At 38.4% G+C, this 72089-nt stretch overlaps 4 protein-coding genes across 10 annotated transcripts; 2 read left to right on the plus strand and 2 right to left on the minus strand.

The window, feature by feature from the left end:
* Positions 1-27940: 27940 nt before the first annotated feature.
* LOC122045836 (ribulose bisphosphate carboxylase small subunit, chloroplastic-like) lies at positions 27941-28839 on the minus strand. Its single transcript, XM_042606208.1, has 3 exons — positions 28621-28839; positions 28416-28547; positions 27941-28342 (listed from the first exon to the last, which is right to left on the minus strand). The coding sequence occupies exons 1-3, from the start codon at positions 28789-28791 to the stop codon at positions 28103-28105; spliced, it is 543 nt and encodes a 180-aa protein (XP_042462142.1). The 5' UTR covers positions 28792-28839; the 3' UTR covers positions 27941-28102.
* Positions 28840-47813: 18974 nt separating this feature from the next.
* LOC122045837 (ABC transporter G family member 7-like) lies at positions 47814-54532 on the plus strand. Its single transcript, XM_042606209.1, has 11 exons — positions 47814-48125; positions 48465-48655; positions 48734-48884; positions 49322-49454; positions 49966-50167; positions 50948-51224; positions 51524-51655; positions 52929-53149; positions 53414-53626; positions 53688-53772; positions 54018-54532. The coding sequence occupies exons 1-11, from the start codon at positions 47886-47888 to the stop codon at positions 54189-54191; spliced, it is 2019 nt and encodes a 672-aa protein (XP_042462143.1). The 5' UTR covers positions 47814-47885; the 3' UTR covers positions 54192-54532.
* Positions 54533-57827: 3295 nt separating this feature from the next.
* LOC122045839 (fruit protein pKIWI502-like) lies at positions 57828-61123 on the minus strand. Its single transcript, XM_042606210.1, has 5 exons — positions 60479-61123; positions 59423-59522; positions 59239-59334; positions 59082-59162; positions 57828-58160 (listed from the first exon to the last, which is right to left on the minus strand). Exons 1-5 carry the CDS (start codon positions 61024-61026, stop codon positions 58098-58100), a joined length of 888 nt encoding a protein of 295 aa, XP_042462144.1. The 5' UTR covers positions 61027-61123; the 3' UTR covers positions 57828-58097.
* A 1759-nt stretch (positions 61124-62882) lies between these two features.
* LOC122045840 (rRNA-processing protein UTP23 homolog) lies at positions 62883-66443 on the plus strand. 7 transcript variants are annotated; one of them, XM_042606212.1, is made up of 7 exons: positions 62890-63072; positions 63229-63463; positions 63560-63640; positions 63728-63848; positions 64622-64897; positions 65847-65984; positions 66311-66443. In XM_042606212.1, the coding sequence occupies exons 2-6, from the start codon at positions 63273-63275 to the stop codon at positions 65967-65969; spliced, it is 792 nt and encodes a 263-aa protein (XP_042462146.1). In that variant the 5' UTR covers positions 62890-63072; positions 63229-63272; the 3' UTR covers positions 65970-65984; positions 66311-66443. The 7 variants fall into 7 exon arrangements, with proteins under 7 accessions (XP_042462152.1, XP_042462146.1, XP_042462148.1 ...); XM_042606214.1 differs by having other exon boundaries at positions 66321-66443; XM_042606211.1 differs by having other exon boundaries at positions 65847-66443.
* Positions 66444-72089: the final 5646 nt, after the last annotated feature.

Raw genomic sequence — 72089 nt, forward strand, 5'->3', positions numbered from 1 at the left:
AATAATAGTCAAAGGGACACCATGTAATCTGATGATCTCCCCGCAATATAGATCTGTCAACCGATCCAGGAAATCAGTCTTCCGAATCGCTAAGAAGTGCTCGGATTTGGTTAATAGATCAACGATTACCCAAATCGCGTCATGGTCTCGTCGTGTCCTCTGCAAAACTACCACAAAGTCCATAATAATGTGTTCTCACTTCCACTCAGGAATAGGAATCCGCTGAAGTAATCCTGCAGGTCTCTAGTGCTCAGCCTTCACCTGCTGACAAACAAGACATCTAGCTACAAAATTCGCGATGTCTTCCTTCATGTCGTTCCACCAAAAGGAATGCCTCAAATCTTGGTACATACGGGTACCGCCTGGGTGGACAGCAAATCTATGAGCGATGAGCCTCCGGAAGTAACTCCTATAAGACCGGATGAGACTGAAGTACGCACAATCTGCCTCGGAAGTGTATAACACCCTCCTCGTCTCGTGTGAACTCGGTCTGCTGCCGGAAGCTATCTGGCTGCAATTAAACTGCAAATACTGATCAGTAGCCTAGGGCTCTCGGATCCTCGTCCTGATCGACGACTGAGCAACCATGGTAACCAGAGTACCCTGCTCTATCTGTCCTTACCCCTCAAGGCCCAAATCGGAGAAACCTTAAATCAAGTTTGTGACCACAACTCGGTGGCAAGCTAAAGTTCCTCCGGACTTTCTGCTAAGCGCATCGGCAACCACATTAGCTCTCCCCGGGTGATAGCTAATGGTACAATAAAAAATCCTTCAGGAACTCCATCCATCTCCTCTGTCGGAGATTAAGTTCCTTCCAAGTAAACAGATATTTGAGACTCTTAGGGTCAGTGAGAATCTCAAATGTAACGCCATATAAATAATGTCGCCAAATCTTCATGACAAAAAATAATGGCGACTTGCTCCAGATCATGTACAGGGTAGTTCTTCTCATGCTCCTTCAACCGACGAGAAGCATAGGAGACTACCATATCGTGCTGCATCAGAACAGCGCTCAAACCCTGAATAGATGCGTCAGTGTAGAGGACATATTCGTCCTCTCTAGAAGGTAAAAAAAAACAAAATCGGAGCCGACACTAGTCTCCGCTTCAGCTCCTAGAAGCTGATCTCATAATCCTCAGTCCAAGTGAACTTCACGCCTTTCCTGGTCAGGCGTGTAAGTAGCATAGCAATCCGTGAGAAACCCTCAACGTATCTCCGGAAATATCGAGCCAAACAAAGGAAATTGCGAGCCTCTTCTATAGACTCCGTCTACTCCCAACGGTAACAACCTCAATCTCCTGTGGAACCACGGTATACTCCTACTCATGACCGTGTGTCTCAAACATCTCACAGAAGACAACCAAAATACGCACTACTGATCTTCACATCTAGTTGTTTCCATCGAAGCATCTCTAAAACTATGCAAAGATGAAGTGCGTAACTCATCGTGGATCCGAAATAGATCACAACACCATCAACAAAGACAATGGAAACCGATCCAAACATCCTGGGAATACCAAAATCATTGAGTCCATGATAACATCTAAGGCTCCGCAAGCCTTACTGGTAAAACCAAAACACATAATGTCCGTATCACAACATTCCTAACCATAAGATTCTCGACAATAAACAGATCTGATCACTAACGATATAAATCACCAAACCTGTAAATATCATACATGACACTCACTATGTCACTATCAACAACAACCCAAATAATAGATCATCAAAATAGTTATCCACTAATAGATCATCAAACAACCACATAACATTTACTCTCATAGATCATTAGAAATCAACACATCACAATATCTATTCTCTCAATATTCCTCAACCTCAAATCATTCTCAACAATGATCAAACATGATAACTCTCCAATGACCAATTTTCATCGTATCGGATACCCTAATATCCAAAAGATACGAGTATAAAAACTCTACTGGCTAAGTCCACAGGAATATATAGGTATCATCCATTACCCAGCTAACAATAGCAGAGGCTGATATGTGCCTCCATCTCCTAATAGTAGTAACAGAAGCTAAAACTACTGATGGTATGATATGAAAAATCACCAGAGACTATAATCCTTGATCTCTATTAGGGTCGACCAAGATCAGTAGCTAACCCATCACATGTAATATGGCTACAACAACCAGACAGGTAATAAAGATAAAGTGCTAATAGATGTCCTAACCATCATAAAATAAACATCATACCTATTTGTCGTCTGGAGATGTTCCATCGCTGTCCAGTCCCCAACTTCTGACTTCAAAATTCCGAACGAGAAAATCGCCGGAAATCCTTATAATCCGAAACGGAAGTCCGAAACATAACCATAACGAAAATCCGTACAAACCGAAATAGACATCCAAAAATCCAAAACACCAAAAGCAGGTATCCATAACCTGCTCTGATACCAATAAATTGGTATCAGATAAATCTCGAAAATCTAAAACACGGAAATCCAACAAGCGTCGCCGAACTCTGGCGCTCTGATACCAAGTAAATAAATTGGTATCAGGTTATCCCAAACATCAAAAATACGAAAACAAAAGATCGTATACCTGTGCTCTGATATCACTAAATTGTCACGCCCCAGATGGGTCCCTGTCCGAAGAAATTTCGGCAGCATCTCCCACGTACGACGGACAATCTGAAACTTCTACATAACACATATACCTCAGCCACAGGCGGTTGAAATAATAACAATAAGTAAAAGCAAACACCACGCAGTATTTATAATTTATTCAGCCTCTGGCTGTCACAACCACGCAGTTAAAATAATACTCTGACTCGAAATCCACCGTACTCCACTACACTCGTAAAGCTCAAATCCGACGAACTCACCTCTTCTGTCGTCCAGGCAGGCATGTAGTAGAATAAAATCCAAATCATACCAAAAATCCATCAACATCTCAAAATCCATACAAAGTCCAAGTATCCAAACAAACCAAGTCTATAACATAGTCAAAAGGAAACAAACAAAACCAGTAGATCCGTAAGTCTTCGGGTCTTCAGGGGACCAGCAACTAGAACTCTCTCCTGACAGCATCATCCTGAAATATAACAACAATGGAGGCGGGGTGAGTCCAACACTCAGCAGGTACAATTGATATGCAAAGTAAAGAAATAACACCTAGCACTAATCATGCGTACAGTCTCCTGATAAAAATAAAGATAAATGCAAACCGAAGTAGACATGAGAGAATCTGTACTAACCAGGACCCGGTATAAGGACAAACTGTCCGAAAGGTATAGAAGACCTGTATGCATGTCAAACATAGGTATCCAAACAATATGCAGCATATAAATACAGCAAACACAATCACAAACAATAAATGCATCATGCATATGATGCCAATGTCATGGTCACCCCTGACGCCAGTCAGCCAACTCACAATAAAAGTGGAACCGAGTGGGTAGAGCTGTGACATCCGTGCACTCTGCATCACTACCCCTGATGAGTGACCGAGTGGACGGGATGTAGTCACACGTACTCTACCCCAAATCATAAATGGGGCGCGCAATGCTCTCATCTCCCGCTATGACGGGGAGGAATCTCTAACGTGCTACACGCTGCGTCACACTACCCATGAGCGGATCAACGGAGCACCGGAAGAGTCAAACTGACGTGCTACCACGCTGTGTCACGCTACCCATGAGCGTCACAACGGAGCACCGAACAGTGATGAAAACTGGCAAAGTGCTCGACAATAATGGAGCAATCTCTCACACAGCATGCAATCATGCGAATGGTGCATGTCACTAAGCATGGTAATATGCTAAATCAATCTCTGGACATATGATAATGTGCACCAAAGTAAATAAATCATATCAAGTTATACTGATCACATAAGGTATCAAACCTAGGTCCTGACATGGTAAAACATGGTTATATCACTACCCATGAGCATGTGAAATCAGATAGGTATCAACCCGCAATGCAAACAAACAATCAATCAAACAGGTAACATGTATCGGGCAGTGATTAACCGAAACAAATAAGAAAACACAATTAATGCAAATTGTTAATTTCATTACTAAGCATATCAAAGACAATAAGTCAAAAGTACCCGCCTCCGACAAAAGAAAGGTCCAATTCCGACTCCGAGATACTCGTCTCGCGTCAATATCCTATGTCACCAATATACGTACATTTATTTAGCTAGAACTCAACGAATAGCTAAATAAAATCTCAACGACCAATAGGATAAGATCCTAATCAACCTATACATGATCAACAGCATAAATCCAATCTCTTATGATCTACAACTAAGCAAATGCTTAAATCCATAGACCACATCATCTCAATACGTATCTGAATTCCTAATCACATTAAGAAATTCCAAATTATTACACCTTACCTCAAAATCACAGTCGTGATCACTGATCCAATGCCAAGATATAGTTGCTGCTGGATCAAGATTTGTGGTCGAGATTGTAGAACTGTTGTCTTCCAAATCAAACGCCACAATCAATGGTTGCTGACCAAGAAACCAACAAGTTCTAGTGTTACTACTTGGATCTGTAATCCAAACGCAGATCAAAAGAATACTACTAATAAGAAGAAATAGCAAGGGTACGTTGCTCACCTCACTTACCTGTGAGCGGGGAAAGAAGAATGACCGAACGGCAGTGGAAGCTAAGCCGCGGGAGGGAGGACCTCTGGTCCCAAGAGCCGATCACCACAAATCAGTGAGGAAGAGCCAAGACTCGGAACTAGGGCAGAGATCAAACTCGGCAGGCAAGGTGGCGTTGGCACTGGGGTTCGGCACAGAGGAAGGAAGGAAAAATCGGGAAACAGTGGAGGGAAAACCAGCACTGCTCGTTGTCGGCTCTGTGAGTGGCGGCCGGCGACGGATCTAGGGCACGGCTGGCACAAGCGTCGGGTGAGGTGGAGGCTGGAAGAAGGGAGGAGATGGCAACCCTTCCGGGCAACGACGGTGCGGTGCAGAGATGCGGCAGAGAGAAAGAAGAGCACAGATGAATAAGCGATGCTGCTCCGTGCGTCGCCAGCGATAGTGGCGTCGGGTCAGAGTGGCGGCGACGCGGCTAGGGATCGGCTCCGACGCTCGAAAGAGGAAGATGATAAGTCTCGGTGGCTGGCGGTTAAGGCACAGGGAAAGGGGTCGGCGTCGGCAGAGGAGAAGAAGAAGAATCCTTGTCGAGGGGTTTTTGTCGCGTGGGAGGGGAAGAAAGGAACCACCGAGGCAGTTAGGGCAAGAAGAGTAGGCGCGTGTGGGTTCGGCGAAGAAGAGGAACGGAGGAAAAGAGAAATAAAGAAAAGAAATAAAAGAAAAATAAAGGAAAAAGTAAACTTTTCCTCACTTAAATGGGTAGCCTAAACAGGCTTTCCCGGAACCCAAATCTTATCCCCGTTAACTCGTCCATACGAGCTCCGAAAAATTCCCGAAAAATTTCTAAAAATTCCGAAAAATTTCCTTATTCATATTCGCCTATTTCCGATATTTTACACTTCCTCCTTCTCTATCGTGCATCTCCTGCTCGGCGGAGTGCCCATGGTAGCATTTGGGTACTACTCAGCTCGCCGTAACCACCAGTGCTTGGTCAGATTCACGGTCGACCGTTGTATCCTGGGAAACAGACGACCCTTGTAAGCCTCGAAGCACAACCGGAGGTGGGAGAATCTATTTCAAGGAAATTGCGACTCGCAAGCCTCGATCAGCTCGCCCGATCGGTCTCTTTGTCAGACCGACAGAGTTCTCTACCCGCTCGGGATCTTCGTCCGGCCTGTCAGCTCCCCGGTCGGCTAGTCTCTTTGACAGCTCGACCTGTTTGTTTCACTCGGCCTGTCTGCTCGACCCGATCGACCTCTCTGACATCCCGACCTATCTGCTTCGATCGGCTTGTGTGCCGACCGGTTTGTCTGCTCGACCCGGCTAACCTCTCTGACAGCCCGACCTGTCTGCCGCCCGGTTTGTCTGCTTGACCTGACCGACCTCTCTTGGTCGGCCAGTTTCTTTGATAGCTCGACCTGTCTGCTTCACTCGGTCTGTCTGCTCGACCCGGTTGACCTCTCTGACAGCCCAACCTATATGTTTCGAATGGCCTGTCTGCCGACCGGTCTGTCTGCTCGACCCGGTCGACCTCTCTGATAGCCCGACCTGTCTACTGCCCGGTCTATCTGATCGACCCGACCGACCTCTTTTGCTCGGCCTGTCTGCCTCATCCGGCCAACCTCTCCTGTTAGGCATGTCTACCTCGTCCGACCGGCCTCTTTGCTCGGATGCATTGCTCACTCAGTCACTTTGAGGTTGACACTTGGATAACAACCAGCCCCTGCTGGTAGCCTAAGATCATCTGCTCAGGTCAGCTTAACTGTAAGTTGAATTTAAATTTTGTGTAATTTTTAAATTTAACTAAGTCCCCTAAAATCTCCGGCAATAGATTGTTTCTATTCCAACAATCTTGAAACAGACTCGCTTCTGTTGAGATGGCCACGGAACAAAATGTTGAGGTGCAACAGACTTAACACGTGCAGGCCCCCTCCGCCACGATTGGAACTATGCCAATCAGTCATGGGGAAAAGCCAGAGAAGTGCAGTGGACTGAACTTCAAGAGGTGGCAGCAGAATATACTCTTCTACCTGACCACGCTCAATCTGGTTCGGTTCTTAACCGAGGACCCTCCCAAGCATGCTGAGGATGCTGATGCGTAAACCATTGGTACAGTAGAGGCATGGACTCATTCTGAGTTTCTTTGCCGAAACTACATCCTCAATTGCCTTGCTGACTCGCTGTACACTGTGTATAGCATGAAGAGAACGACTAAGGAGCTGTGGGAGTCCCTGGACAAGAAATACAAGACGGAGGATAAAGGGGCAAAGAAGTTCATCGTGGGCCGATTCCTGGACTACAAGATGGTTGACTCTAAGACGGTGATCAGCCAAGTCCAGGAGCTTCAAGTGATCTTACACGAGATCCACTCAGAAGAGATGGTTCTGAGTGAAACCTTCCAGGTGGCTGCTATCATTGAAAAGCTGCCTTCTGGCTGGAAGGACTTCAAGAACTACTTGAAGTACAAGCGGAAGGAGATGAATGTGGAAGAACTCATTGTTTGACTTCGCATCAAAGAAGACAACAAGAGTTCGGAGAGAAAGCTGTTCTCTCAGGCTACTGTGAAAGCCAATGTCGTCGAGCATGGTCAAATCTCGAAACGGAAGAACCCCACATCTTCCAAGATGAGACCTAGAGGAGGCATCAGCAAGAAGAAGTTCTCTGGGAAGTGCTTTAACTGTGACAAAGTGGGTCACAAATCTTCAGAGTGCAGAAGCCGAAGAAGAAGCAAGAGGCCAACCTGAACGAGGGACCAGAATTGGATGACCTCTGCGCTATGGTCTCTGAGTTGAACTTGATCGGTTCAAACCCACGATAATGGTGGATCGATACTGGAGCCACCAAACATGTCTACAGCAACAAGGAGTTGCTCCACAACTTTGAAGAAGTCACTGAGACAAGTTGTTCATGGGGAACTCAGCAACCTCAGACATCACGGGCCAAGGAAAGATGGTGCTGAAGATGACCTCGGGCAAGGACCTTAATCTGAACAATGTACTGTATGTTCCGGAGATTTGGAAGAATCTAATGTCCGGATCACTGCTAAGCAAGCATGACTTTCACATTATTTTTGAGTCAGACAGAGTTGTATTGTCCAAGAATGGAGTGTTTGTAGGAAGGGGCTATGTATCTGATGGGATGTTTAAGCTCAATGTAATGATGATTAGACCTAAGATAAATAAAACTGAAAGCTCTTCCACTTATATGCTTGAGTCTTCGTATTTATGGCATGGTAGACTAGGACATGTTAACTACGATATGTTGCGTATATTAATAAACATGCAAAGCATACCTGCATTCCACCTTAACCCAAAACACAAGTGTGAGATTTGTGTTGAAGTGAAAATGACAAGGTCATCCTTTCAACATATTGAAAGAAGTAACGAACCACTTGACCTAATCCACATTGATGTATGCAACCTAAAATGTACGCCAACACGTGGTGGTAATAAATACTTCATTACTTTTGTTGACGATAACACAAAATATTGTTATGTGTATCTTCTTAAAAGTAAGGATGAAGCTATAGAGAAATTTGCTCTCTATAAGAATGAGGTTGAAAACCAACTTAATAGGAAAATTAAGGTGGTTCGAAGTGACCGAGGCGGTGAATATGTATCACCGTTTGCTGCATTGTGTGATGAACATGGGATCAGACATGAAACAACAACTCGTTATACTTCTCAGCAAAATGTAGTTGCTGAGCGAAAGAATCGAACTCTGAAGGAGATGATGAATGCTCTTCTATTAAGCTCTGGATTGCCAGAGTCCATGTGGGGGGAAGCTGTGTTAACAACTAATTACCTTTTAAATAAGGTGCCCCTGAAGAAAATAGATAAGAGCCCTTATGAGTTGTGGAATAGAAGACAACTGTCCTACAAATATTTATAAATGTGGGGGTGTCTTGCCAAAGTATTGGTACCTGATCTGAAAAGGATTAAGATATGACCAAAGACTGTTGATTGCATATTTATTGGATATGCACAAAACAACACTGCGTATTGATTTTGTGTGTATGAGTCACACATATCGGAAATACACAAGAACTCAATAATCGAATCGAGAAATGCCTCGTTCTTCGAGCATGTGTTTCTGTATAAGACCAAGAGGATGCTAGCTCCTCAAAATGGACAAATGAAACACAAGGTGAAGAAGAAGATGATGATGAGGAGGAACCTATGGAGGTTGCGCCTAGACGGAGCAAAAGAGTTCGGGTAGAAAAATCCTATGGATCGGATTTTATCACTTTCATATTGGAGAGTGAGCCCCAAAGTTACTCGGAAGCTGTAGTCTCTTTTGATGGACCTCACTGGAGAGAGGCAATTACATCTGAGATAAAATCTATCTTGCAAAATCACACTTGGGAACTTGTGGATCTTCCTCCGGGAAGTAAACCACTAGGTTGCAAGTGGATTTTCAAGAAGAAAATGAAGTCAGATGGCGTGATTGATAAGTATAAGGCCAGATTGGTAATCAAAGGATACCGACAATGAGAAGGCCTCAATGACTTTGATACGTATTCTCCGGTGTCGAGAATAACTTCCATTAGAATATTGTTGGCAATCGCTGCTCTATGGAATCTCAAGTACATCAAATGGATGTAAAGACTGTCTTTCTAAATGGGGATTTAGAAGAGAAGATCTACATGGAGCAACCTGAGGGGTTTCTATACCAGGATAGAAAAATAAGGTTTGTAGATTGGTGAAGTCATTAAATGGCTTGAAACAAGCACCAAAGCAGTGACATGAGAAATTTGATAATGCCATGAAGGAATGTGGATTCTAGATCAATGAATGTGATAAATGTGTCTATATGAAAGCCACAGAGAGTGACTATGTCATCTTGTGCCTCTATGTAGACACGATACTTATCATTGGAAATAATGATAAGATAATAAAATCCACAAAAGGTATGTTGAGCTCAAGATTTGATATGAAAGATATGAGCTTAGCTGATGTGATTCTAGGAATTAAAATTCTTAGAACAACAGAAGAACTTGTTCTTAGTCGGTCCCATTACGTGGACAAAATTCTTAAGAAATTCACCAAGGGCGATACTACGTTTGCATGAACGCCGATAGATACGAGTCAACATCTATCAAAAAATCGAGGTGAAAGTATCTCTCAGATAGAATACTCTCGAGTGATTGGAAGTCTGATGTACTTGATGAGTTGAACACGACCAGACTTGGCCTACACAGTAAGCAAACTGAGTAGATACACGAGTAATCCCGGTGTTGAGCACTGGAAAGGGATAACAAGAGTACTGAGGTACTTGAGATATACTCGTGAATATGGACTGCACTATACAAGATATCCTGCTGTGATCGAAGGATTCAACGAGGTAAGTTGGATATCTGATATAAAAAACTCTAAGTCTACGAGTGGATACTGTTGGATCATGAATTCGCTAGAAGGGGTGAATAGTGATTAAAAAATTTAGAGAGAGTACGCAGCGGAATAAGCATGGAAACAATAACGCTAACACAAGTAATTTTTACTTGGTTCGGAGCCTTCGGCGACTCCTACTCCAAGGTCCGCACTCGTTGAGTGCTTTTGTTGAGCAATATACTAGCAATTCAAAGAGTTGATTACAAAAGTAAGGTACATAAATGCTAGTAAAAATAATACCAACAATAATTTAGAAGAAAGAAAAAAACAACACTTGTCGGAGAGCCTTCCAGCGTCACAGGAGCGTAGCATGACAGAGCAATCGTTGGAAGATCTTGTTGTTCGTTGTATTATGCTCAAGGCCCCACCCTCCTTATATAGGAGGCTCGGGGCGCCCGGATCCCTTCCGGGCGCCTGGAGTGTGACGTAGCCTAGCCAACCGTGAAGCTCCACGTGTCGACGCATGTTGGAGGATAAAACTTGCCTCCGGGCTCCCAGATCCCTTCCGAGCGCCCGGACCCTTGATTTCTAGCAATCTCCTTCCTGCAAGAAAACATTAGTCCGGAGGCAAATGAAAATTATATATCTTGCAAAATAGAGTGTTAGCACAGTTAAGTTATAAGAGTAATAAAAGTAGTAATTAGATTTCGTCTCCTCAAGACCGGAATCTAATCACGATCTCAACTTAGATTTTCGAAATGGATCTAAGTTGGATTGACGCCTAATGTTCCCTTCCCGGGAACGCACCCTCACAGTCACTCCCCTCTAGTGACTTACCTCAACTTACCTGCCAGACGTTTGGTCAACCCTTCGACCCGTCTGGACTTCGTGCCAGCTATCCGGTCAGCCCGTCGACCTAGCTGGTCTTCGTGCTAGACGTCAGGTCAGCCCTTCGACCCGTCTGGATTTCGTGCCAGCTATCAGGTCAACTCATCGACCTAGATGGACTTCGTGCCAGACATCAGGTCAGCCCGTCGACCCGTCTGGGCTTCCCTGCACACTTCATAAAAGTGTCAGATTAATATGAAACTAACTTAACTTACTTTGTCATTAATCAAAACTTGAGTTAAACCATTATTGCTAACCACACCAACAGATATGTATTCACTCTAGCAGATGCAGCCATTTCTTGGAAATCTTCTAAGCAAATCGTAATAACCAGATCCACGATGAAATCTGAGTTTGTAGCTCTTGACAAATGTGGTGAAGAGGCTGAATGACTACGACACTTCTTAGAAGATATTCCTAGATGGTAGAAACCTGTGCCAGCGATTTGCATACATTGCGATAGTCAATCAACAATCGGTCGGGCACAAAACCATCTGTATAATGGTGAGTCTAGACATATACATCGTAGACATAATACCATTAGAAAACTACTCTCAACGGGAGTTATCACTATTGACTATGTGAAGTCAAAGGATAACCTAGCGGATTCGCTAACCAAAGGGTTAAATCGAGAGTTAGTTGTAAGGTCCTCACGAGGAATGAGCTTGATACCGTTGTCAGCGATCAGTGCAGAGGATACCCAACCTATGCTGACTGGAGATCCCAAGAACGAGGTTCAAAGGGACAACTAATTTGCACTGACTAGACACACTGTGGGGGATAGCCCAATGAAATAGTGACTAGACAAGGATATGCCAATGGGCTTTTAATGATCAAGAAGAGTATATGACAACTCTTGAGGGATCACCTATGTGAGAAAGAAGTGGGGTCGCTTCGAAGAAAATTGGAGGCACAATTTTTAGAGTTTCTCACATAACTAGGCGTGTTCATGGCCAAGAACGAACACACTCATGAGAACTAAGTTGTATCAGGGAAAGTCTTGGGTGAGATTTGTCACTGTTTACACAGACGACAGTATAGTTTAAGGACATTGTGTCTACTATCATCCAGTAAGCAACCAAATCTTCACAAGGGAAGGTTCAAAGGCTAAAATCTACCTATCCTATACTTGACTCAACTGCTGAATGTTATCACTTACCCTATCTCCATTCATGTGGGGGATTGTTAAATATAAGTGAATGGAGAAGAAATGGAAGAGGAAAGAGGCTCCATTATGAATGAGACTTTAGTCTCACATTGGAAATTTTAAGGTATTTTTGTTAGTTTATTTTGATTCACATACATTGAGGATGTGAACAAATGTATGAGGAGAGACTCTTTCTCATGTGTGGGTGCGTAGGGGGGTGCAAATCCAGGGCCCTGATTGCACTGAACCACACTGACTCATGTGCGAGCGCGACCTGCGCACACGAATGCCGGACCGGTCGGGGCAAAATTTGCCCAAGTGGAACAACCAACTCTGCCATTGATCCGAGCTCCTATATAAGGATCATAGGCAGAGTACACACAGCATGCAAAGCAAAGACTCTCCATTTTTCTTCCTCCTTCTCTGTCGTGCATCTCCTGCTCGGCGGAGTGCCCGTGGTAACATTCGGGTACCACTCAGCTCGCCATGACCACCAGTGCTTGGTCGGATTCACGGTCGACCGTTGTATCCTGGGAAACAGACGATCATTGTAAGCCTCGAAGTACAGCCAGAGGTGGGCGAATCTGTTTCAAGGAAACTGCGACTCGCAGGCCTCGATCAGCTCGCCTGGTTGGTCTCTTTGTCAGACCGACAGAGTTCTCTGCCCGCTCGGGATCTTCGCCCTGCCTGTCAGCTCTCCCGGTCGGCCAGTCTCTTTGACAACCCGACCTGTCTGCTCAACCCGGTCGACCTCTCTGACAGCCGGACCTGTCTGCCTTGACCGGTCTGTCTGCTCGACCCGACCGACCTCTCTGACAACCCGACCTGTCTGCCGCCCGATCTGTCTGCTCGACCCGACTGACCTCTCTTGTTTGGCCAATCTCTTTGATAGCCCGACTTGTCTGCTTCACTCGATCTGTCTAGTCGACCCGGCCGACCTGTCTGTTTCGACCGGCCTGTCTGCTGACCGGTCTGTCTGCTCGACTTGGCAGACCTCTCTGACAGCTCGACCTGTCTGCGGTCTGTCTGATCGATCCGACCGGCCTCTCTTGCTCGGCCTGTCTGCCTCGTCCGACCGGCCTCTTTGCTCGGACGCTCTGCTCACTCAGTCACTCTGAGGTTGACACTTGTATAAAAACCAACTTTTGCTGACAGCCTGAGATCATCTGCTCAGGTCAGCTCAACTGTAAGTTGAATTTAAATTTTGTGTAATTTTTAAATTTAACTAAGTCCCCTAAAATCTTCGACAATAGATTATTTGTATTCCAACAAATTATTCTTGCAAGGCTTTCGGTATTGTCCGACCAGATTTGGAGGACACCAAATGCCAACCAGGTATGATTAGATGTGGGCGTAGACTATGACAAGGAGAGGGACAGATTTAGTATTGGGGTGATCGCTAGAGATGTGGATAGAGGTTATTCGGTGTCTGGGGTCGATGAAGGGAGCTAAAGTGTTGCAAACAATGCCCCTTGAGTATTTACCAAACAATTTCATATATTCAACTCCATGAATACATAGTAGTATTTGGTAAAAAAAAATTAATAATATAAAATATTTTTACACATTGATGCTATTCTTTTTCTGTGCCTTAACAATGCCCTTTGAGTATTTACCATCCCTCTCCCTCCACAAAAAAAAAAAAAAACACCAAAAACAAAGAGTTTTATTTATATTTAAAAATATAAAAGATATTTTAAAAAAAAAAGAAAAAGAAATTATTATATTATTTTAATATTCATTTAAATGAATTATCAATTAAATTTAATACATTAATCTTTTTTATATTCTTAAATTATTAAAAAAACATTAATATAATAAATTTGTAGGAAAGGATCAAGCATGGACATTATTACAAGGCCTAGGGTTCAACCATATTGACAGGTGTTCATTCTATCCAACTTCGAGTTGTCACAATTAATTTCTCACTAAAAAAAAATCTTAATTTAGGGATAAAAAAATTTTCATCCCAAATCTATAATAAATTTTGAGACAAAACAAAAAATCATCACTAACTAGCAATGAAAGAGTCGCAAATTAACAACAAATAACATTTGTCACCAAATTCATTACTAATTAACAATGAAATTCAATATTCGTTGCAAACCTAGGATGAATTCTATATTCGTTACAAATTTTATAATGAAAACAATATTTGTTGCAAACTCTGCGACGAATTATGAATTCATTGTAGAAGCTTATGACATATATGAAATTGATACAGCTAATTTTATGATAAATCCATAAATTCGTCGCAAATTAATAAAAAGAATTTAAAATAAAAATAAATGAGTCTGAAACTGGCAAATAGACCCAAAGAGATCGAAATAACATGAAATTAGTTCCTATATGTTTGTCTAGTTCTCCTGATTATATTTATATTCTCAAACATTAATTTGACACAAAATATTTAGATCAGTGATTTTTTTAATACGAATATGTCCGAAAAATCTAATTTTTATTTAAAAAATTACTACTCACAATGTATTGAATTAAATTGATATTTGAGAGCATTTATATAATCAAGAAAACTGGACGAACTCATAGGAACTAGATTCATGTCATTTCGAGCTCTCGGATATATTTATTTTTATTTTATTACCAATCTATGACGAATCCATTGTTTTGTCGTAGAATTGGCAAAGAATCCATGGATTCATTGAAGATTGTTAAAAAAAAAAAAAAAAAATGTGTCCAAACTTAGCAGTTGGACCTAGAGAGTTAATAATGATATGAAATCAGTTCCTATCTGTTCGTCTAGTTCTCCTGATTATTCATATCCTCAAACATTAATTTGATATATTATATTGAAATTAGTGATTTTTTTTAATATGAACGTGTCGAAAAATCTAATTTTTGTTAAAAAAAATTATTGCTCTTAATATATTAGGTAAAATTGATATTTGAGGGCATTTATATAATTAGAAGAACAAGACAATGCATAGAACTAGTTTTATGTCATTCTGAACTTTCTAGGTCTATTAATCCGTTTCAGACACATTTATTTTTATTTTTAAATATTGACCATTTTATGACAAATCCATGTATTAATCACAAAATTGGCGACAAATCCATGGATTCATTGCAAAATTGTAAATAATAAAAAATAAATATGACCAAAATGGTAAATAAACTTAGAGAGTTCGGAATCATATGAAATAAATTTCTACATATACGTCTAATTCTTATGATTATATAAATGCCCTTAAATATCAATTTAACCTAATATACTGAGAGCAATAGTTTTTAAATACGAATTAAGTTTTTCAAATATATTTGTATTAAAAAATCATTGATCTCAATATATTAGGTCAAATTGATGTTTGAGAGCATTTATATAATTAGGAGATTTATACGAATATATATATGAACTAGTTTCATGTCATTTTGATCTCTCTAAGTCCATTTGTTAGTTTTAGATACATATATTTTTATTTTTTTATTTTTTTACCATTCTGCGACGAATCCATGGATTCATCGCATAATTGGTGATAAATCCATGGATTCATCACTGATTAGTAAAAATAAAAAATATATAAATGTGTCTAAAATTGATAGATGAACCTAATGAGCTCAAAAGATATAAAAGTTGTTTCTATGTGTTTGACTAGTTCTCTTGATTATATTCATTCCCTCAAACATCAATTTGACATAATATATTAAGAACATTGATTTTTTAACACGAATGTGTCCGAAAAATTTAATTTTTGTTAAAAAATCATTAATCTCAATATATTAAGTTAAATTTATGTTTAAGGGCATTTACATAATTAGAAGAATTAGACGAACATATATGAACTGGTTTCATGTCATTTTGAACTCTTTAGGTACATCTGTTGGTTTTAGACACATTAATTTTTTTTACCAATTTGTGATGAATCTATGAATTTGTCGCAAAATCTGTGAAAAATTTGGGAACAAAAATATTTTTGTCTCCAAAAACTCTAAAAAATCTCAACTCACCCTATCCCTTTTTTTCCCTCAGCGGCGACGGCAGCAGCAACAATTCCTCTCCTATGGCAGCAAAGTCCGGCTGGTAATCTCCTCTCTCTCCCCTTACCCTTTTCTCTCCTCTCCAATAGGCAGCTAGCCTTGGTTGGCCATGGACAGCCTTGGCTATCCTTGGCCGGTAGTGTCCAACCTTTATTGGCCTTGGCTAGGCGAGGTTGGTTGTGGCTGGTCTTAGTCGGGTGAGGTCGGTCACGGTTGGCCTTGGCCGAGCGAGGTTGGCCTTCGCTGGATGAGGCCGAGTGAGGCCGGTCTTGGCTGGCCGTAGCCGAGCGAGGCTGGCTTTGGCTGGCCACGACTAGCCTTGGAAGGCTTGGCCGTCCATGGATGTTTCTATTTGTTATTATAATACCTTATTGTAATATTATTTATGCAAGTCTATATTTGATGTGTTTAGAGAGACACTCGTCTTTATTGACCTTTGTTAGGTATACCTATACATGTTACTTTAATAATGATAGTATTGGTGCACTATCTCATGTTGTTGACGTTATTTATGTTGAGTGCTACTCGGAATTCCGTTCTGTTTTCCCTGCACAAAATTTGTACAAGCACAGAATATTTTTTAGCAACCCATGTGTTCTTAAACTTGGATTGGAAACGAAACTTAATATTTTTACTCCAAGTTTAAACCATGTGTTCTTCATAAGTTAAACTTGAATTGGAAACGAAACTTAACATTTTTACTCCAAGTTCAACTCATGTGTTCTTCAGAAGTTAAACCATATTACAGAAGTTGATTAAATATCTATTTCAAGGATTGACTTCCAGATTGTTGGCGAGACACTCGACTTTCTTGGTTATGGGATCATCCACCACTTCCTAGACGAAGCCTTTCAAAGAAATTAAATATTTAAACTCCTCACAGTAAATCCTAGGTTTAACTAAAGAGACCTCAATCAAAGCACAAGATCGAAACACAAAATTGTAACACAAAATCGCTAGCCTCTTGTGTTGGTATTTCAGGATCCATACAAAGAAAAACTAAACTAGTTCGCGACGGAATAAAGTGTTGGATCGTGATGTTTCGATAGAGGGGGGGGGTGAATATCGATTATGAAAATTCTTTCGAAAAGAGTTAAGCGCAGCGAAAAAAGTAAGCAATGCTAACACAGACCAATTTTACTTGGTTCGGAGCCTATGTCGACTTCTACTCCAAGGCCCACACTCGTTGAGTGCTTTCAGTGGGCAATCACTAGCAGTTCGAAAATTATTACAAACTAAGTACAAAAAATACTAATGAAAATAAAAGCAATACCGACAAAGGAATAAATCGAAAAGGAAAAGGTGCGTTGTCGGAGCTTCGTTAGCGTCGCAGGAGCGCAGAGCAGCAGAGCAAGCAGTAGAAGATCTTCTTGTCAGTTGTTGTCTTTTGGCTCCACCTCTAACCCTCCTTTTATATGAGGCTCGGGGCGCCTCAGATCCCTTCCGGGCGCCCTGGTGAGACGTGGTAGGTCCAACCAGCGAGTTCCACTTGGCGACGATGCGATCAGGATAGAAATTGCCTCCCGGGCGCCCGGACCTGTTATGGGCGCTCGGACCTCCGGGCGCCCGGGCCTCCGGGCGCTCGGACCACCTTTCTCCAGAGATTCCTTCTCCTGCAAGACAAGGTTAGTCCGAGGCAAATATATACTATGTTTCCTGCAAAACAAAGTGTTAGCACAGTTTATAAATTAAATATCAAGAGTATGACTTAGATTCCGTCCTTCCGAGACCGGAATCTAGTCACGATCTCGACTTAGATATCCGAAATGGATCTAAGCCGGATCGACGCCTAATGTTCCCTTCCCGGGAACGCATCCTCACAGTCACTCCCTTCCAGTGACTTACCTTTACTTACCCTCCAGACGTCCGGTCAGCCCTTCGACCCGTCTGGACTTCTCGCCAGCTATCCGGTCAGCCCGTCGACCTAGCTGGACTTCTCGCCAAGCGTCCGGTCAGCCCGTCGACCCGCTTGGACTTCTTGCTAGCTATCCGATCAGCCCGTCGACCTAGCTGGACTTCTTGCCAAGCGTCTGGTCAGCCCGTCGACCCGCATGGACTTCGTGCCAAGCGTCCGGTCAGCCCGTCGACCCGCTTGGACTTCGTGCCAAATGTCTGGTCAGCCCGTCGACCCATTTGGACTTCGCCTGCACACTCGATCAGAGTGTTAGACAACAACAAACCTAACTTAACCTAATTTGTTATTCATCAAAACTTGAGTTAGATCGTTAGTGCTAACCGCACCAACATAAAGAACTAGTTATACCTTTCCTTGTAGCTAAAGACTTCTTGATCTTCTGCTGTATTCCTCTCCTCCTCTTGGACGTTGTGTGGGCGACGATCTACCAAGACAACACCACCCAAACCACTTCTATGCCTCCAAGACTTTTGGCCACCAAGGGATGCTATAATAGGGAGCCTCCTTCTCTTCTTCTTCTTCTCCAAGAAAACCGGCCACAAGGAGGTGAAGCCTTGATGTGTCGCTGGCCTTAAGGGAAGAAAGCAAAGGGAGAATAGGAGAAAGGGGGCCGACCACCAAGGAAAATAGAAGAGGGAACTTTTGGTTGTGTTCTCCCATAAGGAACCATCTACCTCTCTTTTATAATCCTTGGTGAATGCTAAAAAGGAAAGTTTTAAACATAATTAAAACTTCCTTTTAATTCCAATCATGGCCGACCATAGCTTGGGTAACAAAAAAAAGGAAAAACTTTAAAATCAAAATCTCTTTTTTAAATCCCTTTGTGGATAGCTATAAAAGGAAAGATTTTAAAATTAAAATTTCTCTTTTAAATCCCTTTGTGGATGGCTATAAAAGGAAAGTTTTAAAAATTAAAATCTCTCTTTTAAATCCCTTGGAGAATGACTATAAAAGGAAAGATTTTAAAATTAAAACTCCCTTTTAATTCCCTTGTGGCTGACCCCTTGCTTGGGCACCAAGCAAGGCTTGGTCGGCCACCCCTTGGGCTCCAAGCAAAGCTTGGCCGACCCCTTGCTTGGGCACCAAGCAAGGATGTGGCCAGCCCATTACTTGGGTAAGAAGTGGGGCTTAGGTGGATGCGAGGCTTTATACATAGAGGCTAAAACAGGGACCCAGAGGAGGAATTGACTTTGGCCTCCTGATGAGCTTGAGCTCCCTGTGTTCGACCCGAACACCCAACTCAAGTTCATCAATAATAACTCATACCACTAAAGAGTTATTATTGAACTACCGCACCAATCCCATATTTCATTATGGGCTCCTTCTTATCATGAGTGTGTTAATCTCGCTGTGTTTAAGATATCGAATGCTCATTAATTAAATGAGTTACTGACAACTCACTTAATTAATATCTAACTCCAAGAGTAGTACCACTCAACTTTATTGTCATGTCAGACTAAGTCCACCTATAGGGTTTATATGACAATCCTTATGAGCTCTTCAAGGGGACATCATCAACCTAGATAACTAGGACACAGTTTCCTTCTATAATCAACAACACACCATATAAATAATATTATTTCCCAACTTATCGGGCCTATTGATTTAACGAATAAATCTCACCCATTGATAAATTAAAGAAATAAATATAAAGTATATGTCCTTGTTATTATATCGGGATTAAAAGTATGCGCATCCATAATAACAGACGTTTTGTTATTTTATGCAGTCAGTATAAAAGGAACAACCTCAAAATTATATTGATTGGAATGGAACTTGGACATTATCTTAACTGCTGAAGAATACAAGTTCATACTTCTTGAGGTATGTCCTAGCGTGCTTGATAAGGATTCTAGTAAAGAGGAGATAGAGAGACATAGGAAATGGATCAAGGCAGATGAGATGACGCGGTGTTACATTTTAGCTTCTATGTCAAATGTGCTGCAACATCAGCATTATGTCATACCCACTGCCTATGACATGATGCTCAATCTCAAGGAACTCTTCTGACACCATAATCGGGCTGCCAGGCAGGAGGCCATGAGAAACTTAATGATGACCACCATGACTGAGGGGACACCCGTGAGGGATCATATCCTCAAGATGATGACTCATTTGAATAAGATGGAAGTCCTTGGAGCTGAAATCGATGGGGAAACCTAGGTCGATATTATTCTCCAAACGCTGCCTAAGAGTTTTAAGCAGTTTCGCCTGAACTACAACATGAACAAAAGCGTTTATTCGTTGGCAGAACTTCTGACAAAACTCCAAGCGACAGAAGGGCTATTTCATCAAAGTTCTCAAGTTCACATTGTTGAAAACGTTTCTGCTTTTAAGCCGAAAGGCGGAAAGAAGAAGAAGAAACAAGTTGGTTCGACAAAGAAAGTGATACTATAAGCCTAGCTTTTTATTGAATATCTGTTTTTGAAATATTTTGAAATGAGAATCACTTTGGTCAAATGTTTGCATTTTATATTTATATATATGTCAATGTAGTTGTCCATTTAATTTATATTATAGATAATATGGTGTGTGGTGTCACACAGAAGATCATGTTATCAGTTCCTTATAAATTATAAATAGTAGCTCACAACCAAGATGGATTGGGATAAACCATTGGAACGGTTGTAGTGTAATTTGGTATTAGTCTGTCTTGACTATAAAATTACACTAGTACACTATGTGTGTATTGAGCAGGACCATCTGAGGTTGTTTGATTTGTACTGACTACATAAAAGAACAGAACCTTTGTTATTATGGATGTGTGCCCTCTTAATCCCTATATAATAACAAGCACGTATACTTAGTATTTATTTCTTTAACTTATCAATGGGTGAGATTTATTCGTTAAATCAATAGGCCCGATGAGTTGGGAGATAGTAATGTTTATATGGTGTGTTGTTGATTATAGAAGGAATTTGTGTCCTAATTATTTAGGCTGATGTTGTCCTCTTGAGGAGCTCATAAGGATTATCATGTAAACCCTGCAGGTGGACTTAGTCCGGCATGATAATAAAGTTGAGTGGTGTTGCTCTTGGAATCAGATGTTAATTAATTGAGTTGTCAGTAACTCATTTAATTAACGGACATACGATATCTTAAATATAGGGAGATTAACGCACTTATGATAAGAAGGAGCACATATTGTAATATGGGGTTGGTGTGGTAGTTCAATAATAACCCTTTAGTGGTATGAGTTATTATTGATGGACTTGAGTTAAGTGTTCAGGCCGAACACAGGAAGCCCAAGCCCATCAGGAAGCCTAAACCAATTTCTCCTCTAGGTCCCTGTTGTATTCTCTATATAAAGCCTCGCATCCACCATAACAGAATTATGTTAATTATGTTAATTCTTTCTTTCTTTGTAGCCGGCGGCAAGAGTTATAAAAGGGAGTAGGTGGTGCCCCCTAAAACCTAGTTTTCACAACACACAATTATCTCCCCTTCCTCATTAGGGTCGACGCCCCCATTTTCCCTTGGTGGTCGGTGCCCCTTCCTCATTAGGGACGGGGCCCCATCTTCCCTTGGTGGCCAGCGCCCCTTCCTCATTAGGGTCGGCGCCCCATTTTCCTTGGTGGTCAGCGCCCCTTTACCTAGGGTCGGCGACTTAGAGGAGAGGAAGAAGAGGAATAGATGCCCCACCCTAGAGCTTCTCTTTTAGTGGTCAGCGGCTTGGAAACAAAGAAGAGAAGGGTGGTTATTGTCTTAGTAGATCGTCACTCACACGACGCCCAAGAAGAGGAGAGGAATACGATAGAAGATCAAGAGGTCTTTGGCTACAAAGGAAAGGTACAATTAGTTCTTTAATTTCGCTGCATAATTAGTTTAGTTTCTTTTGTATTGATCCCGAATACCAACACAAGAGGCCAATGATCTTGTGCTTCGATCAAGGTGTATTTTGATCCGTCAAGAACTTGCTTGATTGATCAAATACATGTCTGATCGAACATGTGAGTTGCTAGGAAATGTTCTGTACTTGTACAATTTTTGTACAAGGAAAATTTAAACAGAACGGAATTCCAGCGCATTCAGACCTGATATCTGGCAAGAAATCCAGCTAGGTCAACGGGTCGACCGGATAGCTGGTATGAAGTCCAGATAAATCGACGGGCTAACCGGGTGTCTGGCAAGTTAGTAAGTTAAGGTAAGTCACTGGAGGAGAGTAACCTTGTGATGATGCATTCTGGTTGAGGAACAGTAGGCATCGATGCAGTTTAGGTTCATTTAGGATCCCTAAAATGAGACCTTGACTAGTTCTTGTCCTGGGAGGACAGGAACTAATTACTACTCTTTATTATTAATTATTATTGTTATAATATTTATTTTATAGGTTATTTGGATTAACGTTGTTTTGCAGGACAAAAGGAGCATATTTGCCTTCGGATGAACAGTGTCCGAAGTCTCCTTCAAGCAGTGAAGGCGCCTTCATACTGTTCATAGAAGGCGTCTTCCATGGCTATGGATGGCGCCTTCCGTAGGGTGAAATTTTGATCTCGCTGCGGATTAGTGCTGGGTTGTTCGAGATCAAGTTTAACCCATTGGAGGCGCCTTCAATGGCTATGGAAGGTGCCTTCCATGCCTTATATATGGTAGTCTCAAGAAGGGCTTCAAATAACACTGATATACGAGCTACCACGCATCCTTTTGAGCTTCTGATTGCCCCAGGCTTCTGCTACGACTCTGCTGCGAAGTTGCTACATCCGATAACTGCTCCGAGAACATTTTATCGCAGCCGGTAGACCAACACCAACACACAAGTGTTCCTACTTTTATTTCTAAAAGTGTCGATAACATTTCATTTGTGTACTTGATTACTGCAAAAGGACAAGTGCACACAAGTGCACTGTGTTGCACTTGTTCAAACTTTCTTTGTACTCGATTTCTTCTTCCGAAGGTACCGAAAGAGGTCTTTAGTGGAGTACCCATCGATAGGTCCGCGGGACTTGGGTCTTAGAGCAGGAGTCACCGAAGGCTCCGAACCAAGTAAACTACTTGTGTCTCTCTCGTGTCTTTTTAATTTCGATTTCATATGTACTTTTCACTACACATACCTGTGATTTTAAAACCGACAAAATGAATTTTTGAAAACCATATGATTCATCCCCCCCCCCCCCCCCCCCCTCACGTGCAGTTGATTCAACAGAACCTTCATCGTGATGCCTCTTGCGTCTTATCAGAGGCTCGCCGGAAGTGGCGGACTCTGAAGCCACCACGATCAGCTTCATGAAGGGTCGCTCGGGAGGAAGGTCAGCTATAGCGGTCGCTGTGTCACTAGACGCCGTCTGACTCACACCACCCTCGCTTATCAGCACGTGCATCCCTCCCTCTTTGACAGGTAGGTCGTCAAAATGGGTAATCGGTTGCAAGCCCTGACTCTCCAGCTCGACCACGCTCGTGGCATTGATATCTGCATCGGCAAGCCTACTATTGCCGATCAAACGTGCTCGCAACATGACTTAGGTTACAAAAAAGGAAGAAAAATCAGTTAGATTCAACTATGAGGAGAAGAAAGGGCATACCTAGGTTGGACGACAATCGTGTGCCAATTGGGCTCAAGCCGAACACATATAAGACGCTCTTCAACAATAGCCGGTGAATATGGTACTTTTGACCGACCAAAGCAGCGACTGCTTGGAGATAGTTCGACCGACTGTGATATCTGCTCAGTGATGGAGGTGTCATTACTTCCATCTGCCAGTTGGTCGAAAATTCAGGCCGAGCAGGAAAACACACAAAAAAAGTAGTGCTCTTGCCAATGCTTATTGGAGGTCGTCATCTTGTTTAAAAAGATGGAGCCCACTCAGGATTGAAACAGAAATATCCTCGGCTCTGACAGTTTGGGGTAATAGAAATAGTGGAAGATACAGGGAGTCAAGGGGATGTCGTGCAGGCAAAACAAGACTACTACCCCGCACAGCAGTCGAAAGAAATTAGACACCGGTTGGTGCAAGGAAATGCAAAAATATTTACAAACTGCGAGAAAAAGGGTGAACAGGAAAATGAACGCCGGCGGCGAACTGGTCTTTAAAAAAGGGGATGAAACCAAAGGGAGGTTCGTGAGGCCGGTCGAAAGTGGAAGGGATAACGAGTTGGTAACCGAAAGAAAAACGATAGGCGGAGCACATCTGTTCGATCTCATCCCCATTGAACTTGGACTCGGTGGAAGTATACCAGAGTCCAGAGATTAGTACGGGTGGTTGTGGAGAAACAACCATCGAAAGAAACTAAATCAAAGGGAAACAATGCCAGAAAATAGCGAAGGAGAGAAAGGAGAACCTTACGGGGAAGTTGGCCAGAAAAGAAAGAACGTCGCAGAAACTGCTCGAAGATGAAGACACAGGGCATTGTGGAGACGACGGCGAGAAGAGGAGGGCTTATAAATTGCGTGGCTAGTCGCCCGAGACCGTTCGTTCAAGGGTTGCGAAAAACTAGGAAGAAATCTGACCATCGAATTTGAAAAGGCGTGTGTCATATCAGTAGTGGATATCCATTGTCACATCAAACGTGCGACAACTGAGGAGGGTACATGTGGCAGTTGGCTATGGGAGAGTATTAATTGGCCTTAATTAAAGGGCATGGCCGCGTGCTCGGCCATGATCACCAAAGATTTGCACAGTTTTCTATGAATTTAGGTGACGTCAGCCGATGCAAAAGGGCGCTCATCCCAAGAGAACACAGGGGAAATAGAAAAAGGTCCGACCGATGGTAGGTCATTTGTGGTACTACTAGTCCAGCCAATCAAACTTATAGTCTCCTTCGACTAGACTTGAAGGGGAGGCTTGTGATGTGACGATAAAGGCGGGTTCACTGAGCCCGGGTCAAAGGAAGGGAACGACAGCCTACGTGGAGGTCAAAGTCAAGGAGGTCAATGCCGAAGAACTAGCGGGCTCACCAAAGGGTGGCCGAGCGGAGCCCTCGATTACAATGGCTGAGCGAACATGCATCTACTAGCCAGAAGTGGATTGGTCCGAGCAGAGAGCCCGTTCAACAAAGCTCATCGGTCCATGCAAGTTGAGCGGAGCAATGTTTAGCCGAGTGGATCAATGTCCGGTCGAGCGGATAACCACTCAGTCGAGTGGGAGTCATACAGCCGAGCGGTCATCCCGTTCGATCAAGCAGGGAGACTGCGAGAGTATCTCTTAAGATCCTTTTAGTAGATAGTGTTGTTGACATCAAACACGGTCAAAAGGGAGATCGTACGGCGAAAGCTTCCACTGTCCCGTCAGAGATATGTTTACCTTGTTAAGATATTGTGTCAGGAACACTTTACTAACAAATCCTTTCATAGGAAATTTGGGGAAGCGTGCTTGCCTGGAGAAGCGGGTACGCAAGCTATAGGAGCTCTATATAAAGGGGGGGGGGGTCCAAGCACCGGCAGAGGTACGCATTCATACGTGCGCGTTGTTCATTTCTACTGTTGCTTTACATATTTTCTTCCTCAGTGACTGACTTGAGCATCGGAGGGCCAACGCTGGGACCCCTTCCCCTGCCCGGCAGTAATGATTCTATTTTGTATAGCGAAGCGACGTCTACGTGCAGTGAACCCAGAAGTCACATCCCCAGCTTACCATCTCCATGATTTTTGGACAGGATCATTTACAATGACTATGACGCTAAAAAAAAATTCATAATAGATTTTCCGAATCTACGACGAACTCTAGATTGTTGTAAATTTGTGACGAATATCCCTTTTCATCACATATTTGGGATTATGAAATTTCATGACGAATTCTTTCTCAATCCAAATTGGTAGTGAATTTTGCAATGAAAAAACATTCATCGCGGATTTTGCAATGAATATCCTTTTTCGTCGCATATTTGAGATCTAAAATTTCGTGACGAATTCTTTTTCGTTGCAAATTTGCAACAATAAAAAATTCGTCACAAATTTTACGATGAATATACATTATTTTGTTGCATAATTTGGCGATGAATTATGTGCGATGAAAAGTCTTTCGTCATATATTTCATCGCAAATTAATTTTGCGGCACTTGTTTTTAAAAAAATTATCATAAAATTTGTCACAAAATGATCGTGTTTTTTTTAGTGCCTTCTATTTTGATGCTTGTACATCGCTTATATAGACTCAATCTCGACTTGAATTTTTAGCTCACTCGCGTCAAACTGGCATATGCCTTTACGGCTCCAAGTCTTCTCCCAAATTTAAAAAAAAATAACGATAAAATACATCGAAAACACTGTTATAGAATATAATGTTTCATGAGAAACGAAAGTAAGACGATTAATTCGTCTGTTTTCATGTATTATCAGTGTTTTTAACATAAGATATCATCACCCAAATCATGCACAATTATTTCTTTGTCGAGCTAATATTGCACCTTTTTAATGGTATTCTAATGAACCGTGCATGCAAGTTTTAGGATTTCTAATTTTGTATATCTAACTGCTATAATACCTAAATTGTATTCTCAAAATACTGTTTTTTTTTTATTTTTTAACTATGAATCAGTTTTATCTTAAACTGACTAAGGACATTTTCAATGATTAAAATTCTAAATAAATTTTTTTTATGATTTTAATATGTCACATCAATAATATGAAAACTTATTTAAATATTCCCAATAGTTAAAGTTCTAAATGAACTTTTTTATCATCCTATTCATAGTATAAGTTGCATGACTTCATGCATATTGCATCAAATTCAAAAAAAAAAACAGGTTTATATTTTCACTATTGCTCTTAAATTATAAACCTCATACATCACTTTTACAATGATTTAAAAATTTTTATTCAACTTTTTAGATTTTACAAACCTCTCATAAACCTTGCATTGAAGATGCTCTAATGAAATTAAAAAATTCTGAATAACTTCCAACCAAAATCGTTATATATTCTTAAAAGGCTTCTTAATGTATTTATATCCATAGATATCATGGGATTTCTCTAGATTTTTTTTATTTATTCAATGAGTAGCTTAATTTAAGCTCTTAATTTAAGAACTTTAGAAAGTATATTAATTTTGATTTAAAGTAATTTGAAGTTCTCAAAGTCCATTAGTCAATTTCGTCCGAAAGAGACTAATGAACTTACATTATTCAAAAAATTCAAAGTTTGATATTTTTAGAATTAAGGAAGTCTAGAAATTTATCCTAATCTTTATAATGTGTTTGTAATATATTTTATTGAGCTTTTATAAGTTTAAAAATTACTATTCTTAATTTACATTATTAAATTCAAATCCGAGAGTATGAATAACTATTGAAAGTATGTTGATTTTGATTTTTAAATGATTTAGAAACATCTATCAATCAATTTCATTCAAAATTGGTTGAAAATTCAAAAGTTTAATATTTTTTAAATTAGAGGAATTCTTTAAATACATTCATTCATGATGTTGATTATTATATATCATCATCTTAGACTTTATAATAAATTTATTTATGATAATTTTTATCGAGTATTTATAATTTTAAAAATTATTATTCTTAATTTATATTATCAAATTTACTTTATAATAAGTTTATTTATGATAATTTTTATCGAGTATTTATAATTTTAAAAATTATTATTCTTAATTTATATTATCAAATTTGTGATCTAAGTGCATGGATACATTAAAAAATAGTCATTCGTGATTTACCTCCTCCGTGTTGATCTAGGGACGGACTGACGAAAATACTGGGATGAGCGAATCGTCTTTTTACCACATGGATACATTAAAAAGTACATTAATTTAAATTTTGGAATGATTAGAATTTTCTAATTCTAGTAACCCTTACGAAATGATAAATCATGAAATCTACTTGCGCAATTCAATAAAACGTCGATCAAACTTTAATCTGTTGTTTACTAAGGAAGAAATCAAGAAGGAAAAAAAAATTTTAAGGTGGATTTTTTTTTTAAGCGTGGTTGAGAATTATACCATATGCCCAATGGGAGAAAATAAAAAGTGATAAGAAGAAAGAAAATTAAAATATCAAAAAATATTATAGGAATGAATTTTCAAATCCATCTAATCTAATCATTAGATAAAAATAATAATTCATCCTTTTTTTAAATAAATAGGAAAAAAATTCCACTATATAATTTTTTTTTTCATAATTTCTATTTTCGAATAGAATTCCAAAGTTCACACAAAACATAAATTTAATATCATATTTTAGTTTAGGGATACAACAACAACAACAACACTCTCCAACAGTGCCGTCCAAATACAAATTGGAATTCACAGAATTACAAAGTGATATTCATATAATTAATACTTTTTTTATTCATTTATTCAATAATATATCACTTCAAATCGGCATCGGTGGGCTTGTAGGCGATGAAGCTGATGCACTGCACCTGGCGATTGTTGTCGAAGCCGATGATGCGGATGAAGGCGTCGGGGTACTCCTTCTTGCACTCATCCACCTCCTTCGCCACCTGCGTCGCGTCCGTGCACCCGAACATCGGCAGCTTCCACATCGTCCAGTACCGTCCGTCGTAGTATCCCGGAGAACGATGGTTCTCGCGCCACACAAATCCTCTCTGCAAATTACCCATTTTCGTTATTTGTAACCCTAAATCCCAAATTCTGAATATGATCTATGATGGCCCTTACCTTGCAGAACTCTAAGCAGGGAATCCAGTTGGAACGGAGGAGGTACTCGATCTGCTTCAGCAGGGCTTCGTCCTTCAGGGTAGGAAGATAGGAGAGGGTTTCGAACTTCTTCTTCCCCTCGATCGGCCACACCTGAGGCAAAGGGGGAAGAGAGTTAGTTCTTGGATCGGTAGGGCAGATCGGTGGTTTAGGGAGGGGAACGGACCTGCATGCACCGGACGCGGCAGCCGTTGCTGGGGAGGTGGGAGAGGTCGGCGTTCGCCCTCTTGGTCGGGAACGGGACGCCGGAGAGGGACTTGAGGCCGGAGAAGGGGGCGACCATGCCGGAGGAGGAGCGGGCGCAGGAGACCACCATGGTGGCGGAGGAAGAAGCCATCGGCGAGAGCTGCTGCGGTCTGATGCTTTTGCGTTTCTGCTCACAGTGGCGACGGCCCCTGGGTATAAAGAGACCACGGACGGCTGGATGAGGATAACGCAAACGATATGGACCGTCGGTTTTCTGGGGACGCCGGGAGCCACACAGAACGGCTGGAGCGGATTTGCAGCCTTATCTCTCGGTGGCGCTCTCCGCGCGCCACGTCGCGGGAGTGGCTAACGCTTATCGCCGTGAATGAGTGATGCTGTGTTTTTCAGTTTTTTATTTTTTATTTTTATTTTATCAAGCACCTGAAATAATAGATGTTCTGCTTTTGTTAGTTACTGGAACAGAGTATTTCATTGGCTACTTTTTAATAATAATAATAAAGAAATAAATAGGAAAAAATTTGAATTATTCTAGTTATTGGGTGCAAATTCCGCTGATAGTTGAGTGAGCGGATCAGGATCCTCTCCAGGCAACTTTGTATACAAGCGTCACCAGACCATTGCCGTACAATCAAGTGGCAGCGACTAAAGAAGTATGGCGATTGCAAGGTTCTGAATTAATATTGTAATTGGATGGGATCCATTGAAAAACCGTTGCGCCAGTTTCCTTATTTGTCGCCTCGTCTTCATTTTGTTCCTCGACGCTTTTTCCTCGGATTGGATTAGGGTTGATAGCGAACAGAGAGATGAAGAAGGGGGGTGTTTGATGAGGTTGCCGCGGTGGCGATGGGAGGTGCAGTGGCGGCGTCGACGGTGCTGTCCGAGAGGGCGAGGAAGGGAGGTCTACGGAGATCGCCGTCGTTGGTGGAGGAGATTGCAGAGGGTGGCGAGCTTCGAGACGGCTTCCAAGGTGGTGTTCTTTTTGGATCATGAATTTTTTAATTTAAAATAAAGACAAATGAGCTTTTGGTTGTTGATTCGATCCTTGAATCCTTCTGCTCTTGACGGAAACAGGGTGGTAACACTAGTATTAATTAGAGTGTGCCAAATGATAAAAGGGAATTTCATCACTGATCTTTATGCCATGAATTCTAAAAGTGGATGATTTGAAACAAGCTTTATAATGCTTCAATATAATGTTATCAAAATCAGGGGATACGAGTGCAGAAAAAAAAGAGAGTTTTTTAGTTCCAAAAATAGAGTAAACGATAAATTCTATATGTGCATTTGATAATATTAGATCCTTGTTTATATTATATCACGTTGACCATCTTTGTTAATTAATATGCCAAAGTTATTCAGTTCCAGAAGAGCATTGTAAAGAGAGCATATGCTAACAATGCATTGGCTTCTGCTATCTTTTATAAGTTGACCTTGTTGGGTTGTAAAGTTGTAAACATAGTCTCATATTGGAAACACATTGAAAAGCTCATGGGTTTATATGAGAAAAGATATCTCCATTGGCATGAGGTCTTTTGGAGAGAGCCCAAGAGCAAAACCATGAGGGCTTAGGCCCAAAGTGGATAATATCATGCAATTGTGGAGATATCTAAATTCTTTTCGATCCTACAATTGGTATCAGAGCCCGGACTGTCAGAAGGTTTAATCGCCGACTGTGCACAAGGGTTATGGTCTGATTGAGCCATGTGAGTACAATATTGACCTCGAATAAAGAAAGTGGAGGCTCTTATGTTCAAATCAAGAGGACCAGACACCAGGCAGGAAGTCCTAGTAGGTCGGGTGGACCAAGGGGCAGAAAGACCTGGTGGGTCGAGGATCGGACGTAGGGGGGATTGTTGGGTTGCAAGGTTGCAAACATAGTCTCATATTGGAAACAAATTCCCTTTTAGGGAGAGCCTAGGCCCAAAGTGGACAATATCATGCAATTATGGAGATATCTAAATTCTTTTCGATCCTACGTACCTAGCTTATTCTCTTAACCTTTTTGAAGCACTAATAAGTATATGACAACATCAAGCTGTTCAAGTCTTCTTTGACACTGCAGTATGCTCCCTCTTCATTAGTTGTAATAAAGGATTTTGGAGATGAGTTTTTGTTATATATAAATTGACACAATACTATGCCTTATTTTCAGTGACTTCTCCAAACTATGTGCAAGTAAAGGTTTCATTACTTCTCTGAAATCAGTGATAATGCCATATCCTGAGTTCTGTAAATTAGTGACGCTATCTATGTTTTGAAGGCTGGATGAGGTAAGATGTTAGTAGCCATCAATAGATCGCATGACATATTCACCTACAGCTAGAAATTGCTGATTCTTGTATATTGGAACATTTCATATAAAAATTTAACCCCCGTGTGAAATAAATTTCTGCTTGATTTATCCAATAATAGGAGAACGGCATATGTCCAAAGGGTTGTATGAGTTTTGGTAGGGGATCAGCTAGTCGATTGCTTTAGCTTCATGTCCCAGTTATAACATGACATTTAGCTCCCCACCTAGTGCCTACAACCATCACATAGCCTAGAACGCTTCCAAATCATCCACATTGTTTCAAGTTCTGAGTTTGTGGGAACCTATCTTGGCCTCACCTAAGCACTAAGTCTACTCCAACTCAAATCCTCAGTTGATCAAGGCTCAACACGAAGTAACTATCCTCTATAGGTGCAAGGATATCTCATCCTTCACTTTGGCACCGTCTAACTCAACCCACTCGACCTTAACTGAACAAACGAACAAATTCAACTTACCTACTGATTACCTCTTACACTTCCTGCGACTGATCCATTTCTCCTGATTGGCCGTGAAGCTTCATCAGTGGCCATCCGCTAAATAGGCCCTGCTCCAACCAAGTAATGCATTCAGTCCTATAGTTGGTTGCCTTTAACTAGGTAGGCCAAACATTTCACGATGATTTAACCAAGTTAATCCCTTAAGAGTAAACATATTTTATATTCATTTTGCCGCTGAAGATGCATTAGATCAGATATCATTTTGTTCCTGATGATGCTTGTCTCCCGACAAACTGTGCTAAAAAAGATAGATGGTTATGTCTGTTTTGGTCTTTGCCACCGAATGTCCCAATATCATATTTAGTGAAACTGAATTAACCTTTGATGGACCATGAATCAGAAATGAGTTTTTTGAGCTTTGCCAGTCATTTGTCATATCGGTTAATAAAGATGAGCTTTAATTCGTTAAGCTACATATCATTGGAAACGTGTAATATAAATTATCTATTTATTAAATCCAGAAAAGAAAACTCTTTTCATATCATTTGCATGCTTTCTTGTTCTTTTACAAGTTTATAGAAGTTTAGATGTGATGAACATTCTTCTTCAAAAACCATAAATAGTGGAGAAATGAAAGGTTTGCATTCCCGGAATTGCATAGTGGTGTAGCACTTTGAAGGATAGTGATCAAGCTGTTCTTATGAAACATTTTGTACCTAAGTAGTTCTTGGTGACTAATTGCCATATAGAATTATTTTTATCATCCTGCAGTTCTTGTTTGGCTCTGATCTTTTGTTATAAGCTAATGCCTTTGTTTATTACCCCTAGCATTTTTTGTCAGATCAAGGGGATCTCACCTAAGTTAGCTGGATCACCTGGATGTAATACTTGAACACTAACTGTTTGCATGCACATAGGGTAAGGAGATACAACTAGTAATTCTAAGGAGATTACCAAAAAACTGATTTTTCACAATTTTTTTGTGTGTGCAAATTAAAGTCCATTTTGGTAGCATGTGATGTGAATTATAGGATAAACTTGTTTGCTAACAAAAGCTTGGTAGGCACTTTTAACTTCGATTTTTCATCCACTCTGAAATTAAAGTTCCTCGATCACATGATCTGACAGATGTAGCCAAGATTCATTTAGTAAGTTTGACATTGCCTCTGAGTGTCTTGGATTCATTACTAGCGGTGCAGCAATGGAGAAAGTACAAGAGTATAGGTATCAATTGTTCCACAGGGCTCAAATATAGATCAGATGTGCAGGGAGCTGCGGAAAATAGCCCCAGTTCCCTCCATGGAGTGGAGACCACAGAGAAAAGACATATGCATATGGAGTGGAACTCCTTGTAAAGAACCGGAAACTACTGAACTCCAATTAAAGGTCTTCTTCTGTCTAACTCAGTAGAACCTTACAGAAATTGAGGTAAAATTTATGTATTCGTTAAAGAAATTTACCATGACTAGGTAGTCATACAAATTAATTTTCTTCTGATACGAAATTTCTTGTAGCAGATGCAAAAGCATTAACTTGCTCCTTGTAAGGACTGGTGCAAAACTAGGCGCTGTGATGAATAAAATAAATCCATCTGATTTAGGCTACAGCTACATTAGTAGGCCGAAAGGATAAGTGTAACTTTTATCAGTGCCTCCTAACTTTATCTTGTTGACATTTGAATTGTTTTCCACCTTTTCTCTTTGCTATTTAACCCTTTGTTGAATTAAATCCTTAAGCTCCATTATAATTTTCTAAATGGTCACTAGAATTTTTTTCTTATGTTATTTCTCTAGGGGAAAAAACGATGTCATAACTATCTTCAAGTTATTTAGGTGCTTTAAATCTGTAAGCCAAGACAAATTATATATCTCAAATCGCAGGTTTAGTTTTCTAATCGTTTTGTTCAATTAAGATATAGGTATGATTCATAATAGGACCATTGCTTGACATGAGGGGACCTCCTAGATGTGTATAGGCTGCGAAAGTATCATACATTAGGCTGAAAAGTGGCCCAGGTCAAGAGAAAAGTCATAGCCCAAGCTGCATTTAATGGTTCGTATATGTACGTTTTGAATCTCCCAGTTTTCTTTCACTATAGGCTGGCCTATTTGTCATTCTTTGTCGTTAATTTTCTATCATTTTCTTACTAGTAGTTAACTATTCAGTATGTACTGCATCGAAAACAAAAGCTATTTTTTAAGTACTTACTATTTGTTGACCAGTTTTCTGGCTGAACTTGAACCATACGCATGCTTAGTTAGACTAACTGGAGTTTGCATTATGATAATAAATATCTGGGTGCTTTTAATGTATTGATCGACATCTTATAATTTCCACCCCCTAATTTTCTATTTTAACTGTTTTGTAGGGGAGACAAGCATCTGTCTATAAAAATTTTCTGACTTCTTCAAGTGAGGAATATCTTTCTTACACTTTTATTTTCTTTATCTTGCTTTACATATATCCTGTCTTAGTGCAGCTACATCTTCCCAGAATGCAATTATTATTATTTTTCTCTAAAGAACGCATATTTATGGCTCATAAAAAGCAGATCGTAATCAGTTAATCTGAAAGGTAATATTTAATTTACATCTTTAATTATGTGTTTATCATCTTCCTCTTCCTGCTATCATATGAAAAAAAATGATGAACCGGACCTCTCCGGTCCTAAGGAAATTTCCCACCAGCCGTGAGGAAAAATCCATATATGAGGATGGAGGCGTAGTAGTTATTTTGAAGAAAGTAAATGTAACATTAATTAAGAAGTTACACGCCATGATCTCGTGACGTTTTAACTTAGGTGTATGTCAAGTCATATCCATACCACTGAGTCATTAGACATATTATAGCTGTAGTATATACACACACATTTGCTTGCCAAAGTGAGTTCATATTCACTGAACAATGTATAGGATCTTGGTGTAACCCTAATACCTACAAAATGTGAAAACGATTGTGCGCCAAAGAAGACAAAAGTGATGAGTAACTAGCAATCTACAGCCTCTTCTGGGGCCCTTTTCGTTAAGGAAAAAAAGATGTTAATAACGACTCGCATTCAATTTTGTACTTTTACTAGTTTCATGCAAACAAATATCCAAAGTTGAACCTTGCTCTTCTCCTTCACAGTATTCTGTCTGCAATATAGAAACCATACTTATTCCTCTTGGCTTTTGCTTTAATAATATAATTATTTCATGATTTTTTTTTAATGATTCTGAAGAAGCACAAATTTACTTCAAGCTGTCATTTTTTTTTCCTTGAAATGAATGCCCCACACATGACGACTGGTTTTTCTCAGAAAATAAGCCCAGGTTATAAGTCAAAAGCGGACTCAGGACCTTTCCAGATTTATCAATGGAGTTAACCTGGAGTCTGGCAATCACATGCATTCCAATCATAGAACACAGAAAGGAGGCATAATGAGAAGACGAAGGCCCATGCATGCTCTCAGTAAGCACATATCCTTAACTTTTTCTTTTCACTCTATCTTTAGTCTTCTCTGTGAACTGTGTGCCAATATTGTTTGTTCGTTGTATATTTGTCTTTCTTTGGAGAGGGGTAAGAGGGTAACGCAAATTTTTCCCGAAACTAAAGTTTGGAGATGAAGGTGCATGGACACACACAGTGGCTCAGGCTACAAGTTCATAGCTAGGTGGCTGCTTTGCCCATAACACCTAATTGGTAAGCTTTTGTGCAGCATAAAGTCACTGATTAAAGTGGTAGGTAGCACCCAGAACTCTAAGAACATTAGCCTTGACAACTCATGCCCGAAAATCTAAAAACAAATAGTCGGCAAGGCAAGCGCACAGGTTAAAACATGTTGCCGTCTTTGCCGCCTTCATTCTCTAGGCCTTTTCCTCCTATTGTCCCAACAAGCGGCCTTCACCTGAGCAACTGCCTCACCTTGTAGCCTTCCCAAATTGATGAGAGAAAGAGAGAGAGAGAAACAGAGTGAGAGAATTAATACTATCATAAAAACGTGAGCCACTAAAAAGTTGTTATCTCTTGATTTGACCTTCGTCAATAGTTAAAACCACAGGGGCAATATTCTTTGCTTTAGCAAGAAATAAAATTCATTTCATGAGGCATTGAATACAGAAAACAAAACGTAGTACAACAAAGATAAGACAAAAGAACTTACCTTAAGAGGGGGTGCAGCATACGTTTAAGACATAAGCTAAGCACATATATATGACCCACAAAACTTACCGCTAAGGGAATCATTCTTCCTTACATTTGCTTTTTTCATAGCACAAGTAGGAATATGTACTACATGGTCCACCTAACTTAATCGCGACAGATAAGATAGAAAATTGTTAACCATGAAAGTTGTTGTCCCGGAAGCGATCGACAGACGGATCCATGTGTTGGACATGACCATAACTGCATCCCCAGCTCTTTGCCTCCGTTTGATTACGAGGTGCACCATCTCTTCCTTCCACGGGAAAGCTGTGTGAAAGAGGAGTCCCGAAGCAAGTGAAGTTGGAGCCGTAGTTGGGGTTGTGCGGTGGACATTGGACATGACCAACGTAGTAGTTGGCCTCAGGTGGATGAGAAGGTGGGTGTTGATAGTATTGCTGCATTGGCGAAGGGTTCGGCGGTGGCATCGTCGTCGACAATCTCGGTGGATAGACTGGTGATCGGTAAGGAATACATGGATCCCCATGTGGGAAGCCCCCCGGAGGAATTTGCAAGCCACCGATATTAAGATCTCTCAACCTGTTATATTTATTTACTCAATGAAAGCAAGGAGATTAAAGTAGCTAGGATTTATGTCAAAGTAGAATGTATACCCCACGGCAGCGTTGGAAAGACCTTCGTTGTTGAAAACTAGCTGACGAGCACGGTTGAGAGTCTCTGTCTCCCTCTCTAACAAAATTATCAAATTGAGTGTAACAGGGTTGATGTGAAGAAGAAATTGAAAGGAGAAAATAATATTAGAAGAATTAATGCTGTCACATCGACCAGCTTCTCCAACTTTTATGGTGCAACAACATCTATCTAAACATGGTGGTCATCTTGCCTTGGCGATGTCGATTCATATGACCTCCGAGTGCTTGTGACTTGCAGAACTTGAGGGAACAAAACCGGCACTCATACACCTTTGCAGAATCATCCTTTCCCCCACTCTTCTTTTTCTTCAACCCTGCAACTTAGGATCAAATCTCTTTCAATCAGTCTGCATGGCTTCAAAGGAACTAATATAGACTCTCTTCTTTTTTTTTCTCTCAACTTTTTTAGGAAAGCGTTTATTAATTTCGCTAGCTTTTTACTGTCACGAGAATCTATTGATTCTTTCAATTCAATCTATACATATACACAGCTAGTTATATACTCACGAGCTGTATCATGAGCTGAGGCAGCAGTGGTCATGGAGCTTTCTTCTATTGGTTGTTTGCCATGATCGTCAGGCAAGTTGTTGAGATCTAGCGAGTTCCCCTCTGGCCTCCTGCAATTAAGCAAGTAGCATGAAGATATACATAGGAGAAGGGTTTTCATGTGAGAAATGAAATCTCGAGGAAAGCATCTTACATGGTATTGCACTCAAGAAGAAACGAGTCGAAGGCAAACCAAAGTGAAAGAATGGGGAATTAATAGGGGAGGAGAAGGGCGTGGCGTTTTGTTGAGAGGAAAAAAAAAACTGCAGTTTGCTAGTGCTACTGCACTCTAAAGAAGGCTTTGGCTTTGTTTTTAAAGTGAGGGTAGTGGAAAGAGAAGGGAGAGAGAGAGACATTGAAAGTTCTCTATCAGTTTTCTCCCTGCCCAGCCGTCTCTTTCTCGCTCTCCAGTCCCTCTCTTTGCTCCTCCTCTCCTTTTTCATTTAATGTGTTCATATACATAATATTCTAAGCAGGAAGAGGCAAAGGGGTCTTGGTATCTGTGACTGGTAGAAGACGAGTTTCTTTGGCTTTAGGGAATCAGTTGCTAGCAGTGGCTTTTTTTATTTGTTTAGGGTGGGAGCAGTATTGAGAGGGACTTGGCCTTCGTTCCTCTCTCCCTACAAACCCTACTCTACTCCCTTCTCAGTCTCAGTACTCACACTGCGCCTTGATATCTATTTATAACTGAGCCCACCCTCCTGCAGCATGAATAATTACAGCCGATATAGATGTGCATGCAATTGATTATTAAACATGTAATCTAACACACTTGTTTGTTAAAGTTTCTCCACTTGCTCGATCATACATATATATGTGCACGCTGTACTCTTACCTTTGAACAGTACTGAATGATGAGGGTTGTTAATATTTATTAAATTGGCGTGTTCAAGGCAATAAGGACAAGAGCACCTCTTACCAAGCGATCAGATGCTTGGGTATTTAGTTAAGAAGGGCATGCTATAGGAGTCTAGCCCTATATATAGGTTCCCCAGAGTGTACCTGATGTAGCAAGCTTCATGGTGCTGTTGTTGTCAACTACATATCTGTGACCTATTTGGTAAGTACGTACTGTCTCAATTTATTTGAACACTTTCCTCCTGAGTCCATATTTGAGGTGCCAATTTGTAGGGAGCCTAGCTAGGTGCTTTGCTTCAGGTTGGCTTCTTGTAGAAATCTGCTCAAGCAAAACTGATGGCCTAAATTAAACCAACCAACATGCACATGGTGATTCAGGGATCTACAAGTTATATCACCAAGAAAATTGTTTGGGGAATACACAATCTAGAGGGTTAATTTTCCTTTTCAATTGCTACTATTTGACTTCAAGAAAAATTATGAAGTAGGAATATATAATTAAGTTCAATTATCTTAGTTCAACTTTCTCTAGCTAGCTCTTAACTCTTATTGAACTACTTCCATACATAATGATAAACTTATTAGGGATGTTTTTTGTGAATTAGGTATGACAAATACTTCATTTGACTTACTACTTCATATTTTTTTGTCATTTATTTTAGCGAGGGAAGTTGTTTGTTGTACACTTATGTGTGCATTAATCAGGGTTCCCGTCCTTGTGATTCGGCAGAGTCCACACTCCATATTTCTACTGAAATAATTATATTCAAAACATTCTCCTCAAACCTTAGTCTTCCTTTATGGAGGTGACCAATTTGAAACCTTTTGGTCAGTGATTTCTGAGTGAAAATGGGAAATGATTATTCATGGCAACTGGCATGATAAGTTAATCCAATTTCAGGCACTACCTGGTGAAACTACTAATCTTCCCAGCGTGCATCACTACAAAATGTGTGGAATGCTTTTTCAGGGAAATATAACGAGAAGTTTTGATAAAAAAAAAATCAATATTGTGTAATCTCAACCCTAACTTCCAGCCATCTAAACTTTGCAAATAACATATCATGTCATGTCTGGGAGAGATATCCGTTTGATGAACCATTCTTGCAAAGTCTAGGATGCAAACCATGGTAAGTAACTAAGATATTATTGCTGCTAATTAACTAAGATATTAGTACTGTTAGTTAAGAATATTTTTCTGATTATAATTTTATTACAGCAGTGAAGACACTAATCTTGAGATAAATTACTTTGTGCTCCTTTACATTTCAGCTAGTTAATTCGCTAATGCCATTTGGTAATTAATATCCAGGTATGGTCTAGTCAGCCACTTAAACAAAGGAAGACAAATTGCATGTGAGTGGAGGTAATTCCATTATTTGTTAACATGTACGGAGGTTCATATTGCCAAGAAAATCATCTTTAGCACAATTAATTCGAATAAAAAAAAGGCAATAAAGTATGTTTGGATGTTGTAGTGAGAGTAAAGATAGTTCCTTAAATTTTAATGACAGAGTCAAATAGTTCTTCATATAAGTACGTAGATTGACTTAAGAACTTCTTTCAAAACGCCAAACATCTCTTGAGATATTCGTTAACATTTTATAAGAAGTTTTCCTTTAGAAAACAACATTAAATAGTAAGTAATAATTATTTTCAGAATGATTTACTATACAAATTTATGAATATGATATCATAGTTTTAGAACAATTAAAGAACAGTTATCATATTTGTAGCTTCTTGTGGTTCCTAAAGTTTCAAATTGAATCAGACTGCCATGAATGCTTCTGACCATCCTCACAATTTTTCATACCATGAGAATTAAAATTTCACAAAGCAAAGATTACCTGATTAAGGGCATATTTTAGTTAAATACCTATTACCATCAACGTATACATTGTTTTCATTATCAACCAAAAACTCTGTTGCTTGTATATATTTCTCATTTCTCTTGTTAGCTCTGGTATATAATAGTTTGTTAGAGTTTAGTCAGAAACATCAAAGGTCACAAATGTCTATGCAATCTAGATCGAATTAAGTTCATAAATGACTACAAAATGATGCTAATTTTATATGGAGTCACATATATATTCTTCTCTCTCTCTCTGTTTGACAGCATATACTGACTTGTTCATTGTCGTATTATATGTGTGCGCTACATACATTTACACACCCAGCTTGTCCACGATGAGGTCATATAGTGGTTAGAACAGTAGATTAACAATCTGGTTTGTTGTGTTGTGCAGATATATTGGCTTCATCACGTTCCTCAACCAACTAGTTGGAATCTGAACGGCAACTTAATAAATTTATCAGAATTGCTGATTCGTTTCTAATTCAATTGGCTGGGGAAAGGTGCAGTACATTTGCTTCCTTGGCTGTTTCCTTTCGTTGCAACTTTCATACATATATGTGCGGACCACTCCCTCACCAAAATCTCTCTTTTCCCGTGGAGTAAGACAAGGAAACAAGTAGCAGGATTGATGAGGGAGTGAGAAAGATGTGATAGATTACTTAGAATAGCCACTGTTCCTCCTCCATGATCACTGACAGTTTGAGAGTGGCCGGTTGCGCCTGTAGCTTTCTTCCTCTGACCCCATCTCACATGATTTCAAATCTTTCCCTTCCCCGCCACCCATCTCCTCTTTTTGTCTCTCATTGCCGGCCGGGTGTTAATTCGTCAAGCACATTGCAGACCATTTGCAGTCCCTCCCTCTCTCTCTCTCTCTGTCTCATTCTGCATCTCCATCGGCTTTTATCTTGTCCAGCAGCTGCTGTACGTGTACGTCGTCCTATCACTTCTTCCCCTCTTCTGAGACCGATCAACTCCTCTGTCATCCATTGCTTCCCCGCCCCCAAACCGGATTAGTTGTAACAGTATCCTATTAGGAACGTCCATTCCTCTCTCACATTCTATCTCCAACAATAAACATTATGTCCGTGACATAGTTAAAAATTCAATGCCAATCCCTCTGCATATTCATCAGCTACATACATGTCACACAGTGACTGAATTCTGAGCAGCCCATGCCGTTGGTGATGTTCTTAATTTGCTAGGTCAAATGTAGAAAAAAAAGTTTCATATGATCTATATAGTACCCTATTAGGATCTCCCGATTGACCAATGTACAATAGAATGGAACTGAGAGAGAAAGTGTGTCACAAATAGCCATTGCAGGAAAAGCTGCATGACGTTGTTTTTTTCCGAGAATAGGAGATCTCACTCAGATATCAACCTGATCCCTTCATTAACATCATTTGAGGAGAAATCGCTTGCTACATGGACGACCACTTCCATGAAGCAGTGTACGTGTAGCCTCTACTACCCTAGCTATATTTCACTCTCTTGTCTTCCCTGATTGCACTCATTGATAGTTATTTAAGGGTAACTAATGGTGTTTGTAATTGATGCTAATGGTTTGGATGTCCAGGTCAGGTTGAGGAGGAAATAACCGGGCACTGTTGTCAAGTCACTATCCAATTGATGTTATCATCTGTGAAGGGTCCTAAAAAGGCTGTAGAGGAGACAGCACAGTGGCGCAATGCCTGTGAGAAATCTAACAAGTTAGATTTTGGTGGGCCTCTTCTGATTCGCACAGTTCAATTTGAAGTATATGGAGGCAGATGCATATTAGACTGATAACTTCAACTCTGACACGTGTAGACAAACACCAGGTTAATTAATTTTCACTCTACCACTATATACCTCATCACTTGCTCTGCCTCCTCATTTTTTAAAAATTTATTTTAGACATATATAAAATATAGAGAAGTTTTCTATAGATTTCAATAGCTATGAGGCATAACGTAACTAACCCAAATATCATCAACAATTCTTCTATGCTTAATTAGCCACTGTGCAATTCCTGACATCCTGTAGGAAAAATAATAAGTGGATGATGTAGTAATATTTGGCAAAACACTTGATAACTAAACTATATTAAAGAAAAACTTTCTTTATATCAGTGATTCATCAAGAGAGAACAGGGATAACTATGAAGAACCTAGCTTTAAGAGAGTTAAAAGGAATCTATATTGGAATGTACTATGAGAAGACTTTTATAGACTTAAATAAGCTAGAGAGTTGATAAATAGGAACAATAGAAGTGATAGAAAAGGTTTGATATTGAATAATTACAAAGTGGAAGTTCCTTGTCATCCACAACATTTATCTTTGCTATAATTAAACATCTTTAAGATGAAAGTCATTTTGACATACTTTTCAAACTCAACTAAATAATAATGAACATAAACTTCTCCAAGAATACTTCATTTAGACCATTCACTTTGCGCTTGATGAGAATAAATTTTAAGAAAGTCCACACATTTGACATATCTGTTGGAAAAATGTAAATGAAAATATGACATGTGGGTTTTAGTCCCATATAAGATGAGTGACAATATGACTGATCGATAGTGCAGGAAGAAGTGCAAATCTAAGAGCCCGGATTGCACTAACAAGATTCTCTTGTGAACACCACTGCACGTAAAGGACCCGGTCGAGGTACAATGTGTCCAAATAAATCACACAGAGAGAAAGGAAAAAAGGAAAAGAGACATGTTCCCTCATTTTCGTCCTCTTTTCGTTCTGCTGTGCAATCCTTCGCTCGGCAAACACTCGTGATGGTGTTCACGTATATGCTTAGTTTGCCACGTCAACTTGTGCTAGGTTGTATCGTGGTCTCGCCGTTTTATCATGGGAAATAGATGTCCATGCGTGACCTCTTACCCCCGTCGGAGGGGATGAATCTGTTTTAAGGAGACTGTCTCGCTGCAGGACTCAGCGTCTTTATTCATCGGGTGACGCTCCTCACACAACTCGGACACAAGCTCTATATTTGTTCGGCGTCCGTCTCGAGCTGTCAGCATCAGCGTCCTCGACTTAGCACTTGGAGAACTCACCGACACAATAACTTGGCGATCAGCCTACGTACTCAGCCAGGCTGACAGCTTAAGGTTATCAACTCAAACCATCTTGACAGATAAGTACGTATTGCCCGTCCGACTGATTGTGAATACAAATCCAATAATATCTACAATTAGCCATTAATTAATATAGTTTAAAGTCTCTTATGAAAATGAAAGATAAAGATAAAATGACTTTTTACTGAACCTAGTAGGTAACTTTATGAAATTACCAAAGTACGTAGGTAAGTTGGAAAATGACGAAATCACGTATGCTGTACTTATTTTACCACTATTATTGTTCCCAGTCGAATCAATGTTTTTATCAGTCGAATCATTTATTTTATCAACGATTTCGAGACCTAGAAATCTCGAAATTATATGAAACTAGTTTTTATGTATTCATCTAGTTCTCCTGATTATATTCAGACCCTCAAACATCAATTTTACTGGATATATTGAGAGTAATGATTTTTTGAACATGAAAATATGCTCAAAAAGCTAATTCATGTTCAAAAATTCATTGCTCTCAATATATTGGGTCAAATTGATATTTGAGAGCATAAATATAATCATGAGAACTAGATAAACACATAAAAACTGATTTCATGTTAATCAGAGATCGTTTACCTATCAAACAATTTTTCCCAAAATAGATTTTTCAAAAATTGACTTCGAAATCCATCATGAACAATAATATTTTAAAAAAAATGATTCGTGTTCAAACGAACACTGCACTTAATATATTGTGTTGAATTGATGTTTAAGAGTATTTATATAATCAGGATAACTAAATGAACATATAGAGACTTAGTTTCATATTATTCCGAAGTCTCTAGGTCCATCAGCTAGTTTTGGACAATTTTGGCCGAAAACGGCTAATGAACCTAGCGAACTCATAATGACATGAAATCAATTCATATGTGTTCGTATAGTTCTCCTGATTGTAAAAATGCCCTCAAACATAAATTTGACTTAATGTATTGATAGCAATTATTTTTTTGAACCTGAAAATATATTCAAAAAACTAATTCATGTTCAAAAAATCATTGCTCTCAATATATCGGATCAAATTGATATTTGAGAGTATGGATATAATCACAAATATATTTAAAAAACTAATTCGTGCTTAAAAAATCACTGCTCTCAATATATTAGGTTAAGTTAATGTTTGAGGGCATGGATATAATCATAAGAACTAGAAAAACTTATAAGATATAGTTTCACTTCATTCTAAGCTCTCTATGTCCATCAGTTGATTTTAGGTTCATTCGGTCAAAATCGGTTAATGGACCTAGAGAACTCGAAAAACTAATTCATGTTAAAAAAACCACTGCTTTCAATATATTGAGTCAAATTGATATTTGAGAGCATGGATATAATTAAGAGAACTAGACGAACACAATGAACCTGGGCTCGCAATGATTTTTTTAACATGAATTAGTTTTTCGAGTTCTCTAAGTCCATCAAATGATTTTAACTGAATGAATTTAAAATCAATTGATAGACATAGAAAGCTCGTAATGAAATGAAATCATGTCCTATGAGTTTTTTTAGTTCTTATGATTATATCCATGCCCTCAAATATCAATTTGACCTAATATATTGAGAGTAGTGATTTTTTAAACACGAATTAGTTTTTCAAACATATTCGTGATCAAAAAATCATTACTCTAAATATATCGGTCAAATTGATATTTGAGGGTTTTTTTTTTCAATTAGGAGAACTAGACGAACGCATAGAAATTAATTTCATATCATTCCGAGCTCTATAGGTCCATCACCCCGTCCAACAGCCGGTTTTATCTGAAATCGACTGATAGATAGATTTTTCCAAAAATCGATTCGGCTAGAAAATATTCAGTTGAATTGATTTCCAAACTATTTAAAAAATGCATTGGAAATCGATTCGACTGATTTTTTTTCCAGTCGAAACAATTTTTGGAAAATCCATCCATCAACCGTTTCGGCCAAAACTGGCTGATGGGCTGATGGACAGGCTGTATTCATCTAGTTCTCCTGATTATAATCATACTCTTAAATATCAATTTCACCCGATCTATTGAGAGCAATATTTTTTTTAACACGAATTAATTTTTTGAACATATTTTTAGGTTTAAAAAATTATTGCTATCAATATATCGGGTCAAATTGATGTTTGAGGGCATTTTTACAATCAGGAGAACTAGACGAATACATAAGAATTTATTTCATGTTATTCCAAGGTTTTTATGTCCATTAGCCCGTTTCAGCCAAAATTGTCCGAAACTGGCTGATGGACCTAGAGACCTTAGAATAATACGAAACTATGTCTCTATGTGTTCGTCTAGTTCTCCTGATTATATAAATACCTTCAAATATTAATTTTACACAATATATTGAGCGCAGTATTCGTTTGAATATGAATTATTATTTTTTAAATATTACTATTCACGATGGATTTCAAAATAGATTTTTGGAAAAGCTATTTGGGGAAAAATAGTATGATAGACAAATGATCTCTAATTGACATGAAATCAGTTTCTATGTATTCATTTTCATAATTATATCCATGACCTTAAACATCAATTTGACCTAATATATTCAGAACAATGATTTTTTGAACATGAATTAATTTTTTGAATTAATTTTTATGTTTCAAAAATCATTGCTCTCAATGATTTCATATAATTCCGAGATCTATAGGTCTCGAAATCGACTGATTAACCGATTTTGATTGAAATTAGCTTATGAAAAAAATGATTCAATTGATAAAAAAACATCGATTCAACTGGGAATAGTAAGAGGGGTAAAATCGGTACAGTATCCGTGATTTCATCATTTTTCAACTTACCTATGTGCTTTGATAATTTCACAAAGTTACCTACTAGGTTAAGTAAAAGCCGAAGACAAAATCTTCAATGCATTTAATTTGTTCACCAAGAGCACTCCAATGTAACTTATGATATTCAAATTCACTCTCTTTATTAAAGTTTGACAATCAAAAGAAAAGTCTCAATTATCTTATTTTATTAAGTTCAAAACCTAGAAGCAGTAATAATCACTTTCTAGAGTGATTCATCGATTAGTGATGGTAAGATCCACGACCATTTGCATAAGTTATGTAATAAATTAAAGTTAAATACATTTAAACAGCGATTTTTTTATTATTTATGTGAGTGTAAACTGAGGCTTATTTTAGCACATTTTTAGTACATTATATCTGGTCAAACTCACTCATGTGATGATTACAATGGCATCTAATCATGCTAATCCAATTCATTTTGATGATTCAAAACCAAAGCATGCAATATTCTAAAACTTATGAAGCCATTTTGACATAGCATCTAGCAATCAATCTAAAACTATACAATTAAACTAGCGCACACAAACACATTGCCCTAATGCTCTTCGACAAATATTAATTTTACCAAAAAAATATAGAAAAAACAATAAATCTAACTAGTTACTTAAATAATCAAAGTACTTTCCTTGCCATAATCAGTCCAATTCATGCCATTAACATTCTTTTCATGAAGGTTCTTGCAACTTAATTTCCTCATAACTTTATCGTATTTGTTCTCAAAATCTTAAATTATTGCCATAATGATTTAATCTACTTCTCAAATTAAAGGTACTGTGAGCGGACACTTTCATGAAATTTGAAAGGTTATGTAGGGCACTTATTTTTTCATGAGTAGTAAGTATTAAACTTATGCAACGATGGTTAAAACTATGACTTTAATTGCAAACATTCATGTATAGAAGTTGCAATGGATGAACTCCTTTACAAGTGTGTTCATGATTAAATTTGCAGAATGATTAAATTTTTACTAGGGTTGTCAGATCTATGGCTCAAAACGAGCTCTCTCGAGCTACCGAAGTTGTAAATTGTTCCTTTCTCATCAGTCTGAGGTTAAGTAAGATAAGCCTGGTGATCTCAAGAAAATAATATGATCATATACTTAAAATTCCATGTTTTAATTCTTATTTTCGCACATATTCAAAAATAAAAACTATTAAGTTAAACACGAGTAAAGAAGCTTGTCATTTTCATATCATAGCCGTTATTTTGTAATTTTCTTTTCTTCAATAGTATCATGCAAATTGGAAATTTCCATTTGCCTCCCCCAGTCAAGGAGTTAATACATACAGTGGAAGATTGATGTAGAACAAGCCAAACCAATTATCATCACGAAGATTGAATAAGGCATATTAGTGGGTGCAGACAATGCTCTTGAGATATAGATACCAATTTCGTTTATTTTGTTGATCATCAAATGTGCTCTCTATTTCAAGCTGGATTATATATTCCTCCTGTTCATATTCAGCACTTTCTACTTCACTCAATGCAAGTGATAGTACCTGATTTAAATTTTAGAAAACTTCTCAAGCTTCAAGAGTTTGCTTGTTTGTATCTCTTGCCATCACTACTACTTTCAAAATAGATTATCACTTCTTTTAAGAGAAGAATTTATAAACAGGTATATAAACCTTGCATAGAATTCAATGATTATCACTTCTTAGCTGTATCGATTTCTTATGTGCTCTGCCAGAAGAATGAAGAACAGTGTTTGAATTGGATTTAGTACTTGTTTGCCATTATACTCAGATGGATCTCACCTCGAAGAGGAATCCTCTTGTCGGGCTGTTTGATTTGCAGGCAAGCCTTCAGACTCAACTGTGCCATGTCCTATGCTTGATGACAGCAGCACGGCGGTGTACAATGCAGAACAGCAGAAGTCACATATACCAGAGAAAGAAGCCTAAATGCCAATGGCAAACGTGAAGCACGCACGCAAATCTTCACAGAAAATGGTACGCCCCAAATCTTACTGTTACTTTAATGTGAAAATCATACGTTAGGCTTCCTTTCTCTTTGTTGTCTGAAGGCAATTCAAGCTGATAGAACCATATGAAAAGTGTCTAGCCTTACTGTCAACTGAAACCAATGTCACCAGATGTTTGCTTTTGGGCTTTGTTCAGCAACGATGAAGCTAGAGTCATTAATCTTCCTTCAGTTCCGGCGAGCAACTCTCGACCAGAAGCCTTTCCGATGCTTCTGGTTCGCTCCCGGCCAAACGCGGCTGCCTTCGCCATCAACGGCACTCTGCTCTCTGAATCGCGACAGTGGGAGATCGATACAATGGGGGAGAACAAAAAAAAAAGGCTGACGACATCAAGATCCGTTGCCGGAAAATATCTAGAATTGGGCCTACAGTCCGGCCCAATATGCCGGGCCGAAAGCATATAGCCCAATATGATGACTACATCTCCTACTGTCGCCTTTCGACATTCTCTCTCACTCATCGTTCTCCGACGTCCCACTCAAACGGGAAGGGTGAGAAGCGAGATGGCGGTTGGCTTCGACGGCAGAGCTATGGGCCGCATCCTAGCGGCACTCGCCGCGGCCTTCTTCTTCCGGGTGATATCCGGCGTCGGTCCGGCACTCCCGCCGGCGGTGGACGCAGACGAGGACAAGGAAGAACAGAGGGATTCCGCAGGAGACGAGGACGCGTCGGGTTCGGTCGTTCCTGTTACCATCCAGTGGCGCTCTGTCACCTGCACGCTGTCCGATAAGCGAGGCGCAAGGGTAAGTGTCCATCGCCCATAGACTCCTCACCACTCCTATTAGCCTTATCCTCATTTTATCGCCAACTTGTACGAACCCTACGTCCGTTTTTCTTCCCTTCAACCTTCTTCACGAGAATCACGCATCTTAGTTGAAGAGAAGCCTTACTGTTTTATCTATCTCCGCTCTATATTCGGATCGTGACCTCTTTCTCTGCAAAAGGGTGTGAGATTCAGCCCTTTTTCTGATGAAACTATCGGAAAAAATCACTCGACTAAATTTTTCAGAACTGATTCATCTTATTCTGATGGCAATGAATCGTTCGATTTTTTTTTTTTTTTTTTAAATTGTGGTTGACAGACAAGGTTTCTGCTGACGAATTTAAGCGGAGTGGCGAAACCTGGAAGATTGCTTGCAATCATGGGGCCATCTGGGTCAGGGAAGACTACTCTGCTTAGTGTTTTAGCGGGGCAGCTCCTTGCTTCTCCTCGGTTGCACCTTTCCGGGCACTTGGATATCAATGGATTGCCGATACCAAGTGGCGGATACAAGTTTGTGCTGTGATGTTGTTCAAGAATTATGAGTTGACTGTATTTTTTCACAAAAGCTTAAGGATCTTTGTGTTTCAGGTTTGCATATTTGAGGCAGGAGGATTTGTTCTTCTCCCAGCTTACTGTAAGAGAAACAATATCACTTGCTGCTGAACTTCAACTTCCTCAGACATTGTCAGCAGAAAAGAAGAATAAGTATGTCAGCAGTCTCTTGTTCCGACTGGGACTGGTGAGTATCCGAAGTAGTATACCTGATACAGTATTCTCACTGATAGCTGGAGTTTCAGTCAGAACAAGTCTAGTCTATGGTAAATACTTATAATTCAACAATTCCATTCAACCCCTTCCTCTGCAACTCTTCACAGAATATGGTGAAATGTTCTTTTTGTTTTGTCTGTGCTATGCTGGAATATAGGTTCTAGAAGAAAAGGATTGTTTCTATCCAATCATTTTAGTAAAAGTAATACAATTTGGTGTCTGAAATTTTGTTATTCGCTCAAAAAAAATTAATAAATTGGAGTTAACCCTGTAATTCTTGTAAGACAGGCATTTTAATGTACGAACAGTCTATTATTCATGTTCTTTAGTTCTTTCCATTCTATGATAACAGTGGACCTGCCACACTTATTTTCTCTACTCATTTGTCAAAAAATTTTGCTAAAATAGGTAAATTGTGCTGATTCCATTGTCGGTGATTCAAAAGTCCGTGGAATTAGTGGTGGAGAAAAGAAGCGCCTTGCACTAGCTTGTGAACTGATTGCTAGTCCATCTGTCGTATTTGCGGATGAACCAACAACAGGTCTGTTTACCTTATTATTAGTCTTTTTGTCATTTCAATCATTAGCAAATTTTCTTTTTCTTTTTAAAATTGTCACAAATCTATGACAAAGCCAGGGGGCATGGAATCTCTACTACAAGGATCTGATTACATGGGCGATGGAATATTGCTGAGCAGATGGAAAGTCATGCAGTAAACTAAGAATTACACGATGGTGTCTATTCTAATTGACCGTTCATTAGGGGAATGAACATTATCAGTTTGAGTTACGAAAATGCCTTAGCTTAACTGAACTTGAGAGAAGAGCATCTCTATGCAATTGTTTGTGGAGAATCTTCCATAAAATCCAAACAAACACAATAACATTTTCTGTCCTTTTTTGTAATAGTTTCTTGGCAAAAACCAATTCAATAATAGTATACTTTCAGATGTAGATTACAATCTTTAATGTTGTTGCCCTTCTTTCAGCATGTCAAACTTAATAGTTTGAGGTGGTGTTTATTTTCATGATAGTCCTTTGTCTTACTCGCAGGACTAGATGCTTTTCAGGCAGAAAAGGTTATGGAAACACTTCGGCAACTTGCTGAGGATGGTCATACTGTTATCTGCTCAATACACCAACCAAGAGGCTCAGTATATAGCAAGTTTGATGACATCGTGTTGTTGTCAGAAGGAGCTCTTGTGTATATGGGCCCTGCTAAAGATGAAACATTGGCATACTTTGCTAAATTAGGGTCATTACTTTGTCATTTGCCTTCTTGTTGGTAGCATCGTAATTTCCAATCTATTATATTCCATTTCAAAATATGCATGAAATTGTGCAATTGGAGTTATATTTAGCAGATAAATGTGATGAAATACAACATGTTGAAATGAAAAAACCACCACTCATGGGAGAGTAAATGCCTAGTTGGTCGGTAGTGTTGGCATCTTTTTTTTGTCTTTCTGGAAGAGGAGAATCCGATATGCATTTCACAAGTATTGGACTTACCTAAATGAGTAGAAAATGGTCCTATAATCTCTTATCCAAGTCTTGCCTAAGATACATAGATAGCTTAAGAAAGTCAAAAGACTACTTCTGAGGTTTTCAATACTCCCATTCTTAGAATAGAAGTTGACAGAGAACTCCCTGGTAAAGGGCACTCCTAGACCACAGGGAAAGTAACCAACAACTAGTTAAGGAGAAAGCTGAAAGCTACTCCAACAGCTCTCCAATAAAGGATTAGGTCTAGAAATGAAATTGAATTGACTTTCTTAGGAGGGCAAGGGTGAGGATGAAGATAGAGTTTAGATGATATTGGCACATGCTCAGCTCATTAGATGATTCACCAAGGCATTGTTAGCTTTGCCTCGGTCAAGAGAGACTTTTAACTTGACTTGAAAAGAACAAACAAGTTGGTATGCAGTTCCAGTGTTCTGGTCGAATTTTAAATTATCTTTGATTTGAAACTACTTTTTCTTTATTGACTCATTAATATTGACAATCTTTAATTTTCTTATGCCCATTTTTGCAGGTATGAGTGTCCTGATCATGAAAACCCTGCGGAATTTTTGGCTGATCTTATTTCAATTGATTATAGTTCATCTGAAAGTGTACATACCTCACAGAAAAGAATTGATGATCTGGTTGAAGCATTTTCAAATAGCAGTTTAATGGTTCAGTGTTCTTCTCCAGTTATGCTGTTGGAGAGTTCTAAGGTTTCAGCAAAGCTTGGCAAAAAAACCATGTCTAAAAGGAGAGGTGGTTGGTGGCGCCAGTTTAGATTGCTCCTTAAACGAGCATGGATGCAGGTTAGTGTCATGTGTTTCTTTTGTATTGATTACTGTTTAAGTTTCCATAAAATTCACTTGAAAAATTAAACAAAAAAGGGAATGACTAGGATTCCATAAGCTATTTAGTGGTTACTCTCAATCATTGTGCCAATGCCATTCTTTCTTGCTTAGGTCAGAATCCTCAGGCAATTATTCTTACATTGTTAATCTTCAAAATGCCTAGTTTGGCCTGAAGAGAAGAGGTTCTTTGTTTATATTGGTTAATAGTCACAATCAGATTTGTTATGTTCATATTTAGAAATTGTCATTGTGCTCAGGCTTCTCGTGATGGTCCAACAAACAAAGTTAGAGCAAGAATGTCTATTGCATCAGCTATCATATTTGGTTCTGTATTTTGGCGAATGGGAAGAACTCAAACATCAATACAAGATAGAATGGGACTTCTTCAAGTATGCATGTTCTATTGCTTTATTCAGTTAGCTTTAATTCTTTGAATAATGAACTTTTATCAGCTAGCTTCTTAAATGGTTTAAACTGGGTTCGTGTAGTGCATTTACCATTTGCAGTTTCTGAGCCGCAATTGGTCATTATTTTGTTGAATTAAGCCTTCGTACATGTTTCCTACAGGGGAATTGATGTGAAGCATGCAGGATTCTATTGAAATCAGTTAAATAAACTTGCACGTTTTGATGCATGGTATAAAAAAATGATAACTATGATTAATAATTTTAGAATAAAATCTTCGTGGTTCAATAAGGAGCAGCTAAGGGGACAGTGAATTTTCAAATTGTTCCGTGGCATATGAGACAGATTTGGATAAATGACTTTTGTATCCAAGTTGCAAAAATTACAATGTTTGACTTTTAATATTATATTTCTCAACAAAAAAAACAAGTGTATTTAGGAATTGATGATGGATATTAGGTGTCATTAACCATGCTGGAATACCATTCCAGAGCTATGTTGTTGATGATATAAAGGTTAGTTCTCATATTGCACTTGAAAATTGCCAAAATGGATTTTAAGGAGATCTTTTTTTGTTTATCCATGTAGATCAGTCATAAATTGTTGACTACCATGAAATGAGTAGGATTAATAAATGATTCACTGGCAAGTTGGTGTAATTACTTTTTGTTTATGGCATCACCCTGTCAGATTAATTATAGAAAGTACATTGGAGTAGCGGGCAGAAAAAAGTACTAACAGTCTCTATTGTCGGGCTTATGGACTAGTTAGTACTTAGTACTTGGTAGGATCTGGAATCACTAATATTTGGAATAATACTGAAAAGTGATTAAAATTTTCCATGTAACTTGGTGGTTATGGGAATAAATAAGTGCGGATACCCATAATATTTAGAATGTAAGATCATGTTATTTATCTGCTTTCCTAGTCTCTTATACTAGGAATCCAAACTGTTTTGAAATAATTAAATCGACACAGTACACATCATTTGCTGGATTGATTGATGTTGTTCTTGGTTTTGATATTTTTATGCCCCATATGTTTCCACATTTGAACATATTATGCGTGACTATGCAAGTTGTGTTTATGGCTGTCTTTTATAAGTTCTGCCCTTCTAAACTCTTGATAATATAAAGCAATATACATATAATGAAATGAAGAGTAGCATTGTTGAATTTCCTATCTAATTTTATTATGATGTCAGTGATATCTAATAAAAAGACCCTGGTTGACTGATATTTCTTTCATTTGCAAAAGGTGGCTGCAATTAACACAGCTATGGCAGCTCTCACAAAAACAGTAGGTGTGTTTCCAAAAGAACGAGCCATAGTAGATCGAGAGCGAGCCAAAGGTTCCTATGATTTGGGCCCTTACCTTTTATCCAAATTGCTGGCAGAAGTCCCAATAGGAGCAGCATTTCCCTTGATTTTTGGATCGATATTATATCCAATGGCTCGTCTTCACCCTACACTATCTAGGTACGCTGAATCTACTCCTGGACTTTGCTGCTATTCCTTCTGCATAACCTCGAAAATTGCAAGCTACTTATCTTAGTTATATTTTCCCAAGTTTTCAAGTATTGCTCTAAATAGTAGTCTCATTTGATGCTGCAAAATTTTGCACAATAAATATTACCTGTTGTGCCTTTTATTAGGCAATTGTCATTTCATATGTAAGCTATACTTGTAATTTTTTAGCAATTTTTATCTACCACATTCAGACTTGTGAAATTGATGGCATAGGTTTGCAAAGTTTTGCGGCATCGTGACTATGGAATCATTTGCTGCTTCAGCAATGGGTCTCACTGTAGGGGCTATGGTTCCTTCAACTGAAGCGGCAATGGCCGTAGGACCATCTCTTATGACTGTGTTCATCGTTTTTGGTGGCTATTATGTTAATGCTGAGAACACACCTCTAGTCTTCCGCTGGATCCCCCGTGCCTCTCTAATCAGATGGTATTCTCATTCTACTTCAACATTCGTTGGCACAAAATAATCATTTCTTTTTGACTTTCAGGGCTTTTCAGGGGCTTTGCATCAATGAGTTCAAAGGCCTTCAGTTTGAGCAACAACACTCATATGATATCCAAACTGGAGAACAGGTGCAATTGCAATTTGAAATCATCAAGAACACAGCAATGCAAAATTTACTTTAAGATACTAAAATTAAAATTTGAAATCAAGACTAATGTTCTTCATTAACTCAGTTGATCAATGAACTAATGTTTATATTTATAACTCTATCTGAGAAGTTTGAGCAGTTTTTTTGTTACATTGTTTTCTACTACACACCGTGAGCTCTAATTAGCAAAAGAAGATTCAAGTAATATCTTGTGTTCTTTTGCAGGCTTTGGAAAGATTTTCATTTGGAGGCAGTCGAATCCGGGACACTGTTGCTGCCCAGGGCAGGATACTGATGTTCTGGTATTGGACCACATACATTCTTCTGAAAAAGAACAGACCCAAGTATCAGCAGCTCCTGTCACCATCCTCACCGGATCATCAGCAGCCAGAAACTTAATTAGTGTAGCAAGAAACGAGAGATGAACTTACGATGAATACAAAATAACATGAGGTGAGTCACTGTCAGGTAGACGCCAGTTAAAACCCTAATCAAAAAGCAGCTCTTTGTTTATCTACTTGTCTGGTTTGTTGTTGCTTGTTAACAGAATGAAGCTTTTCTACATCATCCAACCTCCAACCATGTTGATGCAATACTTCAATTACCCGTCTTTCCATATATTTTGGCTCCATCAGTAAATCGATGTTGGGTTTGCGCATTCTTGTTTAACTTTATACATGTTTGATTATCACTAACGGATTGGTAATATCATTCTATATATTAAATTTTTATGGTTGTCACTGACACCGAGTACAATATAGTTATTAATATTTAGTTTTTTTCAAAATGAAATTAATCACACTGGCAAATTAAAGTTTATATTATCTGTTATGTAATTGTCTGGTTTTATTGTTTTTAATGGTGCTTTTGCTATGTACTAACTAATTCATTATTTTTTTTTTATAAAAAGTTATTTACTTATTCGGGGCAAATCAAAGTTTGTTAATTACTAGACAATTGTTTTTATTTTTTTTAGCGTTGTTGTATGAGGTGCTATCTAATTACTTAACTTTAAAATACTTTATTATCTAAACTTCCTTGAGTTATTATTTATTCTGTCAAATTTATCCAATTTTAACTGCCTTGTCCCTTTTAATTTTAAATGATGCAAATTTAATAATTTTAAACCAAAAATATTTATATCCTCCAATTGAGTGAATGTATCGACTTCCAAATGTATGAACGTTACGAACCTAGGATGACTGTTAGAGTGCGTTTGGTTCAAGTTATCGTATATAACCTTGGTTATGTGATTATTTGGTAATCACAAAGGTTATGAGTGAATAAAACATCATCTTAATCTTGTTTGGTTCAACTAGGTAATGATATAATCTAATTTGACATTTACTATATTACCCCTTGTTTAATTATATGAGTAATTTTGTAGAATAAATAAAATTAAATTAATAATAATAATTATTATATTAATGAATAAGTTGATAATGTATATAATAAATAAATAAAATTGATTTATAAATTTTACATTTTAAAATAAATTTATATATTTTTAAAATATAATTAGATATGTAATTAACTTATTATATATATTTTAAATTTATATATATTTATATATGTGATTAAATTTTTTAATTATTTTAATAGATTTTATTTTCACTAGGTTCCTCCCCAATTTTTTTTCGCCGACAGCTTCTCCCTAAGCCGTCGGTGCGCCTCCGTCCACACCCCTTCCTGCGCTTCACCTTCCACAGCTCCTCCAGCGCTAGCGATGCCCACGACAGTGACGTCGCCAGCGACCGCATCGTCGCCGGCGCCTCGCTGAAGAAGAACTCCAACTGCCCAGCCAGCATGAACAAGTCCGCCGAGCCCAGGAACAGGTATTGGAACGCCACCCAGAAGAATGTGATCGGCAGCGGACCCTCAGACCCCTCCCCCACCTGCCTCGCCACCAGCTTCTGCTTCGCCTCCACCACCGCCGCCACCGCCATCGCTACTACCGAGAGCACCAGCCCTAACCCGATCCTCTACAGGTGCGTGATGCCTGTCTCGTTTCCCGTCGCGCGGCGCGCGAGGGGCACGATCGCGTGGCCAACGCCGTTGCCCACCTTCTTCTGCTGGTTCTTCCTAAGATTTTAATTAAAGATCCAAATTTTATGCTAAAGTCTTCGCTTTTTGGACACAATCGGAGCGGGATCAGCAACAGTCTGGGCCGCTTACCTTCGCCTGGAGCGGGGAGTTTGGGAAACTGGCCGGTCCACTTTCCGGCAGATTGGGGGCTGCTTTGACTCCACTACGGCGGCGTCCTGTAGCACCGCGGCGGAGAGAGGCGACAAAGAGCTACCTTTCTCCCCCGGTAGCGGCTGGACTTCGGGGGTCTCTAACACGCCGCTCCGGCGCTCGAATACCTCCGATAAACTTATAAAGGCGCCGCCTTTCCGGTCCTCCACCACACGAAGCTGCTCCAACGACCGCGGAACAAGGAGTCCCTCGTAGACGGCGCCGCCTCCGCACCACCGCGCTCAGGTCCCAGTTGTCGTCCTCCATCTCCGCCACCAGGATAACCCCACCGTGACCCAAACGCAGCAATATATAACCGCGCCGACGCGTGCGGCCAACGACGTTGACCAAAGAACAAAGATCGTAGGTCGGAGGGGCACAATCGCGCGAGGGGCCATGATGAAGACTACGGGGAAGACCGACATCGACGCCGGCGGGACCGTGAGCCTGCCTACGCGCGTGTCCATCGTCTCTGCCTGCTGCACCGAGAAGGTTGAGAGCTGCGTGAGGCAGCAGCTGAGCATGATGGTCGATGTGAAGATAGGAAGAAGCTTCATCGCCTTGACGTCCTCCACTTCCTACCATGAGCAGGAGAGCGAGCGGTGGAGCGGCCGCCCTTCTACCGCCCGGTCCAGCCACTTGAGCTCCTCGCTCCGACTTTCTTCTTCTCATATTATGAGGGGAGAAGGATATTTTTGGAAAAAAATATTGATAACCCTGGAATCGCAGAAAACCTAAGATTTTCAAGGTTTTCTGATTCCTGGTTCTATTCCCTAATTGCTGATGTGGCAGGAATATTGCATTACCAGGTATCACCAATTACTTAAATCAAACAAGGTTATCATTGATAACCAACTAAGGTTATCAGCGATAACCCCGAACCAAACACGCCCTTAAGGTAAATTAGAAAGGGTTCATGGTAGATGATTTAGAAGTCTAACATCTTGTTATTGGGTGTTACCTTTGGCAGAAAAATTTAGGTAAATGTGTCATAAGTGTGAATCAAATCAAAGTTGCTGAGGTGATAATTTGACACTTTTCCATTATACCATAATTTCGAGGGTAAAAATATAAGTAAATCAAGAAGTGTTTGTAACAGACGATCTAAAAGTTTAACATTCAATGGTTGTGAGATACGTGTCCTGTTTAGAGAAATTTTTTTTACAAATATATCATAATTAAAGATCGGAATTGTGAATATCTGAATGACAATTTGGTCGGAATTATGAATACTTGAATGATAATTTGATCGAATTGTAAGTACCTAAATAATAATTTGATCAATTTCGCATACTTGAATAATAATTTGATCTAATTATAGATATTTGAATGATAATTTAAATCCTTGTAGCTTATAGCATTTAAGTAGAGTTATGTTTCGAAGAAGTATATAAATTAAACTTAAAAGGTTTTTTATTTTATTTTTTAATTTGAATTTAAGTTCCATTCAATATAAAAATATTTTTTTTAAAAAAAAAACATATACTAGTAATATAGGAAAGAAATTAATTATTCTTAATTTATCACCTTTCTCCATCAAATAAATAAGAAAAATGGATTATATATATATATATATATATATATAATGTTATTTACCTTATTTTCCTTAAAAGCAACCAATGATATGTTCCAACTTTATACTTTTGTGCTTTATAATTTTTTTAATGAAGTAATAAATTCATTATTTTATCATTACACTAACTTTGTGTCAATACAATAATTTTAATTAAAACAATTATATGGATTTACATTGATTAAAATAGAAAAAAAATACAAAAAACATAAAATGACTTAAAGAAGTTCTTATAAGCTCCGTAGAGTAGTATTGTATTGCTTGAAATTTTTGGCCAGTACTAGTTCATGTAACAATTTTAATCAAAATATAAATCTAAAAAATTCATCTCAGAACATACATGATGGAGATACTTAACACATGTAATAAGAAGGATGAACAAATCGACTTGTGATAACTTGTTATTTTCTACTTCAAATTCGGTCAAGCGATCGTGGCATCTGATAACGAATTATGTATAACAGCTGCAACAACAAAAGGGGCCTCACCCTCCTTGATCAGAAGTTCATCAAGATTGTCTCCTTCGATACACCATCAGCCACAAGTTGCGATGTAACATCCTATCACATGCAAGAAACATCATCCATATGCACAGCTCCGATCTTAGTTTTGTATCGAAAACTAAAATAAGTTATGGCATTCACAAAGGAGTTTTTGTTTCGAAGATCATAGCCCCGTCGTATATCATAGCATCAATAATCGACAAAGTCTACACAAATCTAGCAATGGCATCTGTTTCGCTTTGATCCTAGTACACATAAAGAGTATAAAAACATGTAGATTGATTCGAAGAATAAAGATATAAATAGATTGGTTTCTTTTCTAATAACTTGAGCTTTTAACACGAGTGGTTACTCGATCATTTTCGAAATCTGCCTACAATAATAATATTATCATCATTTCTATGTGTCATGGTTGGTCCAGTCAAATGAATATCTCGAGGAATACAAAGGATATAAGTATATAGACAACTCCATTTTCGAACTCCTCGAGTTTTGAAAAAAGTAATTAGCTAATCGACTTTGAATAAATCAAAATCCCCCCGAGCATCTATTCAAGCAATTCAAAATGGACAGCAGAGGCTGTTGTTCCTATGGAATAAAATGCAAGAAATTAAGCGACTTCAGGATCAACAGTTCCAACTATTTGGTGCCACCGACGAGGAAGCAAACAGCCACTTTAGGCCCTTTTGAGGCCAAGCAGCTACATTAGACAGGTAGAGGACATGTACTTATCGACATTCATGTTTCACAAAGTTTATGATGATCCAACAATTGAAATGATTGAGGAAACCAAGCAGCTACCAACTGATTGGTGCCAACATTACGAAGAGAAACTATAAAATTCAAGGTACGGGCACAGCTAGAAATCAATCGAGCAAATTCCAAAACTACGGGATGAGCAGATTAAAATTGCATGGGCTCGAACAATTTCTTAAGATAACTTGCAAATGGCTGCAATAATGTCTTCGAGAAAAATACCTCAGCCATTTGTTTGTGCCCACAAAGCACAGCACCAATTGATGAAGGATTTAGTATATCTTTAGCTCTTGAAAAAGCCGCCTGCAACGTCGTAAAAATATATTTGACGGAAAGTAGAGTTTATAAAGGAAAAAAAATAATTGATTAGAAGAGTTACCTGTACATATCCTCTTTCGCCACTCCATCTTTCATCGGGTTGCGACAAAACAGGTATTATTTTAACTCCAGTTGATTCCCAATCCTCGAACCTCTCCTAAACAAAATCGTATTCAATTCCTTCAATAAGTTTAACGATATTAAGATCTATAATCATGGTTAAATAATGGACTCATATCTGAGACCTGATATGCCATTCTCTTAAGGTTTCTAGCTCCATAGTAAAGTCTCACATCTTGTCTTTCAGTGGCACCAAAACCTGACTCGATGAGTGAACGAATGGGACTGTCACGGCCATTCAAATATGATAAAGACATTAACAAACAATACAAACTCGCCAACAACTGATTTAAAAATGTAGTATAGTAGAGAATTTGTGCCTATGTATGAAAGTAACAAACATCAACTATATGGATCTCATCAGGCCGTCAATGATCATACCTAAGTATTAAGTAAAGAACATCAACTACTTCAGTACAATAGATATTTGAGTCAGCTTGATGGATCTCATGAGGCCATTGAGCCATATGCAGTGCAATATACAACTCAAATTAGTTCAATTTCGATAGCATTTGCCACTGCTATACAACATCAACAACCTCTTTATCCCACTAAGTACGGTCACCTATATGGATCTTCCTATGTCATTGGACTTGATCCCATATTATATCCTTATCTATATTTAAATGAATTTTATTTTGCTTTATCGTTGCTAACCAACTCTTTCATTGGTCACCCTCTTCCTCGATCAATCGCATATAGCCTAATGGAGCATTTGCTGTTTTGCCACTACTATATATTCACTAAAACAGTTTTTTTTAAAAAAAAATGATTGAAGTGCAGAGAAAAAGACCATACGGGAAAATACTAATACACAGTAAATTTTTCGTCCTATTTCAATCAAATTACAAAGGAGAGTCTTAGCGCAAATTGCGGAAACATCCTCTTACAAAATGCAAGATAACGCTGCATATAATAGGCTCAATGTGATCCGACTCTTCTACCAGATCCACACTAACATAAACTTCCTGCACCGGGCAATCCTTTTAGCCGACTCCACCTAATGAGATAAGACTTATGGTTTATTTCACTCAAATTGCACGTTGTGAAAGGGAAAATACTAATACGACCAAAGAAAAAGAAACTTTTTTATATGAAAGAAATATGTGCAGCCAAAGGATTTTCAAGCAAAAAAAGTTGGCATCTTGAGGAAAGTTCAAAAGTAGAAGGAACAACCCTACCTGATTCCAGATCCCGTGGCGAATATGAGGACGGTGGGGAAGGCGTCGGGAGGCGAGATGCGGTCTACCGGAAATCCCTTGCCCATAACTACGCTCAGCTCGACGACGTCCCCGCGCGCAAGCCCACACAGAAGGTCGACAGTGGAGCCGGGGAACCTCTTGACGAGAAATTGGAACTCGCCGCGGGAGGAGGCGAAGGATGGCGGGGAGGCGATGGCGAGAAAGGCGGGCTTTTCGGCCTCGGGGACGCGGAGCTGGAGGTACTGGCCCGGGGCGATGAAGGATGTGGCGAGATCGGGAGCGTCCGAGACGTCCACGGCGACGTGGAACAGGGAGGCGTCCGCGTCCGCGGGAGCGACGAGGCTGAGGGGCACCTGCGTCCAGGTCGCGGCGTCCTGTCTGACGGCGGCGGCAACGACGGCAGTGAGGGCGCGGCGGGCGCGGCCGAGGGAGGGGGGGAGACAGCTTCTCCGGAAGCGGGTCAGGAGAGACATGGGCTGACGGAGGAGAGGAGGCGACGGAGAACAAGTCGCGAGCGAAGTAGCCATTTTTAGGGATTATAGAGTTGTCTTCGCCGCCGGCCGAGAGATTTGGAGTGCAGGTGGAAAATTTCGAGAAAATTTCTCCTTTTAGATATTTCCCCCCTTTTCTAGAAAGAAATTTTTTTTTTGAGACTTCGATAAAGATATATTTTTTTCGGTGGCCATTATTTTTTCTAATATTTTTTTTTGATAATCTTATTATCTGAATAATAAATAATAAAATTTAGAAAAAAAAATATATTTGATTATTAAAATATTTTTATTATGATTTCGTCAATATAAAAAAAATATTATTTCTAGAAAAATTATTGTAACACTATGTTATTTGGAAGTTTCGTATTTGTGTTATACTCATTTTTATTTCTATTAATAATTATATGATTTGTATGTGTGCATGACTAAATTTTTAACTAAATCTTTATAAGTTTTGAAAAAAATCCACTACTCTCCATTTATACTATGAATTTAGATCTAACAGCAAAGATATATTTATTTTAATTTGAAATGATTAAACATTTTAAAGTCCACCAATACGTTTAGATAAAATTAGCTAACGACCCTAAAAATCTTATGAATTTATTGGTTGGGTTGTTTAGCAAGTAATTTGTTTTTAGATCTTTAAACCAACTTGTGATAAATTTTATCGAACAAATTGATTGAAGTGTGAAATAGATTTAAAGAACTCTAAATCATTTTAAATTAAAATTAACGGAGCTATAAATTATAATTTACTTGGGTTAAAGGGGCTAACAAAATTTTAAATAGAAATATCAGGAAAAATCCTGATTTGATTAGGAGTGCAAATGAGTCAAATAATTCATGGTTATTTGAGATCGCCCTGGTCAAAACTCTACTTGAGTTTGAAGTTGACCGAACTCAAACTAACTCGATTAAAAATCAAGCCGAGTTGAAGTTTAATTATTACTCCCTTGGTGATTTATTGAGCAAAACAAGTTGATAATATATATATATATATATATTAATATATATTTTTATAGTATGCTATATTAATTTATTTATTAAAAAAAAAATTAAAAAATAAAGCTAACATCGAGCTTGAGCTTGAGATCGAGCTCAACTCTAAAGGAGCTCTCTACCTTCGAGCATGCTAAATCGTGCAGAGATCTTAGATTCGATAATCATTAGCACGTCCTTTCAATCACGGTAGAACTATCACCTTAGGGGGTGGGCTCTTGAGCTAAAGCTCAGGTGCTCTTGTACTAGCTCTATCCGGGAAGATTAAATCTTCTGTTCCTAAATTTCTCTGTCCCCGTGTCCCCTGCCGATCGGATGGACCAGATTACATCTCAAGGCATCATGACATCTTTAAGATGTGTGCAATATCCTCGTGATTTGCAAGGCATCCTTAAGATGTAATCTGGTCCATCCGATCGACTAGGGGACACGGGGATAGAGAAATTTGAGGACAGAAGATTTGATCTCCTATCCGGGTGCTACTAGCTCCGCCTTGCTCCTGCAAGGTGGCTTTTGGTTTTTTCTAAAAAAAAAAAAAAAATTAAAATTGAAATGAGAATCATATTATAAAATATAAATAAATATAAATATGAATATTACTCGAAATAATATTTAGTTAGTTAAATATTTTTTATCAAAATAAATTAAATTTTTTTACTCTTATAATAAAATAAAATAAAAATTATATATATAAAAAATTAAATACGAAAAAAATACAGATGAAAAAAATATATGATGAAAAAAATAAGAAAAAAAATATTCAAAACTTCTAAATCAAACATCATCTTAATCTATTCATGCAATAGCATAAATTGATAATAATAATTTTTTAAAACTTACACATAGGCTTATAAAAAATTTAGAGACGAACGCATGTAAATTCATGTGATTAATTTTTTTGATAAAAAGGAGAACTAAAAATATGCTATATTTTTGTGACAAAATTAGGGTCTACGGGCTAAACCTGTTCTTACTTTTCATCGATCGCGTGATCCCTCCTCCCCAAGAGCAACTCGATCTCTCACTTTGTGCGGTTTTGGACGGTTCTACTGTCTCCGATCTCGTCTTCTTACAAAGGTGAAACTCCATTTCCAGATCGTTTTTTGAAAAAGATCGATATGATATAGTTCGATCAGATCGTTTTATAATGTAATTGATGTAATGTAATTTTATCGCTCCATCGTTTCATGCTTGTTTGAGCATGTCTCTTTTTATTCCTGTAAATCAATCTAGGTTTACCAGAAGGTAGAAAGTGAATAGTAGCTGATCCGCAGACGATGAGGGTGAAGAAGCAAAAGCGCCATCGCAAAGTGGTGCGCTTCTACTCCGCGTGCTTCGGTTTCCGAGAGCCTTATAAGGTTCTATGTGATGGCACCTTCATCCATCACCTCCTTCTCCACCGCCTCATCCCTATCAATGATGCTCTTGCTCGTCTTCTTGGAACTCGCATTATCCCCTTCACTACTAGGTTCGAGATGAGTTCTCTCTTTTTTATATTTCTTCTTTTTGTCCTTCCTGGCAAAAAAACACAACTTTGTTCATGTACATATATTTTCTCTTGCAGATGCATTATTGGAGAGCTAAGAAGCCTCGGTGAATCCCACCGTGAAGCCCTCGAGGCTGCTCAGCAGCTCATGATAGCTAGGTTTGCCCTTTTGATATTCTTGCAAACATACTACATTAATAGAATAGGTTTCTTGTCTTTTGAGAATTCTACATATCGTTGTATCAGGTGCGACCATGAGAAGAGGATTAATGCCATGGACTGTATCGAGTCGGTTGTTGGAGAGGCGAACTCTGAGCATTTCTTTGTTGCCACTCAAGATGCAGATATGAGGAAAAAATTCCAGAAGGTAGTTCTGTATCTCCTTTTGCCACTTATTTAAGAACTTGCATAATGATTTTTGGACCTATGAAGTTACATGATGATGATAATTGATAGATTTCTTTGTTCTACGTTGATGCTAAAGAACACACTGATTAATATAAGGGTTGAACACCTGGATAAAAGTTGTCATATTCAGGTTGACTTGTAAATTGTAATTCATATTATTATGACTAGTTTGCGTTTTGATAAAGCTTAGAAAACTAATTTTGAGGTCCGAAACATGCTTTTAAAAGGCAGTCTGATGCACGAAGCTTCTGCCAATGCGGGGTCTCACGGAAGGATCTATTGTATGCAGGATAATTGCAAGAGGCTGTTTTTGAGATTCGAACTTGTGGGCAGCAATTTTACCGTTGCGTCAAGTCTCCCCTTCTTAAAAACATGCTTTTCTATGATTAAACTTTATTTCCATATGAAGGTGCATCCTTTGTATATGAGTTTGTACAAGGTTCTTATATACAATTTCCAGACAAGCATGACAAGAGAATAAATTTAAGCTTGCTAATATACTCAAAGTTAACCATGCTAACCCAGGCTTGTTAGAAGATCACTTCTATTCACCTCTACGGAGGTACATTCAATTACTTATAATTGTCTGCAATTGTCATATTAGTTCCTTTATACTATGAGATAGTGTCATTATTTTTTTTTTTTTAAAAAAAATGATTCTTCAAGTAAGATTTCCAATTATTCTGCTAATTGTTCATTTTAATATCTTTTTGCTTTACTGCTAGCATACAGATTCCTGGAGTTCCTGTGATGTATGGTCTTAGAAACTCTTTGTTCATCGAGCAACCTTCTTCTATGCAAAAACAATTTGTCAAATCTAGTGAGGAAAGGCATCTGCATTTGCCTGAATCAGAAGATCTGAAACTGCGTGATATGAATCCCAGGGATAAAATATCAAACAATCCTGACCATGGTGATGCAGATGAAACACTCCTCAGAACTGCTAGTGATAAAAGAAATATGCTAGGCGTGTCACGGACTAGTCAATTAAAACGAAAGCGAGCAAAGGTTAGCTTTCTTATCATAAATGTTCTCATGAAACCAGTATCTAGGCAATTTTATCAAATGTTATTTCCATCCAGCAAATGAGAATAGTGCAGGTTCGCTTTGTTTGATAAAATTTCAATCAGGTTCTATGAGAACTCCCAATCTAAGAATAAGGTAGATGTTAACATTATTTTAGTAAATGGCCAAGCTACTTACAGGTGCCTATTCGTGCATGCTTGGTTACTGCTGTTAATGATAAATAAAGTTGATCGTTTCAAGAAGTGTATTGATGCTAATGTAACTAGATAGATTGAACTGGCTTTGTGGAATTGTCATTTACTTGTAACTGCAACTAATTTAATGGCTGTTTATATGGCAGGATTGGCTATAGGATGAGCAAAGTGGCAATTCCATTTTTTGTATTCCTTGTATGAATCTACGAGAAATGTTATTCATTTGTTAATATTATGTAACATATTCTAAATGTAAACAATTTGAAGTTGTTAAGATATGCCCTTTCAAATGCACTATAGTTCCTTACTCACCTAGAAGAGCTATGTATATAGTTCTTGGCGATTCAGAACTCTGTTTGCCTGCTCTTCTCCGTGCTACTAGAAAGCGTTCATATTCATATTCATGGAAGCTCATTAGCTCAGTTTTTGAGTTAGTAAAATATTTTGTTTCTCAATTGCTTTCTTGAACTTTTCTGGACTTCATGTTTAGTGTTAGATATGACTAATGCTTAAATGAGCGAACTTCTTTCAAGTTTATTTTTATGGTTTGTCGCCATGTCCTCTGTGAGAAGAGATTGATTAGCGATATCTGTTGAAACCAAAGGAAAGAGTGCATGGCTAAAGCATACCGCATGGTGAGAAAGTGAATGGGAGAGAGATGTTAGGGGAGATGTAGTAATCTGCAGTCTGTTTGTGCTTCAATGGAAGTGGGGGTGAAGTTCTTTTGCTTATCACAGAACATAGTGCAATATGGTCGCTATGGGAAGTCGGCATGGTGGGAACAAGTAAGCTGTGTAGGGAGAAAGACATTGAGGTTTCAAATCTCATGGAAGAGTATGGATCGAGAGGGAAGGTATTAGAAAAGCACAGAACAGGTATGAATATTGAATCTTGCAATATCTTGTATGGAGTTTTACATGCTTGTGTATAGATTAAAATTTTAGTTGTTTTACACAATTGTTAAAATTTTAGTAGAGTCTATTAAATCTTCTTTGCTTAACAACTTTGTGGGCTTAATAATCAGTTATTATTACTTAACAAGTATAATAAAATTTATACATTAGCAAGAGTTGGAAGGTACAAGTAAATTTAATCAAAGAATAAAATATAATAAAGAGTCTTTATCAGATTTCTTCTTAATAATGAATAATAGATATTTATTTTTTAAGAAAAGTAGCCAATTGGAAAGTGATTTGTTCAGGCATTTGCAGCCTTCTCAATTGATTCTGCATCAGCTTCGGAATTTTCAGCAGCTGCCTTGGCTTTCTTTGCTTGGTAGTCTTCCACAGCAGCTTTGATTGCGTCCTCTGCCAACAAGCTGCACTGAAACTTCACCGGGGGAAGAAAAAGGTACTTGGCAATTTCTCTATAAAGCATCACCATCAGCAGAAGAATTGTATGATTGTGAAAATACTAGATGAATAGAAGCAAGGGAACACAAAAAATTCAATGGATGATAACTAATTAAAAAGACATTCGGATGCATACAATTTCTGTTAATCTGAAATGGTTTATTGTGTTGGCGCAGCGGGGTTGATAGGAGAAGGTGAATTATCTGTTTAAAAGAAAGCAACATAAAATAACTTTTCTCGTTCTTTCAACTCAGATTAGTAGCAACAATAATAATAAATTAAATTAACAACTAAAAAACGAGACATGAGATTTACTTGGTTACAACGTAGGTGGTTGTTAATTCAAGGACAATGAAAGCACTAAAAGATCTCTTTCGTGTAGGCGAAGCAACCTCTTACAATCGTTAAACGCTCAGACAGTTGCTAGGAAAAGAATGCAGGAGTTGTTATCTATTTTCTACGTCCAGGGGTCTTTTTATAGTCCCTAGGAAATTTTATCCGGGGTTGGAAGGTGCCTCCAACAGATTGGAAGGCACCTCCAGCGAGATGCCAAAGGATAAAGCTTTATCCTTTGGCAACGACTACTTTCTGCTGGTCGAAGGCGCCTTCTAGCCTATGGAAAACGCTAGGGATGTAAATGAACCAAACGGTTCACGAGCTATTTGGAGCTCGATTCTGTAAAAAGCTCGTTCGAGTTCATTAGTTTATCTTATCGAGCCGAGCTCGAGCTTGATTTCGAGCTCGACAGTTTTATCGAGCCGAGCTCGAGCTTAAGGATATTTGGCTCGTGAGCTCGTGAACATGTTCGTTTATAGGCTCGCGAGCCAAAAAAATAAGCCTTAAAACGAGCCTTAAACCGAACCAAAAAAACGAGCTCTAAAACGAATCTTAAAATGAGCTTTAAAATGAGCCAAAAAATGAGCTCTAAACGAGCCCGAGCTCGCTTAATGAGTTAAGCTTGTTAACTTTGATAATCGAGCTAATAACGAGCCGAGCTCGAACTGTTCGCGAGCTTGATAATTTTAAAACGAGCTGAGCTCGAGCCTTGTGATAAAAGCTCAATTCTAGTTTGAGCCGAATATAAGGCGCCTCTAGCAGTGCTTGCAGCTACCTTTTGCTCTTCTACTGCTCCGATCGCCTAGGTGATTTCGATCAACCAGACTAGGGCTCACTCGAACCCATTTGCAAACTTCGTTACAAAGCAAAAAATAATTCCTCTCTCTTAACTTATACTTATTTCTCCCTCTTTAATCGCATCAAAAATTAGAGAAAAAAAAAAATTCTTAAGCGTCCATAACAAAAATACTAAATGGCAACTATTTTGTAGAATTAACTGTCCAGAATTTAATTTTTAAAATTAAACCTCGATTTTGAAGAAAATTATTTTAATAATTATTTATCAGATTAAAAAATTCTTGAAATTTTTTGTCAACCTCAATAAAATTAGATCAGAAATTTAAGAAAGAAATACATTGTATTTAACAAGAAATAAATTATTTCAGTATAGAGATTTAATTTCAAAAATAACTCTTCAAAATACATAGTTTTAACTCTAAAAATTTCTACTAATTTTCTTGGATATGTCCAATACATGGTATAATGGCATAAAAATGGAATTTTCAAATTTTCTATTTTTTAAAAATTTTTAATATTAAAAATATAATTTTTGCAAAGTAATTGGTACTAATTCAGTTAACATTCAAAAAATTTCGAAACTCTTTGTAAAAGATAGAGTATATCATATTGGTTCATCACATAAAGATAAAAGATTTAGAAAAATAAATCTTTTTTTTTAAATATTCAAAATACCATTTTCGTTAATAAAATCATAGAAAATAATTCAACTGTTAACAAATTTTGAAAATATTTTCATAGTAATAAAAAAGCATAATTAAACTGAAAAAATTGAGATATTTCTGCTGATAGGAAATGAAAACATTTTTCTTAGAAAAATTAATTTCTAACTAATTTTAAACAACAAAAAATATATGACACATTTTATTTAGACAATTTTGAACGAAAATAATATTAAATCAAATTGAAAGTACAAGATGCCTAAAAATTTAATTTAAGCATGACTTTGTTACCTAATATAAATTTTTATCTACGGGATTAATTAACAATTTCGTGGAACATGACTTTTAGGGATTCTTCTAACTTAACCCCTATGATTTCTAATGTACCAGCTGATTCTACCATAATTTCTAAATTTTAATTTTTCAAAATCGTTTGAATATGCATAGTCATTTTTCAATTTTTCGATTTCTATTTTTATTTTTTTGTTTTCTATCTATAAATTATCATACATTTCTAGGGATGCATGATTTTGCTAAGTTTAATTTTAACTTAGCATTTTCTTTTTGTAGTTTTATTAAATCTTTAGAAAGCACCTTAATGAATCGAAACGACTTTTCAGAAGGTAAAGTACGTACCTCACTTACCTAGTGTTCTGATCCTCCTCCTTCATCGTTGTTTTCTTCTGAGGATCCTCCTCCTTCATTAATGCTCATCTCCGAGCTTCTTTCATCATCGTCTTTAGGTCGGTATTCAGCTATTAGTACTATGTTATTGATCTCCTTGATCTCGGATTCCTCTAATGACGAAGCAATGTCCATCGAAGGGTCGAATTCTTCTCTTCTTGATGCTTCGTGGTGTTCTAAAAACTTTTTCCAAAGTTCTTTTGCACATGTATAGTCGCCGATTCTTTCGAGTTCCTGCACAGGTAGAACACTACGTAGATGAAATTCGGCCTTACCATTGGCCATGAATTCATTTTTTGTTGTTGCTCCATTGGTATTCCTCAAGTTCTTTTCCATCTGTTGTTTTGGGTACTTTGAAATCATTTTCGATACTTAACATGATGTCGAAATCCGTCTTGAAGAAGACCTTCATTTGCGTTTCCAAAACTCGAACTCCCCCTCAAATATTAGCGAAAAGATGGTTGGTCCGGCCATCGTTTCGATGCTTTAGTCGGCGGTTAGTCCTTCTAAGACGATTGAGCTCTGATACCATTTAATTACATTATCAATCTTAATCCGTCGAGGCATTGGTAATCGATGAGCCGCCCCAGGGCGTAGCGCAGACGGTGGACGCATAACATATTTGGCGTAATGGCTAGGAGTTAATTCTCAACTGACAACCTGGGGTTTACCTCACCATGCATCTATGACATGTGTGCTTGTATTTACCTCCCTCCATATCAGATCAGTACTAGGGGCCGCTAAGGCAGCACATCTATTTTTTTTTTGGTAATCTATGAGTCGTCCACAGATAAATTTTTTTTTCGGCAATTTATCAAAAGACATACTTAGGTTTTTGAATTTATCAGTGGGGTTCGGTCCAATTGAATTAATTTTATGTCAAAACCTACTAATGAAGCTAGAAATGTCCGATTGGACCTTTTTTGGGTCCTACGAATTTCAAATGGTATTATCTATTGCTTAGTTCGGCTTCTCCAGAGGTGTTATCATGCGCAAGTTAAGCTAAATTATGAATAATATAAAAATATCAGAGTTTCTCATGTAAGAGTGTAACTAAAATAGTTAAAATATCACATCATTTACATTTTAGCTTAATCAACAAAGTAATAATTTCTATAAACTAAATCTCCTTTTTAGCTTTCAAGCTCTCAACCTAGTCTAAACTTTAATTAAATCCAAAAATATATATTAATGCATTACGAACTTTTTTAAAAAAAAATATTTTCATTATTGTATATTATCTTTTTATCCATGTTAAAAAAAGCAAATATTACATTTTTTTTTTATGTTTTAGCTTAATTATGAAATCTAGTATTCTTCTTTTTGTGAGAACTATTCTTTAAACATTCCAAACTATAATTAAATCAGAAAAAATATATACAATTTTATCCTTATGATAATATTCAAAACTTTATGTTTTTTATATTTGCTAATAAAAACTATTTATCATCATTGGCAATTTCTCTCATTAATTATATTTAAATGTAATAGGATTTTCTAAAATAATGAATAAGACAAATTAAAGGTGGAAATAAAAGAACCAAAACTTAAAGACCACGTTGGACCTGATATAATTCATATTAAGCCTAAAATGGTTACAATCTGATATTTATAGGTCGATCAGTGGATTTCGTTCAAAATCCACTGATCGTCCTAGAGACCTCAGATTGTAACCATTTTAGGTTCTGTAGATTTCTAAAATTGCAAGGAGTGTAAATGTACTCTCGATTACTATTTTTAACTTTTCTAGAGGTGGTCCAGAGGTTTTGAAAAAAAAATAAATTCTTTTTTTTCCCTCAAACCTGTTATGGGAGATCAGACTCACGTTGGACTTGATATGAGGAGATATCAAGCCTAACATAAAGGGAAAAGAAAATTATTTTTTTCAAAACCTCTAGACAACCGTAGGAAAGTTATAAATAGTAATAGAGAGAATATTTAGACTCCTTGTAATTTTAGAAATTTACATGACCTAAAATGGTTACAATGTGCGTTTGGTTTGTTCCATTTTCATTTTTATTTTCTAAAAAACGTGCGTTTTTCATTTTTTAGAAAATGACTTTTTCGCGTTTTTCGTTTTCTTAGAAAACACTCTCTTATTTTCTTAAAAATGAACGTGGAAAACGCAAACCAAACGCGTTTTCCATTTTCTCAGAAAATGAAAACAGAAAACAGCGTGGAAAACGCAAACCAAACGCCCCATAAAGTTTCTAGGTCGATCAGTAGATTTTGAACAAAACTCGCTAATTGACTTAGAGACCTTAGATTGCAACCATTTCAGGTCATGTGAATTTCTAAAATTACAAGGAATCCAAATATACTCTTCATTGTTATTTTCAGCTTTCCTAGGGGTGGTCTAGAGGATTTGAAAAATAAATAAATTTTTTCTTCTTTTTTTCCTGATGCCTCTTATCGGAGATTAGACCCACATTGGGTCTAATATCTCCCTATATCAGGCCCACATTAGGCCTGATATAGGGAGATATCAGGTCCAAAACATAAAAAAGAAAAATAGAGAAGTCGAAAACAACAATGAAGAACATATTTAGGCTCTTTGCAATTTTAGAAATCCACGGGACTTGAAATGGTTACAATCTGAGGTCTTTAGGTCGATCAGTGAATTTTGATCAAAACTCACTGATCGACCTAGAAACCTCAGATTGTGACAATTTCAAGTTATGTGGATTTCTAAAATTGCAAGGACTCCTAATATGCTCGCCATTATTATTTTTAACTTTCCTAGTGGTGCTTCAAAAGTTTTGAAAAAAATTCTCTTTTTTTTAAAATTTTTTTTTTCTCAACCCTATTATGGAAGATCATGCCCACGTTGGGCTTGATATCTCCCCATATCAAGAACACATTGGGCCTGATATGGGGAGAATCAGGCCCAACGTGGACTTAATCTCCCAAAAGAAAAAAAAACAAAGAATTTTTGCTTGATCGCATAGTATTTGAAACATAGAGTTAGACATTGAGATCCCAAGAGTTTTGCAAAGTCACTTTGACATGATGATGTGCTAAGATTACAATACTGCTTTTGTATCATAATGAAATTGTAAAAGAAATACTTTATTCTCTAACATAATCAAGAAAATTGATAACCAACCTTGTCTGTTGTTTTCCCTGATAAACTCTTTTGCTCTGTCAA

Source organism: Zingiber officinale, chromosome 2B (assembly GCF_018446385.1).
Source record: "Zingiber officinale cultivar Zhangliang chromosome 2B, Zo_v1.1, whole genome shotgun sequence".
Classification (NCBI taxonomy): domain Eukaryota; kingdom Viridiplantae; phylum Streptophyta; class Magnoliopsida; order Zingiberales; family Zingiberaceae; genus Zingiber; species Zingiber officinale.

What these genes read in the sequence shown, in the direction of transcription:
- LOC122045837 (XM_042606209.1), top strand. Translation starts at nt 47,886, where the DNA reads ATGGCGGTTGGCTTCGACGGCAGAGCTATGGGCCGCATCCTAGCGGCA. An exon ending in ATACCAAGTGGCGGATACAA is followed by an intron (nt 48,656 to 48,733) that starts GTTTGTGCTGTG and finishes TTTGTGTTTCAG; the next exon opens with GTTTGCATATTTGAGGCAGG. An exon ending in TCTTGTTCCGACTGGGACTG is followed by an intron (nt 48,885 to 49,321) that starts GTGAGTATCCGA and finishes TTGCTAAAATAG; the next exon opens with GTAAATTGTGCTGATTCCAT.
- LOC122045836 (XM_042606208.1), bottom strand. Translation starts at nt 28,791, where the DNA reads ATGGCTTCTTCCTCCGCCACCATGGTGGTCTCCTGCGCCCGCTCCTCC. An exon ending in GCCGCGTCCGGTGCATGCAG is followed by an intron (nt 28,548 to 28,620) that starts GTCCGTTCCCCT and finishes CCTTTGCCTCAG; the next exon opens with GTGTGGCCGATCGAGGGGAA. An exon ending in CCTGCTTAGAGTTCTGCAAG is followed by an intron (nt 28,343 to 28,415) that starts GTAAGGGCCATC and finishes GGTAATTTGCAG; the next exon opens with AGAGGATTTGTGTGGCGCGA.
- LOC122045840 (XM_042606211.1), top strand. Translation starts at nt 63,273, where the DNA reads ATGAGGGTGAAGAAGCAAAAGCGCCATCGCAAAGTGGTGCGCTTCTAC. An exon ending in CAGCAGCTCATGATAGCTAG is followed by an intron (nt 63,641 to 63,727) that starts GTTTGCCCTTTT and finishes TCGTTGTATCAG; the next exon opens with GTGCGACCATGAGAAGAGGA. An exon ending in TGAGGAAAAAATTCCAGAAG is followed by an intron (nt 63,849 to 64,621) that starts GTAGTTCTGTAT and finishes GCTAGCATACAG; the next exon opens with ATTCCTGGAGTTCCTGTGAT.
- LOC122045839 (XM_042606210.1), bottom strand. Translation starts at nt 61,026, where the DNA reads ATGGCTACTTCGCTCGCGACTTGTTCTCCGTCGCCTCCTCTCCTCCGT. An exon ending in GCCACGGGATCTGGAATCAG is followed by an intron (nt 59,523 to 60,478) that starts GTAGGGTTGTTC and finishes TGGCCGTGACAG; the next exon opens with TCCCATTCGTTCACTCATCG. An exon ending in GCGAAAGAGGATATGTACAG is followed by an intron (nt 59,163 to 59,238) that starts GTAACTCTTCTA and finishes ACGACGTTGCAG; the next exon opens with GCGGCTTTTTCAAGAGCTAA.